The following is a 60,689-nucleotide window of genomic DNA, read 5'->3' on the forward strand; positions in this document are numbered from 1 at the left end:
CTTTTTCGCTTTGGTTTTGATTTCTTAAAATCTTTGGTAGATTTCCAAAACGAATGAGTCCGAGTTTCAGAGTCCGATACTGTGAGTTATTATTTTTCTACAAATCGAAACGCACATTGTTGAAAAGCTTTTTAAACGCTGCCTCCTTGGTGTTTTTAAGCTGCACTCTGTGCTTCTGTTGAGGCGAGATGGATTCGTAATATTTGGTCCAATCTGCTCTTTCTTCCTGCTATTTGTTGTCTTTTCTGATAAAACCGGGTTCTCAGTGCCGACGCATTGATTTGATCTTGATCTTGAGGTATTTATTTTTGTTCATCTGTCTTTAAGTTCCAAACTTGTTTGAGCCATAAATCATGTGAATCTTGAAGGGAATTCATGTGTGAATACTTTGCCGTAATATGCAGTAGGTTTATGCATGAAAAAGTATTTTTTTATATCAATATGACAAGTTATTCCTGTTTATGAAGCATGTAAAGTACTGTTGACTAAAACTAAATATCGAGAGTAACTTACAATGTGGCAGGAAAAGTGCACTGTGGTGTCCGTTGATTCCATTTCTTTTTTTTTAAGGTCAAATGGTATTAAAAATGTAATGTTTAAGTTATTGGGGAAATTTGATAGATACTTTGAAAGGATGTATTTTTTAAAGGGAACCCGGCATGTTTTAACTCTTTATACACACAGAGTTATGACCTCTCCTAACTTGGTCCAGACTGGTAGAGCTGCATTCACAAATACTAAAACTCAAACAGGAATCTAGGTATGTTCATTTGTATGGAAGTAAATCTGTGCCATCGGGGGTTGAAATAAAAAGTTGATTGAATTTCTAGCACTGAATATTTATGCATTGAAATTATGTACCTGAATGTTTTTCAACATTAAAACACCGCAAAAAAATTCAACCTAAAAAAAAAAAATGTTGAAATATTCGAAATGGAGGCTACAATATTCAACCGCAAAAAATTCAACCTTGGCACACCAATATGCGGAGGCTACAATATTCAACCCAAATAAATTCAACCTTGGCACATCAACATCCGGGACACTAAGGAGGAGCAATCGATTCTAGATTCAAGATCAGTAGCGTGCGTCAAGCTGAAGGAGCGAGCACCCAAAACACCTTCGGCTTCGGATTGTATCCATGTCCAATAATAACGGGACTTTAACTCTTCTTCATGCCATCAGTGTGGCAACGTATGAAGAAATACATAAAAGAACATATAATGTTCACCCTAAACCAAAACGTTTGCTTGCCACTGACGATATACAATTCTATTAAAATATACAAATCAACTGATATCGATCAAGTTCGGTTGGCCGAGTGGGTAGCACAGCCGCTCTGTGGCACTACGTTATTTTGCGCGACACGGTTCGAATCCCGGTTGTGGCGGACTTTTAATAAATGTTCTTTTATGTATTTCTTCATACGTGGCAGTGACGTAGTGCTCACTTATACAATCGTAATCGCTGCAATGGATATGGGATGCATTTTTGAACATTTTCAGAACAATATGTTTGCAAATGTGTGACGACTCAAGTGACGGAGGCAGACAACACCTGCCTGCCGGGGGGAAACAAACACGCACCCGTAGCCAAACCAGTAGGTTCAAAAACCAGTAGGCACGTAACACCGGGGGAAAACAAACACGCACCCGTAGCCAAACCAGTAGTTCAAAAACCAGTAGGCACGTAACACCGTCACTGAAAAATGGGTTCTCGTTTCAGACTTTACGAGCAAATACAGGATCCCTTTGAGATAAATTCTAAAGCCTCGCATTAAGACGTACATCCCTTTACGTAAGACTCTGCGCTACTTGCAGGTCGCTGTGTTGTGCCAGATCCTCAATAAAGTTTACCCATGGTCATGAAGACTCATTTAACGTTACGTGGACTTTGAATGTCGCTTAATACCCAACTGAGATCGGCTTGTGCCGCTGTGAAAAAGGATCCTTCCACCGACGCTACTGCGGTTATTCCTGCATGTCCTGTCGGGTTTATGCGTCTGCGCGCTCCGTTAAAGCCGCTGCCGCTGCCCCCCCCCCCCCCCCCCCCCACTACGATACAGCGGCTCATCTGCCTCTTCAAGCGCGTTCCTGGTTTTCAAAACTCCGCCAATCACTCCTAACAGCTTGTCGAAGGATCTCAGCATCATTAAATGAATTCAAAACTAGAAGAAGAGGCGTATGTGAGCGGCTGTACGCTCTCGTTTAACTTCCGCTTAGTTCATGTCCAACACAGTCTGTTAATGTACAAATGTCAGCTGTCTATTACGGAATCTTACAGACACAAACCACACTGATGACATGAAGAAGAGTTAAAGTCCCGTTATTATTGGACATGGATACAATCCGAAGCTGAAGGTGTTTTGGGTGCTCGCTCCTTTAGCTTGACGCACGCTACTGATCTTGAATCTAGAATCGATTGCTCCTCCTTAGTGTCCCGGATGTTGATGTGCCAAGGTTGAATTTATTTGGGTTGAATATTGTAGCCTCCGCATATTGGTGTGCCAAGGTTGAATTTTTTGCGGTTGAATATTGTAGCCTCCATTTCGAATATTTCAACATTTTTTTTTTTTAGGTTGAATTTTTTTGCGGTGTTTTAATGTTGAAAAACATTCAGGTACATAATTTCAATGCATAAATATTCAGTGCTAGAAATTCAATCAACTTTTTATTTCAACCCCCGATGGCACAGATTTACTTCCATACATTTGTACCCTAAAACTGTGCCAGTGTTAACAAATCTGGATAAACTTTCCAAAATATCCAAATGAAATAGTAAAAATATAGAATATTAATCCTTTTAAAGAATATGAGCAATTCATTTCTGCACAAATGACCCCAAATACCTGCTGGGCTGCAGGCTGCCTCTACGTGGCAGACCTTTGCATCTGATCACACTAAAACTTATGTGTGTATTTATTTGCGTGTTTTATGCAGTATGTTTGTCTGTTCATTCGTGTTGGATTGTGTTTAGTTTTTTGTTTGTTCTTGTTTTTTTTTACTGTCCTTACAATATCGCCAATTTGTTTCCAGCTGGGTTTGGAGTAATGTTTATGAACATGTTGGACAACCTCTGAATTGTTTTTAACATATTTCTTTTAAGCTCTGTGTGAACGGATGGTACACAGGGCTTTGTTTATGTTGCAGTGCACATATTTAAGTATAAACGAGACTGAAATTCTTGTCCCTATTGCACTTTTTAAGTTCTTTTAAGTTTTGTCTTATTTTAACTGCAGCTGAACTTCTTATGCAAATACAGGGAAGTTGAACTTTTGATTTAAAACTCCTCTCTGGTTTTGTTCAAATTTGTCTGCTAACCACAGATGCCAATAAAGACAAACTTGTTAATGGTAAATGGTGTTTGAATCCTTTTGTGGGGAAATGTTCCTGTTTGCCTAACATCATTTGGTTTGGACTTCCTTTAATTGACCCCCTCAGAGAGTCTCATTCAGTCGTCTTTCCTTGTTTTGTGGAGTTGGGGGCTAGTTGTGGTTTAACGATGTGTAAAAGCAATACTCGTTCCCTCAAGGGGTTAGAAGGAGATTCCCGTATCTACGTTAAAACATTTGGAGCTAACATTAGCGGAGTAGGTTAGCACATTGTTAACTAGTTTTACGACACCTTGTCTACCTTAAGGCCTACTCCATGTAAACCCACTTTAACTTGGCCACTTAAATGAGTGAATACAGACCTGCCAGGCTTCACAGGAACGGTGATGTTTCCTAATTAAATTCTCTTCCGTTTCGATCGCCAGGCGATGTAGTGGTTCCCTTCTACACAGAGATCTGCTGTGGTTCTCTTTTTAACCTGTTTTTAAAGATGAATCGGATGGACTTCCAGATGTACTTCAAACACACATCATAGAGCCTTGTGTCTGCTTTTTTTCTTCCATAAATTAGATTATTTATTCATGAACTGATATAAGTGACAGTGTGGGCTCCATGGCAGCTCTGAGAGCTGGACTGAGTATGTACTTTTATGTTCCTTTGTTTATTGAGCAAGTAGTGGATTTTATTAGTGAACAGCGCTATCTACAAATGGTGTCCCGTATGTCATATCTCATTCATTGAGCATGTGAATGGATAGCAGAGGAATGGATTGTGCAGCAAGAATGACTTGAAACCTTTTAAATCATGTTTGAGCCCTTTTCATTTCTCTGTTGTGAAACTGGATTGTTATGAATTCCTGTGGACGACCACAGGAACAACCTCAGTGAAGGAACGACATAACACACATAAAAATCCTATCTACAGCAAACTCCCATCTTCTGAAGAAGCCCTTACGTTGGGCCCAAAAGTTCCAGAACTGCTGACCTTGCAGTTTTTTGACAACTAGAACAGACCCGACCCGTCTTTCCCAGTTAGACAAAAAACAACCCTTCCCCACATCAACAAGCAACGCTGAACTGAACAGCTGGTCTAGTCCTGTGTGAGTATCACATGCGAAGCATCACCTGTTGAAACAAGGGTTTGGGGGCCGATGATCAAACGGTGAGGGATCAGTCTTCAGCAGCATAAAGGCTGATCGGCATGCAGATATCTGGAATAGTTTGACATTTGGGGTGAAGCTACTTGCTGGACTTTTTAGTTACACTCATCATTGTTGATTACCTTTCACCAAGGTTGAAGCCCCTTTCATGGTTACTGCCGTTTTTAGCCATGCAGCACGGTTTCAAAATGAGTTTGGCCTGCTAAATCCTAATAACTGTTGATGTTGTAATACATTTTGGTGCATTTGTGCTTCTGGATAAAATAACTCAATAACTATTACATTAATTGCAATGATATTTTGATATTTCAGCTCGGGCCTTAAAGCTTCCCTTTTACAGGGTTTCCCGGCAGTTAGCATGACTGTTTAGTGGTAGTTAGCTCATGTTAACATAGAGGTTGAGTTGTTAGTTAGCTAATGTTAGAATTAACGTTTTGTGGTTAGTTCATGTTAGTATGAAGGTTTATTGTTAATTAGCTATGGTTTGAAGGGATGAAGGTTTAGTGGGAGTTATCTCATGTTAGCATGTAGGTTTAGTGGTAGTTAGCTAGCTAAAGTGATCGTTAAGGTTTAGTGGTAGTTAGCTTATGTTAGCATGTAGGTTTAGTGGTAGTTAGCTAGCTAAAGTGATCGTTAAGGCTTAGTGGTAGTTAGCTTATGTTAGCATGTAGATTTTGTGGTAGTTAGCTAATGTTGGCATGCTAAACCAAGATGGTGAACACATTCAACATTACTACTGCATACATACATACATACATAGTTGCCAATATTTTATAATTAGCATTTTGCTCCAAACCTGTTTCTGTGGCAACACAAATAACTCAAATAGAAGTTCAAATATTTCCATTACATTGCAGCTTTATCACAAGGACAAACTGTATTTGCTGTAGACGGTTGTAGAAATCATTGAAAATGCAAAAAAAGTTACTAAAAGAACCTGGTGGTGAAATTGTTTTATAAACTGCGGATTCTTAAGGGTCAAGAACTAACTTCTAAACTGGCTCCAACTTTGCTGACATGGCAAACAATACAGTGTCAAATTGCGCCTGTTACTCAGAAATGAAGAAAATGATGGATTGGTAAACCTGTGTGTAAAATATACGTCTATGTGACTGCTTTTATTGGGAATCAGTGGGCACGTTGAGTGTGTGTGTGTGTGTGTGTGTGTGTGTGTGTGTGTGTGTGTGTGTGTGCGCGCTCTGGGCTCAGTCTCAAACTAAGCTGAGAGAAAGAAAAAAAAAATAACTGAAAGACTCATGTGAATAAAAGGTGCATGTTAACCTGCCTGAGTGAATATGCATATTGTCTGAGAGAGCAGGGGGCTTGCAGGCTGAATCCTTTGCTTGTGATGTACGTCGCAGCAGCAGGCAAATTGAAGCTGAGTGTCGACCACGCTTAATTGTCATCGCCAATTAGTGCATTGTGGGACGCCCACAATGGATCAACTGTAGCGAGTAGAACGAAGTCCTTTGTGCTTCTCCAATGGCCCGCAGGACAGTCAAGACTCATTTAGGACCCGCGCAACGACGGAGCAGAAATGCCAACGAAAATGAAAACAAAAGACAGTTTAAGGAGAAAAGGAGGATGGAGGGGAGAAAGAGAGAGAGGGGGGGGGGACAACGGTCACAGGGGAGCGGAGGACTGGGCCTCTGCTCTCGCAACATGAGGGGAGGGTGTATGGCTTTGACACACACACACAGACAAACGCACACACACAGAGAGAGAGAGAGAGAGAGAGAGAGAGTGCCCCCCTCCCTGACATTTAGCGAGCTGCTACACAAAAGCTGGCAGGGCCCCAGTGTTCCCAGTGACCCGGTTGTTCAGAGGCTCGTTTGGCCACGTCCAAGCTTTCAGCAGGTTTCAGTCAAGCAGATTGTTCATGTGCTTTGTCACTGTTAAAGGGTAGACCCACTGGTATTTTCTCTCCACTCAAATCCTTGTTAAAATGTGTTCGCAATTAAGCGTGAAACAACTTCCACTCCAGGCTTTAACACAGTTCAAATAGACGACTTATGGAAGCAATGAACAGGGTATGTTTGTTTTTAAGTTTGCAGTACGGGGGTTATACCCATGAACCACAACAACCTGAAGGTTGAGTAGCCGCCAATACAACTCAGGAAAAGAATATTACAACGTTTGTCATTTAGCGTTTAAAACCCAGTGACACAGGTGTCACAGTTGTGTGTTGCATGTAGTCCATTTAGTTCCATTTATATGCCCGAAATTCTTCTTTTAGGAAAAATGGGTTTGGCCTCTTAGTGGATGACTATTCACATATACAACTATAAATCAGAAAAATATGAATTAATTGGTATTGAAAATAATCTTTAATTGACGCCATAGTCACAGGCCATAACGTGGTACAACCAGAACAAAAATCTCATCTTGTCTCATTTTGACTTCCATTTATTTAAGCGCTTTAGGGACAAGTGTGAATTTCTTATGGTCTTTGTGATTTAAAAGGTCAATCCTGATTTCTGAAAGTCCCAAATCATTGAAAAACAATTTCATCAAAAGTTAATGGTTATGTAAATATACATATTAAAACAGATATGCAGCATCTACAGGAATATAACAAGTACAGATTGTCCTTCCAGTCAGTTGACAGAATGTAGCCCGATTATTGTTTGTGGAAAGAACAGACTGTGTGTGCACAGAAGTGAGTTCACTACCATCAACACACTGTAGCTCCACCTGCAGAAAGATTGAACTCAAAACCAAAATCCAGATAGAACTGATAACTTTGAATGATTAATGAAAGATTAAATGAACTACAATTAAACATTTGCCATGGTGTGTGTGCGTGCGTGCGTGCGTGCGTGCGTGCGTGCGCGCGCGCGCGCGCAGCAGAACTGAGGCTTTGTGCAGACACCTGTACAAGCCGACAGGGAGGAGAAACAAAACCACAGAGGAACAGATGTTGTTTCAAAAAGGCTTTGACTCATTAAAACTTGAATTTCTGAAGCAAACAGCAGTTCTTTGGTCTCATGTTAAAACGTGTGCTTATACATGTACTAGGGTCGGGACTTTAGCGCGTTAATTACGATTAATTAATTACAATGTGATTTAAGATGAATTAATTACACAAAAAATAACACATTAAACATTTTTTACGCATTTTTACACTTATTTTTTGTACCGCGGAACGTTTCTCACTGGATGAGTTTCGGAGGACCGATTATACTGGAGCACCAACTAGCGTTCATGACTTCAGACAATGATTGATTAATTGATTACAAAGCCTCTAATTAATTAGATTTTATATATTATATATTAAATTATATATATACTGACCTTACATATATTTTTTTATAATAATTTTTTACCTATTATTTAAAAAGAATCTTTTCTTTTTTGACCCTACAATTTTTGACTTTTTCACAATATCTTTTTTGCCATGACATGACTGGAATGATCTTAGATGGAGCAACCTACACGTCCCTGTCACTAATGCCAAATGCCCCAAATTTCTGTACTTTAAACCTTATCTGTGTTCAACCCTCAAGGGACATGGTGGCTCTTCCTAAATCCTTTTTTAGTTTTGGGTAACTGACATTTATAAAAAATCATAATGGGATATTGCCCCAGAGAGGGATTGGTGCATCTTGGAGGATCAACCATGCTATTCATCCTTCCTGCATTGGTAAAGGCACAAGTGAGTTGAATTTGAATGTAACAGAGAATTGGAGGGTGGATGCACTAAAAAAGGTAAACAAATCTACACCCTGTGCCAGACTGTCAGTTTAAGGTTGTCCACAGGATGCCCTGAAGTAGACAAACATGTGATTGTCTTGAAAAATGCCCTCAGAGGCTGTAATAAGTTTCATGTCAGTGTGACCACTGAATGAGACACATCTGCTCATCTTTACGGACTCATCCGGCCTTCTCTCCCGTCAAAAAGGTGGAACCCTATAGGCTATGTAGCATGGCTAATAAGTGCTAAAAGCTTAATTAGCAATTAACATCAAATTTAGTCCATTCATCATCATTCAAAAGATTCTTCATCATTCTTGACAATGCCATCATAACCCAAGTGAACGCGCCTTGTGTTTCTGCATAAGCCCCAGGGTTCACTTCTCTGAAACAACCAGTGGGGACAATGCCCCCACAACTACCTCCGCGGCAGTGCGCTCAAGACTTGGCAGGAGCGGGATTTGAACCGACTGGCGGCACTTACAGAGGCTTTCGGCTCCTTCTTGCACCCCTACACTACCAGTCCTGGTCACATTTTGGCAACTTTGATTCTCCTATTTAACCTTGAGCACGTGAGTTAAACCTCAAAACTCTTCTTAAATGCTATTTCCACATCTGGGCTTGAACCCACAACCTTCAAGTGCAGTGCAGGGGCTTATGTCAGCAGCTCTTCCGCTGTGCTACTTCACCACACACTAACCAGCCCTTTGTTTGTTGTATTTAACCTTGAGATTGCTACTCAAACCTGAAGTAAAGCCAAAGGCTCAAACCCAAGACTGGGCTTGAACCCACAACCTTCAAATGTAGTGCAGGCTTGTGGCAGCAGCTCTTCCGCTGTGCTAATTCACCACACACTAACCAACCCTTTGTTTGTTGTATTTAACCTTGAGATTGCTACTCAAACCTGAAGTAAAGCCAAAGGCTCAAACCCAAAACAGGGTAAGGACAGTAGCTCCTCTGCTCTTGTGCTGCACTACCTCACCATGAACAAATTACATTTTTGTTTCTCGTATTTAACCTTGAGACTGCTACTCAAACCTCAAAACTCTTTCAAAGCAGAAGTGATGTCTGCATGAAGGGGCATGAACCCACAACCTCAGACAGCAGGTTGGAGCATGCAGCCCTTCAGTTGTTCCCTTGTGCTATTCAAGCACATGCCTCATTGTGTCCGTTTCTCATATTAGACCTTAGACCAAAGTTTACAGTTTGAAGCCCTGACTGCAACCAAACCCTCCTTCTGAGAGAGCAGGTTTGAACTGAGGATCCTCCACACTTCAGCCTTCCTGCTATCTCCCTGCACTGTTCCACCACACACCTGTTGATGCTTTTGAATCCAACCTCAATTCTCATAGATTCTCAGGCTGGAAACCACAACCGTTCGATACCGTTATAATAGAATTGCAGGTCAAGTAAAGTCATAAAATGGCATTTCTAATAAAGCCCTAGTTGATTTCACTACTTTTATGCTGTGATCCTTATTTCACTTTTTTCGACATGTGTGCTGATGCCCGCGTGTGAATTGAGAGGATCCATACCGACTCCCCTATGGAGCTAAACCAGTCTGAGGGTCCTCCTCAGCTGAGTGGAGAATAAATCCCGGAAGAAATAAACACGTTTGACACACGGCACCTTGAGGAGAGAGAATCAAATCCCAAATGTGGATCAGGAAAGTACTATATTTCTAAATATGCTATTTCTACACTTGTCTGCTGGAATTGGTTGAACAAAAATAAAAATCCATGTGAAAAAAATTACTTCTCACTGTTCTCAGGTCAAATATTTATGCAATTAAAAAGCGATTAATTTAGATTAATTAATTACAAAGCCTTTAATTAATTAGATTAATATTTTTAATCGAGTCCCGGCCCTAATATGTACACTATATGCACACACATTTGACTAAAAACCAACAAAAGTGTGCTGACTAAAATGACCAAAACCATCCTATGATATATAGGTACATATTTGACAAAAGACTTAAACTCGATAAAGAATTCTCCCAGACCCATGTGGCCTTCAGACGTTGCTGTGAAGCGTCTGGATCTTGCTCTCTGAGCTGGTTCAACCTGGATCCACAGCTGTTACAATGGATCCAAACAGAGGCATCGAGTTACTATAACAAGTGACTTCCATGTCGTGCTTTTACTTGTTGATGTGCACTGCAGCCTCTGGTGAAAACTCAACAAACTGTTTCCCCCGTGACAGGAAAGATTAGGGTTCTTTATAAAGCTGAGATAAGGGACGGAATAACACAATTATAGGTTATAAGTTATTATTATGTTTTATGAAACATTCGAACCAGCGAATTAACTACAGTCTCAGATACGAGCTTTGTATTTTGGAAGCTCTCACTGACTCAATGTGTCCTTTAATCGATGAAAATGAACATAAAGTTTGTTCCAAACTGATTTTTGTATTCAAACAGAACCTCAGCGTGCTGCTACTTACAGTGAACCTCGTCCCCCATAGACCACATGTGTGTGAATTGACTGTATGTTTTTGGAAGTTTCGATGCACAATCTTTCCTTCCAGACAGTTCTATCCATTCATGGCACCTTCACATTAAAATCCACACGAAGAGATAAACCAGATATAGATGCATAAAAAACCCCCAATACATCTGACATAAGAGTAAAGTCATTTAAAGAAATGGAAAATCAGCACCAGTTGCTAGTGTTTTAGTCTCCCCCCCCCAAAGTTAGTTTGGGACGAAATGATAGGCTGAAGGTGACACACACACACACACACACACACACAGACGTGTGAGTGTCTTCTAGGACCTGCTCAACAATTGATGAAGGTCTCCTTGTGTTCCCACTTAAAGTCAGGAAAAACACCACAAGTAATCAGGCATGTTTGTATAGTGTGTGAGTGTGTGTGTCTTTCTGTGTGTACACATGAGAGATTGATGTGTTCCAGGCTTCACTCATGAACTCCTCGCTGTTTGCTTTTATTTGTCAAGTAACTTGAGTGAAGGCAAATCCGATCGAGAAGGACTCGTCTCGGCCAATATGTTGAGCGCAAGAGCACACACACACGCACGCACACACACACACACACACACACCTACACACACACACACACACACACACACACACACACACCCTTTGTGACCTTTGTCCCCAGAGAGCGTTGTGACCTTTGTCCTATGTGGGATATGGCTGTGTTTGTGTATGTGTGTGTGTGTGTGTATGCAGTGTAGAAAGAGTCATACGATCATTCAGCATTGAGCACAACAGATTTTTACAATTGCAGTGGCGACTTTGCTAAATACACCAAAACCAGATTGTAAAATGAGAATGAAGAACCAGTGTACTCTTTAACCTCAATAAAAATAAACCATACGTGTGGGAATAAGTAGTATGCACGCTTTGAATAAGTAACTATTAGCATTGCTTCTGTGCATAGTTAAAGCCTGTTGCACGTGTTGTATTTAATAAGCGAGCCCTTCGCTCGTCATCTTCTGTGTAATCAGACCCAACAGGAAGCGACAAAGAGACCGTTGGTGGATGTTAATGACAAACTGAAGTCTGATGAGTGTTTGTGAGCTCGGTGAAGATTGTATGCACACACACACGTGTATGCACACACACACGTGTGTGCATACACGTGTGTGTGTGTGTGAAGAGACATCATCCATCATCTGATACCTTCAGGCTCTCCAGGTAAACTCCTTATGCAGGAAGTCATAAACACCAACTCACTGGTGCGTTCAGGGGCAGTCGGTGGGGCACTTTTAATACAGGGACAGAGGCAAAATTAGTTTTTCCACATCGGGCTTCACTCAGCTGCTGAACGAGTCACCATTTTTCTACAATGTTGAATAACGTCTCTACTTGACTGTAAAGTCAAAAGCTGTGCAACAATTGAGATTAAGTTCTACCTTATTCCTAAAAAAAACTGACATTGCACGTGACACTGAAGCTCCTTTACTGGCTTCGCTTGAATGTGACATTTCCGAGAGTGCCTGAACGCAGCATCGCAGCGTGCGTGTGATGAGGAGGTGCTGCAGCTCCAGGAGGACTTTATTCCGTCCCGGGGCTCAGTGAAGGCAGCAGCCGCACACCGCTGCACCTGATCACACGGGATACGTTCGGTTTACCAACCTGGAGGACGCTTCGGGATATTCTTTTATTTTACTTTCCTTAAAGAAGCACCGGTGTAACTTTGGAAAAGAACGGAACCGTCCACGTTGCCGAGGGAATAAACTTAAGGTGGATTTGTGACACCGGCCCACGGTTGCGGAGGATGGACATTTTCTCCAATGCCCACGTTTGAACGTTTATTTGTTTTTACCCACACTTCCTTTCACGCGTGCTGCGCGGGTCTCAGGATGCGACTTTTCCTCGCGCGGCCCGGTGGAAATGTCACAAGGTCGTTCCACTTACCGGAACGTGACCACCGGAGATGAACTTTCCCTGGAATGCCGCGGTGAATGATTGACAGCGGAGGCTCTGTGAACCTTTACGGACAAAAATAACAAACTGCCTGGACTTCAAACCTGTTTTGGTTGTAATCATTACGGGTTCGAGAGAAGCGGAGTGAAACACCAGAAAACGGCCTTCACCCTGCTCTATTTAAATCATTTTAAACATGTTTTATACGGCATCCGAGGTGCGACACGCGCCAGGCTGCCCGGTGTCCCCGCGGCTCCTCGTGCTGCTGCTCCTGTTCCGGTCTCCCGGGCTCACGTTCGGAGCTTCCAAAGAGCTGGTGTGCGAGCCCATAACTGTGCCCATGTGCAGGGGCATCGGCTACAACCTCACCTACATGCCCAACCAGTTCAACCACGACACCCAGGAGGAGGTGGGCCTGGAGGTGCACCAGTTCTGGCCCCTGGTCCGGATCCGCTGCTCCCCGGACCTGCTCTTCTTCCTGTGCAGCATGTACACGCCCATCTGCCTGCCGGACTACCGCAAGCCGCTGCCGCCCTGCCGCTCCGTGTGCGAGCGGGCCAAGCGGGGCTGCTCCCCCCTGATGAGCCAGTACGGCTTCGAGTGGCCCGAGAGGATGAGCTGCGAGCAGCTGCCCCAGCTGGGCGACGAGACCCTGTGCATGGACCAGAACAGCAGCGAGGCCACCACGCCGGCCCCGCCGTTCCCCAAGCCCACCCCGAAGGGCCGGACCAGGCCCCCCAGCCCCCCGCTGTGCGACAGGGAGTGCCGCTGCCGAGACCCCTTGGTCCCCATCAAGAGGGAGTCCAGCATCCTGTACGGCCAGGTCCACACCGGCCCCCTCCCCAACTGCGCCCAGCCCTGCCACCAGCCCTACTTCTCGGCCGACGAGCGCGCCTTCACCACCTTCTGGGTGGGACTCTGGTCGGTGCTGTGCTTCATCTCCACCTTGACCACCGTCGCCACCTTCCTCATCGACATGGAGCGCTTCAAGTACCCGGAGAGGCCCATCATCTTCCTGGCAGCCTGCTACCTCTTTGTGTCTTTGGGTTACATCATCCGCCTGGTGGCGGGTCACGAGCGAGTGGCGTGCGGCGGCGGCGGAGGCGACCAGCTGCACGTCCTCTACGACACCACCGGGCCGGCCCTGTGCACCCTCGTCTTCCTGCTGGTGTATTTCTTTGGCATGGCCAGCTCCATCTGGTGGGTGGTGCTGTCCTTCACCTGGTTCCTGGCTGCGGGGATGAAGTGGGGAAGCGAGGCCATCGCGGGTTACTCCCAGTACTTCCACCTCGCCGCCTGGCTCATCCCCAGCGTCAAGACCATCGTGGTGCTGGCCCTCAGCTCAGTGGACGGGGACCCCGTGGCCGGGATCTGCTACGTGGGGAACCAGAGTCTGGAGAACCTGAGGGGGTTTGTGCTGGCACCTCTCGTGGTCTACCTCTTCACCGGCTCCCTTTTCTTACTCGCCGGCTTTGTCTCGCTCTTCCGCATCCGGAGCATCATCAAGCAAGGCGGCACCAAGACGGACAAGCTGGAGCGGCTGATGATCCGCATCGGGCTCTTCACGGTGCTGTACACCGTCCCCGCCACCATCGTGGTGGCCTGCCTGGTCTACGAGCAGCACTACCGGCCCGGCTGGGAGCGGGCCCTGGCGTGCTCCTGCCCCTCGGAGCGCCAGCGTGCGGGCGTGGGCCCGGACTACGCCGTCTTCATGCTCAAGTACTTGATGTGCTTGGTGGTGGGCATCACCTCGGGGGTCTGGATTTGGTCCGGAAAGACGGTGGAGTCCTGGCGGAGGTTTGCGGCTCGATGCTGCCCCTGCTGGCCGCGGAAAGCAACCGCTCCGCCCTCCATGTACAGCGAGGCCAGCACGGCTTTGACTGGACACACTGGGACCGGCTTGACGTCGGGGCTCTACCATAAGGCCGCCCCGTCGCACATATGAAGGGGCGCGGCGTAGCGTGGACTGAACTAAGGTACCCAAACGAGAGAGAGAGAGAGGACGAACAGTTGCAGCGCTCACTAAAAAAATGGACGATTGTGACCATTTAAAAACCTACATTGGACCAGCGTGAAAAGGGAAAAGTTCTAAAATACAACCAGCATTGTAATTTCAGCATGAGAGAGTATCTGAAAAGAGAATCTGCCTTTTGAGAAACTGACTTCAGACGGTTGAAAGTGCTTCTCTAAGCGACGTTTCCTCTGAAACAACATTTGAACCTAACAGAGTCACAAGGGTCCATAACGAAACCACACTCTTCCTGTCCGTTTACCCTGAGCACTGAGAGAGAGAAACACATATTTATTTATGTATATATTGTATAAAGTTGCTGTGATCTGATGTTCATGTGATCTGTTTAGCCTCAAGCCGAGTGTGAGTCACCAGAGACGTTTGATTTGTATGAACCTGTACATAAATGTGCTGTTTCATGTCAATGTTTGTGATATCTGGAACTTTTTTTATATTATGTAACTGAAATGAAAACTTTTTTTGTCAAAGTGACGCAGTGCTGACGTGGTATTTGTGGAGGGGTCGCTCGATGACCCCTGAGCTCCGGTCGGGCTTTGTGTTGATTGAACCCATAAAGCTGCAGGATATAACTGAACTTGGCCTCTACCCCCATCTGCTGGTCCCCCCTCCCCCCCCTGAGAGGTCAGCAATAGACAACAGACCCTGAGTCCCATGAGGTTTGTACCAAAACTATTAAAAAGAACAAAAAAAAGAAGTACCACCAAAAGAAAAAAGGGTTTCCAATGAAATCTATAATTGGAAAAGTTATTTATTCTAAATTTGTTGTGATTTCTGTTGTTGGCGACTCCCTGAAACCAGCTCAAGGACTTTAAAATGGCCCTCACTTTAACCTTCACTCTTCTTTTTAATGTCACAGCCTCGGCAGACAGATCTTCGACAGATCTGATGTTCATGGACCGATATTTTAAATAAGCAACAATTAGAACAATCCACTAATTATTATTCTCCTTTAAAGTAGAAATGAGTCTTTTCAGCTCTTTTAGATGCATGTTTATTAACAGCAATTTAAAAGAAACACTCAGACTTTCCACAAGAAAGATGCAAATCTATTGTTCCTACCCATCAGGTGGATTTTATTGGAACTATTTGACTTAAATGTTAGAGACTTGAATCAAGCTTAAATATTCCTCCTTTAGTGAATTAGTTATAAACAGTCATGGTTAATAATTGAATAAAGGTACAAAGTAACAAAATCTTAAGTTTTATATTTTGGGGGTTTGGGGCCGTTGGTTTGAGAAATAATTGTAATAATTGAACATTTGTCCTTATTTTTAGCATGAACAAGCACGGCTTTGGGTGATGCTTTAAAAAGAAGAAAATCAGGGCTTCAGAGAACAAACAGATTTGTAAAGAACAAAGTATAAAAAAGGAAAAGTCCCGACGTGTATCCAAAGGTCTGAGGCCTGGTGGCAATGAAGCGCTGGTATTGTTGCTGCTCCTTACGCTGGATGAGATCTATTTATTAGGCCGAGTTGTGCGAGTGATGAAGGATGCTGGGAAACGGACATTTAGCTCTTTGTTTGTGTCTATGTGCTCTCGTACAGAAAACATAATGGAGATTGTGAATCATGTGGTGGGATTAAGGACGTTTTCTGTTTATCTGGCGTAACATGTTGGCTTTCTGTAGACTTTCTGTTTGGGCAAAAATAATTTGATTTCTTGTTCAAGTGTGAAAGCGGAATCTGCGCTAATGTTGTACCAGGAGGAATGATTGTTGTTGAACTGTTAAATAATTGACGTTAAAAGTGGAAAACACATCAGTTGGAATCTCTGTTCAATTGTAACGTATTAAAAAGCACTTCCGTTATGCCCCAAACATTCAAAATGCACCAAGCTTCACTCCCCCTCATTGGCTGCTCCTCCATTTTTAAATCACAACACACACAAGTCTAAATTCTGGACTCTGATGATGAAGCTCTTTGTTATAAAGGATTATGTTACATTGGATGAGTGTGTATCCACTAATTGATGATGTTTTATAACGGCTTTGTGCCAGGCTAAATACAACAAAACATGAATCGCCTTAAAAGAAAGCTCCCAGATGATAAATAACATTTTAAATGACCAAGAGAAGTCTTTGTTATACAGGATTAGTGTTTATTTAAAATACTTTTTTTGTTCAATTAAAAACAGACTTCAGATTTCACAGCTAAGTAGCCTACATAGTAAGCAAAAAGGGGAGTGGGGGGAGAGTATCACCCTCCAGCGTCTCTGACCCCCCCCACCCCTGAGTATCTATGTAGTTTCTTTTTTATTTCAACGCTGTGCGTGGGGGGGTCCGGGACTAGCAGTAAACGAGGGAGGGGGGGGGGCGCCGGCAGCAACGCTGATCTGGAATCAGGGAGTCGGCCCCGTTAGACCAGCTGGAGCCTGGAAGTGACCCCCTGGGGGGGGGACTGACACCTCCCTGCATGTATCGCTTAATACTGACACGCGGTTTGAGTGTCCATCGTTGGTTTCAATTCACAAGGGACATATTAAAATGACACCTGGTTCCATATTCGATTTGGGTCGACCGATCCCACGAAGAGACCAAAACCAACGCTGAAGCGACCCGGTGGACCCAGACGGACAGAACTCAAATGCATCAGGGGGCCATCATGTTCCTTCATTACTTTGAACACAAAGTATAGTAGTAGTAGTGGACGTAGTCGTGGTAGAAGTAGTAGTAGTAGTAGTGGGCGTAGTCGTGGTAGTAGTAGTAGTAGTAGTAGTAGTAGTAGTGGACGTAGTCGTGGTAGTAGTAGTAGTAGTAGTAGTAGTCGTGGTAGAAGTAGTAGTAGTAGTAGTAGTAGTAGTATTAGTGGGCAGTACACTGTGAGTCAGGTTGGGGAAATCCAATAAGTGACATTCTTGGTTTTGGTCGTCTTGTGAAATTCGGTGACGACATCTAAAATACTGAATAACGCCAGGCTGCGTGGGACAATTCAAAGATTACATTACCCCCCCCTCCCCCCCCTCCTCCTCCCCACCTTCCCCCTCAAAGATAACTGCAACAGAGCGACACCTACTGAACGCTTGCTCCAGGAATAATAATAAATAAGGTGTTTTTGGGGTCCCTCCACGCGTTACAGCCGGGACGCGCTGAGGCGGACACACGGGGGGGGGGGGGGGGGGGGGGGCGGCTCACGTCCAGACCTACGACAGCACGGCGTTGGAGTGGCGTACGCCGATCAGGTTGTCGGCGCTGATGGATCGCCTCATGGCTGCTCGACTCAGGTCCTTGTACTTGTCTTCGCAGAGTCTGGAAATGGCCTGCAGAGAGAAACGCACCGACACCGGTTACCGAGAAGCGCTCACAGAGCGGAGAGTGGGCCGAGCGCTGCGTTCCCAGTACACCAGGACGTGGCGCCGTGGGACATGTGGCCTCACCTCCAGCTTCTGGGCGCGCTGGTTGTTGAGGGGCTCCAGGGGGAAGCTGAGGTTGTTGTCGTCAGCCAGCTGCCGCAGATCAAAGTAGTACTTGGCGTAGACACTGGCCGGCACGTTGATATTAAACTGGAGCAGCTCCAGGAAGTGGCGCTCCATCTCATTCCTGGAGGGGAGGGGAGGGGAGGGGGGGGGTACAAGAGCCACCATGTCATCTTGTGTGGTGGTGTACTGTCAAAACACCACAAGCGTGTGCTGCATTTTCTTATTCAATAGTAATAATAATAATACTCTATAACATAAAAGTAACCCCACAGGTTGCTAAAGGGACTTAATCAATTGACACTGGATGCAACTTTGAGGGGGAAAAAAAGCAGAATTTTGTTCAGGAGAAAAATATATTGATATTTACACATTTTAATTTTGGCCGTAACAAAATAAATTTAATAGAAGCAAACATTTTGCTACAGAAATGGACACCAAGTAAAAGTCAGCAGCACACACACACACACACACCTTTTCAAGACTACCAGATATCATCCCAAATCAGCCTTCATCATCATCATCATCACAGCCATGAGAAAAGCTAAGGGAGGTGGTCACCAAGGAGACGGCATCTAGGATGCTTCTCTTTTTGGTCAGCGAAAGGTGCTGAGGGGTGAGTGCGAGTTGCGCATGTGATGTCTGGTCTCCCGGGGCAACTAATGGAGTGGGCGAGAGCCGGGGGCCATTATGTAGAAGCGGTGAGAGCACTTGAGAACCCCCCCCCACCCCTCTCCACCACATCTCTCCACCTCCCTCTCTCTACCTCTCCTTCCCATCAGTCCATCCGGACCCGAGCACGTTCACAAAAGACACTTCAGTGACGGTGACGAAAAACAGAGCGGAGAGACTGCGGGTCAGACGTATATGAGGGAGGGAGAATGGGGGGGGGGGGGGGTCACAGAGGGATGGGGGCTCACCAACATGCAGGCACCTTTCCCAATCACAAACAACAAGGAGGCTCTTTCAACCTCGTCCACACACACTGGCATCAAGCAATCATAGGAAATAAAACCGGGGCGCTCCGAGTGCAGCCCCCGGCCCCTCCACCGGCCTGCGCCCCCCCCCACGACAGGAAGGAGGCTGCAGCCCGTCTGATCTAAGTGCATCTTTGTTACACGTTTTACTATGAAGAGGGCTAGCAGCACGTAGGGCCAGAAAGAGAAAACATGGAGCTCAGAACCAATATTTAAAAATAAAAAGACCATATTTGGGGATAAATTTGAATGCCTCAAAAACGTATTTTCATTTTGCGGTAAATAATAATAAAAGACCTGAGAACTATAGCTGGGGATGATTTCCTCATTGAAACAAGAGCACAGAACCACAGCGTAAACAAACGCTCAGTCACAGGGTAACCATTCATGTTCTTAGACTGTTAAAAACGACAAAAGAATTGATCTTAAGGTTGTTTTTGTTTTTAAAACAAGGAGAAGTTACTCATAAAAAGGCGCTAGCTAACCAGCTGCTGTCCTCCTCATGGAGAGCAACTCACATGTCCTCCACAGTGATGTCTTTAAGGATCTGGCAGTAGTCGACGTTCCACACCGCCTGGTCATCCCACACTTTGGAAGCCAACAGGATGGCCCCCAGGACGATGCGCTTCCAGTTGGCGGGGCAGATGTCCAGCTCGGCGTAGGTCAGCAGGCGTTCCAGGTACACCTGGAGCCGGGGCAAGAGGGAACAACCTCAAGGAACAAATACTCCTATATGCTCAACATCCACGTACTGAATAGCAGCAAGTCGTCCATCCAGTTTAATAGTAATAGTTGGATTTGTACCCACTACTGATGATGTTCTATCAGTGACACCGTTGTGCGATGGGAACGCTGTAAAACAATGTTGTATTTCTTGTATATTTACTTCAACTTCAAAACAAGGGGGTGTTTTACAAAACGGACCATTTTGCCAGGAATATACATTTAAAAAAAAAAAATAACCACCATGCGATGTGATGCTTTTTGCTCATCTCTGATGGTAACAGACACACACACGGGACAGCTGTACTGGGACCAAATCCCTTTGAAGGAGTTTACTGCCCCCTGGTGACCAGCTCAGAGAACTACCACCACCCGCAACTAAACTCTGCTTCCACCTTCTTTAGGTCCAGCATCACCTCTTAATGACAGCAATGGGTGTTTTTCTAGACTTTATAAACAACGTGAACATTATGCTACAGATCACTTTTAGAAGCATCTTTACAACCGCTCTGACTCATACAAAACCATCCACCCTCCAGAGCATATCAACACTATAAAACATTTGATTCATTTTCCACTTTTTTTCCTTTTCTTCTTCCAAGCAAGTTATTGGCTTCAGTCGGACTCACCAGGGTGACGATGGCGCATTCTGCAGTGAGCTGCGCGGCGCTGAACAGCGTTCTGACAAAGCGATAGATGAGTTTGTGTTCCGGGCCGACGTGCGAGTAGTCGTCTGGCACTGGTTCTTTCTGTGTGGGACACACACACACACACACACACACCTTATTAGAACCTGGACCACTGTGCATAAATGATGTGATGAAATGTTCAGTATATAAGTGGTATTTTCTAGATACCAAATAGATAACGGGGTTTTTTTGGGGGGGGGGTCCATTAACAACGACTGAAAAGTGAAATAAATGCTCATGTGTTGCCCAAATTGCTCTTGCAGGGGGATGATGAGTGTGTTTACTTTTGGTCGTTTCAAATGATTCATGTAAATAGGATTATTAGGAAGGCAATGAGAGGCTTTCAACCAAAGTACCTGCCGAGTCTCCCTCCTCCTGCGTTCTACATGTAATACACTCGCCATTTTAATATTCTTCTTTTACATCCTTTTTCTTCTTCAATTTGGTCTCATCCGCCTTTTTTCACACTGTGTACACGTTGGCCACTAAACGGTTATAATTCCTATTGCCACGTATGTGCAAACACAGGCGGAAAGATACCGGACTTTTCCTTGAATATCGCTGCCTGAAAAGCCGACTGAGAGGGGAAATAAGAGGTGGCGAGGACAAATAGACACCGATCAAGAGGAGGGGTCTTTGCTGTGGAATTTATAAATGCAATCCAGATGTTTTACATAAAGCAGACAGGCTCACGGAGGCTACAGTGTATTCATTAGTATCCTCACAGGAGTGTTTCTCATCAACATACTCACTGATAAAGGGTGCAACTTCTCATCAAAGATGTCCAGCGACCTGCCCGAGTCCCTGAGGAACACACACAACACGTTCATCTGTCAACACGCCTCACACACACACACGGACCGGTTTAAAAAACAAGCAAATCTCATGATGCCGATCAAGTAGAACCGTGTACACCTACCTGTTTTTGATGTGGTAGTATATTGCTAACGTGACACTGGAGAAAGAGAAAAAGAAACAAAAAAATACTCAATTGGAAAATAATAAACTGTTTGTTTACAGTGTATGTGTCACTCCACACACACACACACACACAACATCTGCACAGACTAAGCAAAGAGGCCCTGTTCGAACACACAAGGATTATCCTGAAGAAATAAGGTCCCCACAAAACACTGAGGCGCATAATCACACATCCAGTCAGTATTACTCTGGGATTACCATGCTGGGATGCAACGGGATTATTTTGTGTGCGATGAGGCACTTTAGGACAACCCGAGCCGTTGTTTGTGTGTGTGTGTGTGAGAGTGTGAGTGTGTAATCCTCTCACCATTTGATTGTGCTTTTGAGGTTTGGCTGGCTGACGGTGTTGTCGTCGATGAAGATGGTTGAGCAGGAGCTGTATTTCTTGGACAGTGGACCAGGCGACACCTGGACGAGGGGAAATGTCTCCGTCAACCACGTGAACTCATCACAGATGGGGGGGAAGGGGGGGCTATTACATCTTGACACACTTGACCACTGAACGATGGACCATGTCCTAAATAAATAGCTCCTGTTGATGGTAAAAATAAGAATATAGAAGCAGATTTATCAGTTAACTTAATAAGCTACCTTGATATGGCCAATTTACAGATTAAAATCTCCTTATAGCTAAGAACAGAATTATAACTATCGTAATCCGGCCAACTGTGAGGGGAGATGATCAGCATTCAGACACTTACATGGCTGATATGATTGATGTGGTTGCTTTTCCTCTTGTCCCGTACTGTAAAAGGAGAGAGACGTTACACAAAGCCACGCGAGAAGAGGGCATCCCATTCAACGCCACATGACCAACGCAGGATTGCAGCGGCCAAAGAAAGGGCGTATCATTGAAATGACTCAACTCCTGAAACCAGACCCGTCTGAACAAACGAGCAATCATGTGATTCAGGTGCGTGTCTCACCGTCTGTCTGGGACTTGCTGAGGAAGATGGTGCTCGCCCGCGCGTGGTCCGACGGGTTCGACTCCGAGGCCAGCTCTGAGAAAACAACAAAGAGCGCTGCATGAGTGCCGATCGCTTGTGGGAGGGAGACAACAGGAAGCCAGTGAGCTGAGCTGTGGGATCGTGCATCTCGTCGTTATCCATCATGGGGAAACGATGCAGTGAGAGTCCGATGAGCAGGAAGCAGAACAGATATTCTTTATCCGATTACGTCGGCGGGTCGGAGGCGGCAAAAGACTCGACACATACGTTTTTAACTTATAGAATGTGTTTTTTAATGCATGTTTTTGTGTGTAATGTGGGCCACAATATCCAAACTGTTTACTTTCCGATTAATGTCGGTAGGCATCATAATGACGGCTTCTTGGTACCAATTTCATGTTTTCCCCACTCAGTGTTATCATAAAAAGCAGCCGCTCAAACTTCTACCAGAGACACACAGAATTTTTATACCAATATCCAGTGAGAGACTGTCAGAAACTCAGGGATTGTATAAGAACTTTGTGATTATAATACTTAACTGAACTGTAAATTCAGGCAATACAAACACACAGATGGCCCCGTTTGCTCCACAAGAACGGCGATTGTGTTCTTTATCGAAATCCGAGCAGACGGGTTCCATAAAAGGCCGGGGATTAGGCGATGGCAGCGAGGACGCCCAGAGGAGACATGAGGAATGTGGGAAGGACTGCCGGACGGATTGGGACACTCTCCCTGCCGACAGCTGCTCTCAACCGGGCATCGCACACAAACACACACACCTCCCATTGGCTACCCGTACAACTGGTCTCAGTAGCAGTTGGTATGGTGCGACTGATTTAATGTCACAAGCAGCACATTACAAAATACACTCTTATCCCTATGTATAACTATACACATCTCCATAGAAATAATTAACAAATGTTAAGGATGTTTGTTCCCGCTCTGCTTCGGACTGATTATGAAACTGAGGTTGGTAAGACAATGATGAATAAATGTCGAGGGAGGCTTGGGATGTGACGTCAACAGGATGCTGCAGTGACCAGCTAACGTTAAATAGCGAGAAGAATATTATCTGAGTGAGTTACTCAGCAACTGTGACCGTGAACGCCTCATGAAGTTGTCACACTACAGATTGATCCAGAGTGTGTGTGTGTGTGTGGGGGGGGGGGGGGGGAAAGAGATCCTATGTTGACACAACTGTGTGTGTGTGTGTGCGCGCACACATGGGCGGATGTTTGCAGTATCGGTCGTTAGGTCGCCATGCTTAGATCTCAGGTGAGGGAGCACAGAAAAGGGGAGCTTTAAACTCCGTTTAAAGCCTACCGTCAGGGACCTCTCTGTCGCTTATGTGCTGCAGGTAGGGCACGGTGTTGTCGTCGCTCACTTCGGTGCTGGTCTGCAGCTCCTCCAGCCGCTCTGCCGGCTGCCTCGACGGCAGTTTGGGGCTCGACTCGGGAGAGGCGCAGCATGACACGGTGTTTCCCATCGCGGGGCGGGCGTAGGCTTCACACTTATTGCAGCAGAGTAGGAGTGGTGCGAGGGTATGTTGCTAGCTAAGATGAGCTCGCCACAGCTTCGTAAACATTACCGGGCTTTCGGCGCTGTTAGCACGGCACTATGTTTGCGTGCTAAGTCGCCGCTGTCCGCCGACTCCGTGGAATGGCATTCCTGTCCATTTGAGGGTAGCGTCACGCTTAACAGTCAAAGGAGAGCCGGACACACAGGTTCACCCAGTTGTAAATCGGTCTATCATATATTATTCGACGTGTTATTGCAATATCATCATATAGCCGTTTATTAAATGCAGGGAGTCGCCAATGCATTCATTCATTCAACATGCTAGTTTCGCTGCTAGGTAACGTTAGCTAACTAGCATTGTAGCAGAATAGCATTAGTTAGCATGCATCTTTAACTTTGTTTCTATTCCACATGAATAACAATTATCGTGCAAAAATAAATGTCATCTAAAAAAATACAAATTTGAAGATTAAAAAACTGCCAGATTCTGGCAAAATAATTTCCCGAGATGTTCTAAATAACCGCGCAGACGTCATGCAACCGGGACGGTGCCTAGCCAAATCTAGCCCGAGGTTTCTGCGGCCTCCAATGGAAAAAGAAGGTAAAGAGAAAAATCCAAGACTTTAGGCAAGAGTCTCAATGACATCAGGTTGAATAGGCCTGGTTCCAGTTCTTCATTAGGTAAACAAGTCTAGTCACTGGCCTGGAGTGCCCTATTAGTGCCTTCACCCCGTCAGATTTATGCTGGCTCTAGTCGCTGCCACCGCCGCCATCTGTTGCCGGAGCTGACATACGGCTCCGCTTGGAACAAATATTTATGTAGCCCCTCCTACCTAGAAATTCCATTCGTTTTCATTGGCTGACAAATCAAAACACTGCCGTTTTGGGGTCGCGCATTGGTTGAAGTAGCTGTCTGTTACAGACGATTTTAAACCGATAAATAGTATTTACCACACTACTATTTTAGTATCGTCACCGACCCACACCCTTTTTTTGAAACTGAAGCCGGTCCTCTATCAGCCTGCAAATCAGCATTCCTCCTCATTCAAGCTAAAGCACACATTTCTGGTCTTAAGATTAGTTTCCCCGAAAACTATAGCTAAGTTACTTCCTGAGAAGACCGAACTTATTTCCCGAAAAACGGGAATGTCTGCACAAAAAACCCCTTCATCTTACCGGTAATACTTTCTCTCTGATTAACTAAATGTTGATGTAAACACACGACCCCTTCATGGTTCATCTGTGCCTGTTAGAAGCAGACTACATACATAACAATCATCAAGAGCAGTTTATTGCAACATTACAAGTGTTTACAAAAGAATGATGCAGTGTCAGAATAACAGCATTTTACAATAAAGGGCTGGTACAGTTTTATACCGTGACAACGTTGAAACGAACGCTACACAACGCATCGCTTGCTGACATCGTCAACAAGATGCTATACAAGACACGGCATTTTCAAATTGATAACTTGTAAAAGTGGCAATATAGAAACTGATCACGTTAAAAGTTAGAAAAAACGTTATTATAACTGTTCTAGAACGTCTCTATATACTTTTACAAACACGGATATCAATCTGTTTCATGCACAAGTGAGGCCCGTGGGTATAAATCGCTCTGGCACAGACATTAAACACTTTTGGTTTGGTTGGAAAGACGTAATGTGTAATCAAACAAAGAAAAAAGAGATTATTACTATGTTGCTGCTTTTTTTACCCCAGCACCAGCACTACATGTGTGAAATGCAAGAGGTGGAAATTATTGTCAGAATATTGTACAACAGGTTTCCTCTCACAACCTTGAGCAGTTTGAGCCTTGCAGACCCGCACACATATTTAAACCCTCACTAACGTGTCCATGGGATCAATATGAGATGTTTCATTCAAATCCTTCCGAAGGTGCTGCTGTGATTATTTCAGCTGATTCAACCCTTTAATCCATGATACATTACACATACTTAAACTGTACAATATCAACATGTTGACAACAATACAAATAAAAACACCAAAGCTACCATGAACTGCCCCCAAATTTCCTCTCGGCTCCTCTGTAGCTTTCATACAAATCAAAATGAACCAAAGGCATCATTTGTCATTACAGTCCCATAATGACAAATCCAGACATAAGTTTCAACCATCAACAGTGAGCTGGAGGAAACAATAATCATTTGGAGTTTCCTTAACAATCGAGGATGTTGTACTCGAAAACTGTCCATTGTTTGGTCAGGAGGATTCAGGATTAGTTTCTACTTAAAATCAGTAAATAATTAGCTTGATACATACATTGTATCTTTAATTCAAATCTAGTTCAACTTGTATGTAGTAAAATACACTTTTTGAAGTACCTTTCATTTGATGAATTGGAGGATATAAAAGCAGTTCTTAAAGGGGACATTCCTGCTGAGATAAAAGTACATTTCCAGTCTGCAAACACCAAATGTTCTGTGCGCTTTTCAAATGAACAAATAATAAAAACAGATGCGCGTTGTGGACCCTGACGCCTCGCCCAGCGCTCCAAACCAGCAAAGGCCTTTTCCTCACACACCTAGCTGCCGTGGCCTGGTGGATTACACGATTACACACATACACTGTGCACATTGATGCATGTTACAAATATGCAAAAGTTGGGTTTCATAAAAGCCGTGAGAATTTGAAATGAACCAAAATACACAAGGACTACACATGCCACAGAATCAATGTACAGTAATGTAAAAAAATAAATGAACAAGTACCTACATGTATCTTCCCGAAAAGCACAGTCCTACATAAGATAGCATGGATCATAATGTTGAATTCATATATATGTAGCAGATATCTTGTCCACAAAGAATCTGCTATACAATTGTTTAAATGGCTCTGCCATCTCGCATCTTGTCGGCATCCATGTTTCACCACCGTTGAATTGACAGAAGAAGTTGCAACAAACACAATATTGTAAACAAAATGTCACGTTTACACGCTAACTTTGATTATGTTTTGAGACGACCCAACATCAAGGTCTCTGCTGCTCACAACCTGGTTATCTTTTCTCTTTAGACTGTCTATCTATCAGTTAACCTGGTTCTACACATCTCTATACACGCATAGAGATATATACTCTATATATGTCATTAGAATTGTGCTTTGCCACTAAAGAACTACTTGAATGTAGAACCAGTGCTGTCCACTGCTGTGGCGTTACAACATTCCCATTGGTTTTCCCTTCCAAATAATGTGCTTAAGATGGACAGAACCTTGTGTAAGCTGCTTCCCTACTGGATGGAAGTCCTGTAAGTAATGTTACTTTAACTGAGAGAAAAGTTATAAAAACAACTCTTAAAGCTTTGCAAATGGTCTCGTTTTGGTAGCACCTCCATCTGCTGCCTGTGAGCAGAGAAAAAATGCTGAGTCGCTATAAACCCAGACGCCCCAGTAGGATTTGCTCTTTTTTTTTTTAATATACTTGTTTTTGTCCAATCAGTTGTACAGTCCACTACACTATTGGTCAAAGGTCTGAAAAGGTTTATGTGGATCAAATTGAGAATCATAATTTATTCACATAATGAAGCTGAATGAGCTCGCCTGATACCAAAACTTCACATCGTTTTTGGAAAAGCTGCATATTCTAAGCATGCTTTTCATGTATGAAGTAGGATTCATAATAAGTGTTTATTAATCCTAATTTGGGCCACTAAATTGTGACTGAACCCACTATTGTGACTGTAATGTTAAACCGTAACCATTTACATTTTAGCTTCAGGTAACCATAGCAACAATGGTGATGCTTTGAGGGCAGCTTGTCGAGCGTTATTGCTTTAATACAGTCCAAGGAGGCCCTCAAATATGAGCACGTCCACCATTTAGTATGACATTTAATTTGTTTGTTTTTAAGGACACAACCTCCTCCCTCCTCCATTGGAGCCTGCAGTCCAACGTTATCCAGCTGGGTATCTCGACAATGACCGTGAAGGGCACAGTGTTCCACTAACTTGTTAGCAGCCGTGGGCAAAGTAGAAGGCCGGCAGTCTTTGGAGAGAAATGAAACGCCACTCGGCCGGAACTGGCGTTTCGGCTCCACCAAACTACTCGGATTTATGGCAGTAAAGGTCTTTGAGGGCTTTCAGCTCTTCAATTAGTGTCTTGTTTTGGTTCTCCAGGACGGCCACTCGGTTCTCCAGACACTTGACGTACTCCTTCTTCTTCCTGCGGCATTCCCGCGCTGCCTCTCTGTGGGAAGGATGAGGCACAGGCTGTCTTTCTGATTCACATTCACGGGGCGCTCTGATCAATGCCGAGCCGTCCTGTGCTCTGTGTTTTCATACCTGTTCTTCATGAGGCGGACTTCCCGTTTGCGGGTCACCTCCACGGTGGCGCCCTGGGTGGGCAGGGCAGGGGAGGATGCCATGACCACCCCTGGGGCGAGGGTGCTAGCCGGGGCCGCTCGGATCTGGTAAGCCTGGACGTCTCCGGAGGCGGCTGAAAGGAGAGGTCGGCAGAGGTGTCACGTTCTGAGAATCATTAGCTCAGAGAGGAGAGGAACGAATAAAATGCCTTCTTACTTAATAAAATACACAACAGTAATGGATCTAGGTATAAAACACTGCTTCACTAATACAGCACGCCCACCTTGGACCACCACCTGGTTACTGGGAACCAGTATCTGCTGGCCGTCGCTGGTCTGCGCGTACTGGAGGATGGTGGCTCCGGGCTGGGCGGTTGCCCCTGCGTTGGTCATGGTCAGAGTCTGGAGGCCCTGGACTCCGTCCGTGCCGTTGTTGGCCAGCTGAATGGCTCCCCCCTGTGTGATGGCGACTGTGCGTTTGGTGAGAGGGAACAATTCAAGACACGGGATGAAACATGAGACACAAACAATGTTATAATGTCGCAAAAAAATCCATTCTAATGCAGTTCTGAATTCCTATAAAAATAATAATAATGATGTAATAATAACAACAATTATAATAACAATAACAACCCAATAAATGATATCAGTGATTAAGTCCAACGCCATGCATCCCTCATTGATCACCTACTGTATTGGCCGCTGCTGGTCTGGTAGATAGGCGTTGGCACAGTGACGGTGGTGATGGAGTGTGTGGCGGCCACAGAGGACGACTCCTCCTCGGCCCTCTCCTCCTCGATGCGGGGGACGCCCGGCGCGTCCGACGAAAGGTCGTTGAGGATTTTCCTGTCGGGCGGCAGGAATTTCATCATCAGAGGTTACAATGAACACCGTTTGACCACAGCGAACAAGCTGGAAAATGATTCTATTTAAACAAAGAGCTAATAATGAACACACACACACACACGCACTACCTGTATGAGGGGCGTCGTGACAGAATCTCTCTGCGCTTCTGGGAGTCAGTGACACTGTCTACGGACTCCTGTGAATCCTCACTTTCTGCTATGCTGGAGATCTGGAAACAAACCAACAAACCCTCTGACTCCATGTTCTTTAATTCATTTATTGTGTGTGTGTGTGTTTCACCTGCACAGTCTGGATCTGCGGGGACTGGATCACCGAGGGCTGTGCGGCCTGGATCACACCGTGGACCTGAACCGTCTGTCCATTGGGAAGCTGAACCAGCGTTACCGTGGGGCCGGTTGCCGAGACGTGGCCTGTTGTCATGGTTACCTGAAAATTCGGAGGGGGGACGTGATTTGTGCTGCTTGCCACATGCAGTTTTAAGTCAAACTCTTTTTTCCCCTTCATTTTACATTCAAATTCATTGACCCCAAATGTTTGGATGAATTTCCTGATCCTGAAATGCCACCTGTTCCATACCCGGTTACCTGAGCCAAAGTAGCCAGCTGTGCCTGGGTGATGTGCTGGGTCTCTGTCTCGCTCACAGCAGTCTCCGCTCCCTGCTGAACCTCCACGGATTCCATCTTAACCGGCCGGGCTGAGGATGGAGGTTTAGGGACAGGATGTTAACAAAAGGAAACAAAGCGCTTACAGGCGCTGCACCAAGAGTTTTGTGCCAGCAACTTAAGGTCGCCATTCTTGTCCCAAAATATGTGTGAAGTCAGTACATTAGCGCACCAGCCGCAAAGCAGACAGACGCGTCGCTGCTGCCGATGTTGGGTTTTTATTTCCTATTTTTCCCGATCATTCGAATATTCATTTTCACATTCGAATAGCTGTTTTGAACAACTATTGGAATATAGAATATTTGTTGACAGCCGTACCAAGAACATTGGTAGAAGATGTGTGATGTTCCGCCTCGGTAACCTAGTAAGGATGTTATTTCATGGAGATTACACCAAGTTATGTCACTACAACAGAAGGACAGTGCCAAGCCAGTTGCTGGTGCCGTAGGTTTGATTCCTTCTGATGGGATTTTACGTAAACATTGGAACAATTCACCTCAATCAAGTGGCCCTAAAGTGGCCCTAAAGTAAAAACGCTACAAAAAAGGGAATGGACGGATCGAATAAAGCAGCTGAATTGGCATAAGAGCACCTTAGAGCCCCCAACATGGCATAGTGACGTAGCTTTTCTAGTTCACAACTGTCTTCAGGCCATTCAAAATTACCTTCATATATCGGGAGAAAACATTCTTAGATTTTTTCATTCGAAACACGTCGGAATGAAGGAATGTGTCCTTCTAACTGTCGCCAGATGGCTGTCAATCTGTTACGGTTACACATCAAATCTTTTATAGTTGTTATTCGTGTTCTGGTCTATGGGGAGACGTTGATGTGAATGTTTGTAGTCGTAAAACGCAGTATGGAGTCATGGCTGCTGAACTGGAAAACACGTGACAAGCCGAATGTGTGCACTAGATAATAATAACATCTGGATCTGCATGTGCTGGACCAAATGTCGGAACATTCAAACAGGTTAAAACAAGTTAAAACAGGTCAGAACAAGGATGACCCTCTTATGACTGATCCGATTTATTGTGGTGTCATTTGTTTCTTCTTAATTCTTAATGGACTGTTCCATTTCTGCAACAGCTCTTTTATCAAAGTTTACTACACTACAGATGACACTATGAACAAGCCTTTTGTTCTCAGTACAGAATAAAACTCAAGTGATGGGAACAGATGTTTCACATGGAGACAGAAACCGGTCATAAAACCTACATTTATGAATCTTGTCGTGCTTATTTATTGTTGAGGTGTAGTCGTTGGTTTGTCATGTCACAGTGGGTTGCATTTCGAGTCCAGTTATTTATACTCATACTGAATGTGCTGTGGGAGCATATGAAAATACAAAGAGGAGGATGAACGCAGAGTTCCAGTTTGTGTAGATGAACAGCGTCTCCAGCACGTGCAGCTAAACTCACAATCACTCTGTAAAGTGATGTGGTCTTTAATGCTGGTCAGTACATTTTTTTTTATTTTTTATATTTTGTTTTGTTTCACTAAAGTCAAGGGTTTTATTACGTCCCAGAACGTCTCTAAATGTGATACAGTTAAGCAAAGGAAGTTTGCTTCCTGTCTGCAAACACAAACAACAATCTACATCTACACATTGAGGGGAAAAGTCACAAAATAACCTGGGAACAGGAAACACTGACACTCCTCCAGTAATGGAATCCATTTAAAAAACGTATCATTTTATTAAGTAAAGCCATGCAAGTAGTTAATAATTAGTTTGTTTATTATGTTTTCTATGATTCATCTGAAGTAACTAATATTTGTCCAATAATTGCAGTGGAATATAAAGTACAATATAGTATTAGTAGAAGTTTCAAAAGTTACTTTTGCGCAGATGGTTTTCCACTGACTCTAAACCAGAATATCATTATGAATTGAGCTTCTGGATATCAGTAACTCATTTGATTTTACTTCTTATTATTCAATCCTCATATAATACATGTATGTATACTCACTCAGTGTGTGTGTGTATGTGAGGTGTGGAAGGGGCTACAGCCTATATTCCACTGTGCACCTCTTGTGTTGTAACATGATTAATAGTTAAACCGTGTTTTAAAAAAAAAAAGTAGTAGAAAACCGAAATAGCGCAGTTCTCAGTAGAGTAAAAGTACTTTCTACCGCGGGTCATTACCTCTGGGATTCAACAGCAACGGTTATTACGATGTAAGAGACACTTAAGAAACTCTTATTGTGAAACTCTGATTCACTGACGTCTTTCAGCGGGGAGCGTTAAGGGCTCGCGGGTCGGACCTCGGGCGGCGCGGCGCGCACTCGTCCGGGGACGCGCATCCCGGTGATCTCACGCGCCGCGTCGCTTCTCTCTCGCTGCATGATTGGCTTCACGCGTTTCTCCCTCTGCTTTTCAAAACATCACTCGTGTGACAGCAGAGGCACATGGCCGGGGCAACGCCCCCACCCCCCCCCCTCCCCTCCACGGTCCCACACACCGGCCACATCCCCGGGAGACGGGACCACGGAGCACGGCGTGCGACCGGGGAGCTCGAGAAATGAAAGGCGGGGGAAAAAAATAGTCGACAGGCATTTTCTTTTTAAACCAAACGCGACGGACTGCGATAAAAAGTCGCAATTTCTACCGAGTCCTGAATGAATGGGAAACACGAACGAGGCGGTTGGAAATGTGAGCGGGAAACTAGAATTTCGGAAACATCGAATTAAATCGAGCGAGCAGCAGACGCAAATGAACATATCGCTGATGGCAGGGGTTCAATGCGCCGTTAAATCTAGGAAACGGCGCAAGAAATGTGCGCATAAATCGGCATGTTTAAGCATAATTTGACCGGGGAGTCAAAAAGACACTTAAGTGCTTTTACGGTTTCTAACGTGTTAACAGACCAAGTTCCCATCCTGGGTCGTTACGAAAAAGCCGCACAGTTTGCACCGTTTCCCCAAAACCGCCGCAGCCTCCCCTCCCTCCACCCTGCTCCAAACACATCGCGGCGCCATGATCTCTTTGTTTCCTTCGGGCCGAACCCGACCAGACCGACCCTTGCTACGCCTCTCCCTGAGCCCCGGACACCGCTCCGTCCTTACCGATACGGACTCCCTTCGTCACTCCCGGGCCTCCGGAGCTCCACTTTTATTCTGGCCGACACGTAAGAGCCCGCGTCAGGCTACACCTCCGCCGCGTCACCGGGAACAACAACACGGAGATTGGAGAAGGACGAGACAGCAGAAGGCGACGCTGGCCGGAAATGCCCGACGACGGGACGGAGAAGAACGGAAAATACCGAAGAGGAGCGGAACTTAACGAAACCCTCCCGCCTCGTGAATTGGTGCACCTTCATAACAGGAAACGCTTTTTAATGTATACCATTTTTACAATCTATCAATTTAAAATAAAACATTGTAATTGATCGATTGGATAGATCCTATAAAACTAGTATTGTTTGTTTAGACAATTTCAGTGCGGTTTGTAACTAAATGCATGTTATTAAGTAATGGTACTTGCATATTTCATAAGTATTTATATGTTTACACTACATTTCCACACAAGTTCCACTCATTTTGGATTTTTGTGCTTTTATAAACACCAGTTACTTGGCAATTTTAGAGAAGAAATCCAGTAATGCATTGTGATATATTCTTTTAGATAAAAGTACCTTTACATTGTGAAAGTTCATTTTTACATTTGTTCCTACTGAAGGGGTTGGAACAAGTAGTTTTACTATTGATACGTCTATGTAAGTAGAAGGTTGGGTATAGCCTTCTCCTTCGACCACTGGAAAATATCCAGTGAAGTGGGTAAACCAATACATTGTTTCTGGTAAGATAAATTACGATTTAATTTGTATCTGTATCCCCCCCATTATCCGCAGCATGAATACAATTCAATTAATGTCCACTGTATGGAGACAGATGTTTCAGAATGAGATAACTCAAAACCTGTCTTACCTATATGAGGTATAGGCATAGGTTGCCATAGGGAAGGGGTCACACGGGGTGGAAACTTAGTGCTCAACCACCCAGAGTACAGCCCTGTTGTGTTAGAAATGGGACCCTTGCTGTGAGGTGACGGTGCTTTAACCGCTCCACCACCATGGCACCATCTGGCTGGTGCGCATCATCGAGATCACGATCCCAGTCTCAGATCCCTCCACAGACACTACACTCAAGGCTATTCATTCACACGCCTCCTCATTACATGGATACTTGCAAAATTGTAATACCATTTGGTAATTTGACATTTCAGAGTAGCAAAAGCTCAGGTGTAAATAATCAAATGAACACTCTGGATTCCATTTAGCTGCTTTAGTTTCAGGGTCCTGGAAAGTGATCTGGCTGGTCAGGGCTCACAGAACAGACGAGAGCTCCATTGTTTCATGCCAAGTCAAAATGTCTGCTGTGACCAGGGCCCCGGTGAAGGCCCTCTCCCTGTGACCACCAGGGGGAAGCAGGAGACCGTTTCAATGTACACAGGATCTGCAGGGACACGTTCAAGCATTGTGTCTTTATGACCATCCCTTCATTTCATGGGTTTGTGGTACATTTGACCAAGTTATCGCCTCCGACCAACCTGGGTCTTGAATCAGATGTATCTTCCGCCATTCCAAATCATGACTGAGTCACAATTGTGTGAACCCGTATATCTTAGGATGGGTTACTTCAAGAAACCCCTGGTTTCGAAATACTTCAGCACAGATTCATAGAAATACACCCAGTGCTGGACAGCATTACCATGCCTTAGGTAGAAGTATACTTCTTTAGATAGACCCCGGATTCCTAAGCAAGAACAAAAAGTTTTCAAAGTTTTCATTTTCAATGTTTTTTTTCTTCTTTCAAGGCTCTGAGTGTATAGCATCATATGCAGTTTTGACAGCATTCCGCACACAGATGGAGCCTGTTTTTTGACTTTTTCTTCTTCTTCTTCGTCTCCCCAGATGGCGGCGCCTCAGTGCTGTGCAAACTCCCCCCCGACCATGTGCTCCCGAGGTCTGCCTCCCCTCCTCCTCCCCGGCGACAGGGAGGAGAGAGAGAGAGAGAGGGAGGGAGGGAGAGGGAGCTGCTGGCGTGTCATCGTGCAGATACGCAGAGTTTATCAAGGCAATTCCTTTTATAATCCTCCTGATGCTCGTTGCCGGTGTTTTATCTGTTTAATAGCATTTTACTGCAATGCGCCGTAAAGAACACCCTTTTTATTGTGACACCAAACACATTGTTTGGGGAATTGACCCTGCCTGGGTAATGAAGAGCAGTGTATTTGTAGCCAGCTGAAAGAAAAAAAAGGAATTCCAAAAAAATCAAGGATGGGGAGAGGGAGTGTGGGGGCAATTTTGACCCAAAGAGGAGAGGAGGAATATTTTACGAGGCGGGGGAGGAAGCACGTCCCATTAGGGGTTTCATCACGGCTGGTTTTTAGTTGTCATCTGGTTTTGCAGGATTGTCGTCCTTTAGTTAACGTTCAACATAAAAAAAAACAAGAGCGCCACATGTTTAATGCCGCCGCTTAAGTGCCATCATGCAACATATATCAATTACAATTAATACCAGCCGTAAGAATACATTTAGAATATAAGACAATAAATTGAAGGGGAAACCTGTAATAAACGTGAGAGGAGAATCATAATGAGCACAGAGGCTTCCGCACGTAACGCCGATCGAACCCTACGAACTCCGCCAAACGCCACTACCAGAACGCCCCCCCCCCCCTCCCCCCCCCCAGCCAAGGAGAATATCTGCTCTGAAGGTGTTCGTTCCTCCAGAGGCAACAGAGAGTATCAGTGAGTACTGGAGCTGCTCTGGCTGCATGTGAACGCTGCCATGAGGCTCGGCCATGGTTGCCTTGGTCCTGGTAGCCTTGGTCCTGGTTGCCTTGGTCCTGCCTTGGTCCTGGTTGCCTTGGTCCTGGTAGCCTTGGTCCTGCCTTGGTCCTGGTTGCCTTGGTCCTGGTAGCCTTGGTCCTGCCTTGGTCCTGGTTGCCTTGGTCCTGCCTTGGTCCTGGTTGCATTGGTCCTGGTAGCCTTGGTCCTGCCTTGGTCCTGGTTGCCTTGGTCCTGCCTTGGTCCTGGTTGCATTGGTCCTGGTTGCCTTGGTCCTGCCTTGGTCCTGGTTGCATTGGTCCTGGTAGCCTTGGTCCTGGTTGCATTGGCCCTGGTAGCCTTGGTCCTGCCTTGGTCCTGGTAGCCTTGGTCCTGCCTTGGTCCTGGTAGCCTTGGTCCTGCCTTGGTCCTGGTAGCCTTGGTCCTGCCTTGGTCCTGGTAGCCTTGGTCCTGGTAGCCATGGTCCTGGTAGACTTGGTCCTGGTAGCCTTGGTTTTCTGGAGTTGTCCCTGCATTTGAATCTGGCCAATTTTCGGAAACTAAATGCCAGGAACAGCTGAAGGTAAAAGAACAGTGCAGGAGGAATGTGACAAACAAAAAAACAGATTAGCTGAAGGATTGGTATATTCCAACACAACAATGCACTGACTCGCAGACATCATCCCTTATGACCCCCTCGAAGCCAGAGGCGGTGTCTGTCTCTTCAGAGTCCTCTGCACTATTTCATTATTTTCTTGAGTTGTGGGAACAGGGGGTCATGCCTGCCATTGTTTGGCGCCGGCGTGATGGATCTTCTTCACGGCCGTATTGACGGAAATGTGTATTTTAAACAATCTGGCTTTTTCAATGAAGTTCAGGAGCTTCAACCATCATATTGTGTTTTCACATGCCAGGCTCAATAATAGAGTGAATGACTAAGTGGTAGATCTTTGTTCCCAAAACAAGTGTGTATAGGGACATTTTCTACATTCGACATGCACACAGACAGAGAAAGAATCAATAGAGGCATTTGGTCTATTATCATAAACACACACAGTGTGTGTGGGAAGAATGGTGTTTTCATCTCCAGATGGTTGACTGAGACTTGGCTGGTTGGTACAGAGAGTCGGAGAGAGAAAAGCAGGCAGAAGGCGCCTTTTCTACTTCAGCTCCACTAAATGCGTGTGTCTGCCTCTCTGTGTGTGTGTGGGTGTGTGTGTGTGTGTGGGTGTGTGTGTGTGCCATGTCTGCCAACCTGCCTGCCCGTGTGTGTGTGTGTGTGAGACTGACCTTGAGGAAGGAGGCTCGGTTGGAGAAGAGAGGGATGAGGAGCCGCCCCCCCCCCCCTCTCATCCTCGGAGCCTCTCTTTCCTTCTTCTTCTTCTCTTCGGTGCATTTCTTCTGCCCTGCTCCCCTTTCATGTGCTTGTACCAATCTTTCTTTCTCCAACGCTCTCCTCCCCTGCCTCCTGATCATCTGTTCATCCTCTAATTATTTTCTCCCCCCCCCCCCCCCCCCCACACCCACATTTCTCCTCGTTTCATTTCCTGCCTACTTTATCTCATCCTCCATTGCTGTCCACTGTCTATCCTCCTCTTCTCGTCTACGTTCCTCCCTCCTCCGTCTCCTCTCCCCATTGAATAACGATGGACTCCTCTAACGGTCCCTTTCAGCTGCCAGAGTGCTCTGCATGAAAGAGACGAAAGAGACAAAAAAGGACACAGACGCGTCTGAAGAAAAGGAGAACGGGGAATCAAATGCCAAACTAAAAGCTCGTTGAAAAGCTTAGGAGACTGCAGGGTGTCCTGGGGGGTAATTTAAACACAAAAAAAACCCCTGCTACAGAAAATGGTCAAAGAAGAAGGTATGACAGTCTGTCTGCGATATGCTTCATATTCACAAAGGGTCCGAAAGCGACTCTTTGATTCCTTCACGGCGTCTCGGCGTGTCACGGCTGTGTTTTCTTGCACCTGATCTGCTTTTGTTCTGCCGTCCTTATTCGTTTGGTTGGTCACGCCGTGCTCGTTTCCTGCTCGACGTTTCCCTGTTTCAACTGGTGGAGGTGACCTTTACCTTAGTTTCAATCAAGCGGGCTTTACCCCGAAGATGCTTAGAAACAGGACGTCTTATCCATTACAGTAAACATTACATCCAACCTGCGTTGCCTTATTATGCATTTTGTTCTTGTTGTTTCTTTACATGGCTTTTATAAAGAAAATAGAGAGGTCTACATTGTTAGAGGTTAGGGTTAGGGTCATAGTGGAAGACGTCTCCTTTATGTCCCCTTTAAAAAGGTTTCAAGGCACGTACATTTGTGGATATTTTACATCTCACATCTCACAGACCTTTACAATTATCATGGGAAGCATAATTTGCCCTCACAGTACTGTGTGATATTGGTAACTGAACAATTTTTTTCTCCAAAACGTTTGTATAATTGTACCTTTTAGATTAAAAACTTGGACAGAATCCTCCCTGGAAAACGAGATCACAACCAGCATTATCCAGCATTCGTACTTGTTCCTCAGAAAAAGATTATGCGCAAAATTATTATTTTTTTTAAATACAAAATGTTTCTTTATATAAACCACATTACAAAATAATTCTGTTTCCTAAACCTTCCTAAGCTTCCTAAACGATTCACAACCTTTTACAAAGCCGAATTAGTATTTTAGTCGTCTGAAGACGGAAGTTTATTTTGAAAATCCCAAATTCGTAACAAGAAATGACCTTGTGTTAGCGGCTGTCCAAAGAAGGAGGAGTAATTTGAAATGTGTAATAGAACATATGATATGAACCAATTTATGTAACCTAAATACCTAACACACCAATCAGAACCATATTAGACACACTGTACATCTTTGCAAAATGTTTTCAGCTTGAAGGGCAGCAAACGGTGAAATATGGGTCTTTGTCCCACAGATCACACTCTCCTACCCACATACCTGAAGTCACAGTTTCTCTCTTTGTCAGCCCCAGATCCGCTGTGTGGTGTGTGTGTGTGTCTGTGTGTGTGTGTGTGTTGAAGGATTCCTGTGTGGGAAGAGTGTCTTCAAACACCTCTACACCGTTGTTTTGTCGGCTCCGTCTCTCTTCTCCTTCGTTTACCGCTGTGCCCTTTAATAGAGAGGAAGAGGAGCCACGAGGAGAGGCCAGTCGAGACCTTTATCAACAGAGGGATTTTCTGCTGCTCACCAACTCGAATGCCGATCCCTGCTGCGTAAAAGCTGTTGGATCCCATTCGTAGTACAAGCGGCACGTTATTTAGGCTTTCAGATCTTAAGCAAGTCAGAGATGTGAGGTAGATCCAGCTCGGTCCTTGTTATCCTTTGGCTTTCTATTATTTTAACAAAAATGTAAGATATCTTGCAGAAGCATATGATGTAAACATTTCTTCCTGGATACTAGACTGAGTATCCATGCAGGATGTAAATAGAAGCATTTAAGGGAAACCTTTAGCACTAAGCCCCACCCCCCTTTATTTTGCTGTGCCTGTAGAGGTTTGCATCATGGACGGCTTCAATTATGTAAAGAAACAACGTCACAAACATCACTAACATCAATGAAAAATCAAAACCTCAATTTTTATTGTCTTGTTGTTTTGTTTAAATTAGCAACCGCCATCTGAACCCCCCCCCCCCCCCCCCCCTCGAGGCGTTAGTTGAGGATGCTGTTTAGTCGGACTCCAATGTAATCGACTGCCTAGTGTGCGTAGCAGTTAGCTATGACATGCTAACGCTTGGCCTTGGATGCATTTGCATTTTGCATTTTTCATTTAGCTGACGCTTTGCACAAAGCGACTTACAATACGTGCGTTCAATCAAGAGGGTACAGAAGCAGAACAACAACAAGAACAAATACTTTGAGAAAGGTGCTACAGGTAATGAGTGCTAATGCAATGCTAATGGATGCAATGCTAGGATTCCAATATAGTGAGGAAGGAATGCTAATATTAGAGGCTTACATTAGGACAAACAAACAACACTGTTTAATTCATTTAGTCTACTACGTGGTACGGATTAAGTGATGACAAAAGAGCGTCCACACTTAAATGGAATATTGGTGCTTTATAAAATCCACAGCCTGCTCTGCCTAGTTATGTTTTTTTTAAGCTCAGTCGTTGTTTATACAACCAACATATCAAATGCGTTTTATCGCTGTGACGTAAACATTGTTTTACAATGTTATAATAAGGACACAACAGCTTTAGCAAACATATTTATCCATGACATTAAAGCCCATCTGATCATGCTAAAAATCCTGCTAAATTCCAAAAACAAATAAAGCTTTTGTTTCATCCACGTCTCACACAGCCCATGAGTTCATTTCTGTGCTGACACGCCGCTTTACGGCTGCTTTGCATCCGCAGAGCAGGAACAGGCATCTTATTTTTCCTGCCTGTGCATCCCGGGTTTCTACATTTAACGTGTGAGCAGAGCAGCCTCCTCATTTCCCCAGAGCGCAGACTGAGTGCATTTAGAGGAGGAGTGGGAGGCGAGAGGCGGGGGGGGGGAGAGGCCTAAGCAGGTTCTATTTTTAAGAGGCTCATAATAAAGATATGGAGATGAAGCATCCATGTGCTACCTGAGGAACCCTCTCCCTGCTCAAAGTCTAGCCCCGGCAACCTTCTCCTCTTGTTTCTGCTCTGCAGGCCGCCGCTGAGGATTGAGCGAACGCTCTGAGATGAATGAGACTAATAACCCCACTGTCAGGAGGGAGGGAGGGAGGGAGAGGAGGGAGGGAGGGAGGGGAGGGTCACGACGATGTAAACACCGGAGCAAAAGTCGGCGCTTCTATTTTTACTACACTATAGTGTTGTGTGTGCTTGGTGTATGAGAAAGTGGTATGAACATGTGAGTTGTGCATTATTGAAAGGCCCAGAAGAAGATCATAGGCAGCAGCAACACACACACACGCACAGGTCTGAATATATTTACCCATGAGAACCGTCATGGACAGAAAACATTCCATATATAATCATACATAAGCAGGAAATGATATATGAGGTCCCAAATGTCTGCGCTTTTTGGCCTCTTCTTGCTTATTGTGTTGGTTTGATGGTATACTTACCGTATGGTGTAGTCTCAGTGCTTTCATAACCAAGCAATTTGCAGCAGCAGCACACAGCCATTTGTTCTTGTTAATGGTACTTTGCATTTCATTTGTAAATAGTGAAAACCAGTCTGTGAAAACAGAGATCCAGAGAGAAAATGATGCATCTCAGGTTGGACCCGTAAAACACACGTCAATATCAAGGGTATCCCTGCGTCAGAAACAAGGCGGGAGTCATGCATAGTTTATAACAAACAACCTTGTTATCTGAACTCCACACAGAGATACTGGAGATCATACAGAGTCGCCTGTCTTGTGTGTTTCCTGTGAAAAGTGGGATATCTTGATGTTAATGAAAAGGGCGAGATGATATAGCAAAGCGGCGCCGCACTGGCACTAACGTCTGGGAAATGAAAAGCCTTTTAAATGAATCTCCACCCCCAGGTATGAGCCTCCGTCCACCCACTTCATGATTGTGATGCACGATGAAAGCCTCGACGTAGAGTTGACAAATGTGACAGCTGCAGTAGCTTGGAATAGCGACAAGGAGAACCAAATGTGACTGTGTGTGCTGATCCGCTCATTTGCTGCAACTACATCATGAACGCGAATGGTGGGATTACGAGCTAATGTTACCTAGCTTACCAAGCAGTGGCCAAATGATGGCACCTTGATGTCTCCAGGTGATCAGTACGCTGCCTCGGCAGGTCTTTTAAGGTGCTCGTGGTATAGAAACGTCATTAACACCAGCATGAATGTCAAAGTGTGTTTGTTATCAAATCTTCTCAAATGTGCAGTCACCGTCACTAAAAGAATACTTTTTTTATTAGATGTAATTAAAGATGTATAGTGAACCCTGTGGTGTTCTGTACTGTTTCAAAGCGGTTCGCTCCTCTGCTCAGTGTCTGTTTCATACCAAGTGATTTGTGTTTTTTTTTTGTACCTCTTTTAGATTCAAATGTCTTTTTGACCATCATCCATTTCTCCTGGGTGATATCTGCATCTCCCGTTTCACAGCTCGTTCATGGATTGATTCATGCTATTACCTGATATGCTCTTTGCATCACTGTCCTGCACCGTGCTTGTTCCTCAGTGTGTGTTTGTCCGTGGATGCCATATTATTTACATGGATGAGTGACCTTCACGGGGTCGTGTCACGCTCAGTAAAACCCCTCTGTGCCTTAACTGGGCACAGTTTTTCAGCCCTTGAATCACTCTCTTAGACTGGCAAGAATATTGTGTTTCCTCATGACAGAGCTCCAGGAATCACACCAGCTTCATGTTACACACTGAAGTCTAACAAACCCACACGACACTGAGGTCCAGCAGAGTGGTATAAATAGGCTCTGCCGGCTCATGTGATGTATTAAATATACTCCAGGGTTCGATGAAAATAAACAGAGGGACAGAGCTGGGAGACATAATCCAGACTACAGAGGCAAGTGTACAATGTCTTTAAAGACAAAATCATGAAAGCTGTCACATCCAGTGTTAGAATTGCCATAGAATTTGAACTTGGTCCAATCCCCAGTATTGTATCGAGGCAATTTGTCATTCAATTCCTTGCAGATTTAATATATACATATTCCATATACACGTCAAAATATCGTCATTTCTGTAAAAAAAAAAATTTCAGATCCAAACCCATAAAAAATTAGATTGGATATCAAAATATATAATTTTGTTTTTTCTAACCTGAGATACAATCTCCTATGAATATCTGAAGGAGTTTAAAGAGAGCCCTAATATAATGTCAGAAACACATTCCCTTATTCATTTATTAAATTCTACTCATATTGTTTAGGATTACCACCTGGTACACCTTCTTTCTAAGGCACCACACTCAAAAAATAAGTCATTGGAAGAACTCAATTTGTGTGCAGGATATCCATCCAATACATATGTGTAGACGTAACTCAATCTAAGAACAGCCATGAAATTGGATTAAATTGAGTTAGCCCAACCGATTTGGACCAAATTCATCTCAACTGAAAAGATTCCATTAATCAAATATAAAAAAATGTTGTTCGTTCAACTTAATCTACACTCAAAAAATAAGTAATTGAATGAACTCAGTTAATTTGTGTGCAGGATGTCCATCCGACACATGTGTAGACATAACTCAATCTAAGAACATCCGTGCAATAGGATTACATTGAATTAGTCCAACTCATTTCGATCAAATACTTCTAAAGCATAATTATTTTATTACAGTTTTTATTTGATCCCCTATTAAGACACATAAAACATAACGTAGTTCAGGCGTTTTTTATTGCAAATGCTCACAGAAGTCAGAACTGACCATTCAATACAACAAATACATTGTACAGTGTTTCAATTATTGACAATGTAAATGAATATCGATCCAAACCGCATTCCTTCCACATACATAATCCTATAAAGGAGAACAGGACAATTAGCGCACATCTCACTATGTCAAGAACGGTGCTGGAGCAGGCGGAAGCAGGACTCAAATGCAGAGGTTCTCGAACAACGTGCTCTTTAATCTTGACAAGAAAACAATAACGTGCTCCAACGGCAAGGGACACATAGACAATGACGCGACAAGGGACAACAGGCACACGGGGCTTAAATACACAAGGAAGGTGCAGGTGATTGGACACAGGTGGAAGCAATCAGGCAATCACAGGACAGGACAGGAAGTGAAGCTCACCCAGAGACACGAGAGACAAGAAAACTACAAAATAAGACAGGAAGAGGACCCAAACCGTGACAGAACCCCCCCCTCAAGGACCGAATTCCAGACGGTCCTAAAGGGGAGCAGAACCGGAAAAAATCAGACAAGGGGAGGGAGGGTGGGGACCCGACGATCCTGGACCGCGCGGGGAACTCCGGGTGATGGCGGCCATGTGTCGGGTCCTTCGGGGGGCCGGCCGGGCCTCAGGGTCTCGGGGGGTCTGGCGGGGCGGCGGCCGGGCCTCAGGGTCTCGGGGGGTCTGCCGGGGCGGCGGCCGGGCCTCAGGGTCTCGAGGGGTCTGCCGGGGCGGCGGCCGGGCCTCAGGATCTCGAGGGGTCTGCCGGGTCGGCGGCCGGGCCTCAGGGTCTCGGGGGGTCTGCCGGGTCGGCGACCGGGCCTCAGGGTCTCGGGGGGTCTGCCGGGTCGGCGGCCGGGCCTCAGGGTCTCGGGGGGTCTGCCGGGTCGGCGGCCGGGCCTCAGGGTCTCGGGGGGTCTGCCGGGTCGGCGGCCGGGCCTCAGGGTCTCGGGGGGCGCCGAGCTGTGCGGCTGCGGTGTCGTCGTCGTTGTGGCGGGGGGCGCCGAGCTGTGCGGCTGCGGCGTCGTCGTCGTCGTGGCGAGGGGCGCCGAGCTGTGCGGCTGCGGCGTCGTCGTCGTGGCGGGGAGCGCCGAGCTGTGCGGAGTCGTCGTGGCGGGGGGCGGCGAGCTGTGCGGCGTCGTCGTCGTCGTGGCGGGGGGCGGCGAGCTGTGCGGCGTCGTCGTCGTCGTGGCGGGGGGCGGCGAGCTGTGCGGCGTCGTCGTCGTCGTGGCGGGGGGCGGCGAGCTGTGCGGCGTCGTCGTGGCGGGGGGCGGCGAGCTGTGCGGCGTCGTTGTCGTCGTCGTGGCGGGGGGCGGCGAGCTGTGTGGCGTCGTCGTCGTCGTGGCGGGGGGCGCCGAGCTGTGCGGCTGCAACCCAACCCCTGACCCCACCCCCCCCTCAAGGGCCGGATCCCAGACGGCCCCCAGGGGTGGGGGGGAGAGGACCAAGGGATGGGAGGGAGGGGGCACGATCAGGGGTCGTGGGGACGGGGCTGGAGACTGTAGTCTGGGGGCCGGAACGGGCGGAGACTGTAGTCTGGGGGCCGGAACGGGCGGAGACTGGAGTCTGGGGGCCGGAACGGGCGGAGACTGGAGTCTGGGGGCCGGAACGGGCGGAGACTGGAGTCTGGGGGCCGGAACGGGCGGAGACTGGAGTCTGGGGGCCGGAACGGGCGGAGACTGGAGTCTGGGGGCCGGAACGGGCGGAGACTGGAGTCTGGGGGCCGGAACGGGCGGAGACTGGAGTCTGGGGGCCGGAACGGGCGGAGACTGGAGTCTGGGGGCCGGAACGGGCGGAGACTGGAGTCTGGGGGCCGGAACGGGCGGAGACTGGAGTCTGGGGGCCGGAACGGGCGGAGACTGGAGTCTGGGGGCCGGAACGGGCGGAGACTGGAGTCTGGGGGCCGGAACGGGCGGAGACTGGACTCTGGGGGCCGGAACGGGCGGAGACTGGACTCTGGGGGCCGGAACGGGCGGAGACGAGACTCTGGGGGCCGGAACGGGCGGAGACGGGAGTCTGGGGGCCGGAACGGGCGGAGACGGGAGTCTGGGGGCCGGAACGGGCGGAGACGGGCGTCTTGGGGCCCGCTCAGGCTGGAACGGATATCTGGGGGCCGAGTCGGGAGCCGGGACTGCGGGGGTTCGTCGGCTCCTTCTCCTCGGATTGAGGAGGTCCCGGAGCCTGAAGCATTCCTCCTGGTAGCTCCTGGGGCCAACAACGACATTAGTCTTCCATTGAAAAAATGGGCTTCTTACGTCGAGGTAGTCAGGCCCCAGGTCGCTCCAGGAGTCCGCTGGCATGCCGGTGTTTCGCCGGGCAGCCTGCTGCATGCTCCGTGGTCCCCCAAACGCAAGGCGAGTTCCCAAATATTTATCATTTGGGTAAAACCCTGCTGAGTCCTTCCTTGGTCGCGTCATTCTGTCAAGAACGGTGCTGGAGCAGGCGGAAGCAGGACTCAAATGCAGAGGTTCTCGAACAACGTGCTCTTTAATCTTGACAAGAAAACAATAACGTGCTCCAACGGCAAGGGACACATAGACAATGACGCGACAAGGGACAACAGGCACACGGGGCTTAAATACACAAGGAAGGTGCAGGTGATTGGACACAGGTGGAAGCAATCAGGCAATCACAGGACAGGACAGGAAGTGAAGCTCACCCAGAGACACGAGAGACAAGAAAACTACAAAATAAGACAGGAAGAGGACCCAAACCGTGACACACTAAACAAATGACAGTGAAAAAGATGTGTCAGCATTAAGCCTATTACTTACTTCATAAAGAGGCCTTGGTGATGCTGAGCAAACTATAAAAGAGATAAATGTATTAGAGAAGTGAAATGCTGGAATAGTCCAAATGTTGACTTTAACTGCTCTCTGCTCTGTAGCGTCACCGTTAGCTAATGCTAGTTAACGTTAGCCAGCGTTAGCTAACGTTAGCCAGCGTGGGCTAATGCTAGTTAACGTTAGCCAGCGTTAGCTAATGCTAGTTAACGTTAGCTAGTGTTAGCTAACGCTAGTTAACGTTAGCCAGCGTTAGCTAACGCTACGCACTGTGGCGTTGCTCTGAAGCCGTGTTACCTGACCGGGATCGATGTCGGCAGGGATTGACTCACCTCAGGGCTTTGAAGAGGACGGACTCTGTTAATGCTAACCACTCTCAGCTAACTAACGTTAGCTTGAATGCTGCCAAATCGGACTTCAGTAAAATAGAGCAGAATTCCCCTGGTTTCACTTATTAAGAACGTTTCACAACTTATTTAACATAGTTACATTATACACTAAAATAAAAAAAACATAGTTACTTACCAAATAACCGATTTTCACCAGGGATAATGATGACGTTGCAGCCAGTTTCAGTCAGCAAAAAAGGCAGAACGACGCTAAAAGCGCAAAATGTGGCACATGCGCAAACGGTAGTCCTCATTAATTAATTTATTTGAGTTGACACATATACGTTTTAACCTAAATAAATCTCATAAGTGAAACTTTTAAACAATTTTAGGTTGCTGCTACTGATTATATATAGATTTACCCTTTATATATTCAAATATATAAAGAGATATATTCACATAAAGCAAACACCATTTAAACTTGCCACATCTAAGAAGGGCTTGAATCCTTTTTTGAGTGCATGACAACAGCTTAATAGATACATAATGAAGGGTCATTGACAACCAAAGCATTAAGCTGAATTGAACTCACATTGGAGCTACTCAAACATGGCATGGAATTCTTTTCACCGTGGTGTCTTACTTTAGACCCATTCCTGCGACATTCATCATTATGTATTTGCCATATTTAAAATCTTCCAACGACGTGTCATGTGTCTCTTTTAAAATGTGACCTTTTCCACATCGCCGTGTTCGTCTTCATCAGGATCCCCCGTTCCTCCGTTTCTTGCACCACCTGGTCCGCGTGTACCAAATTAATCTCCCCCTGTAATGGGACTTTTCATGATTCATCGGTGGCTGCGGGTGAGACCGTAGCGTCGCGCCACCTGTCCCGTCACCTCTCCACTTAGCTCGGCTCACCTCCATTCGACCCTGGGACCCCGAGCCGACAGCGGCAGCGTCCTGCAGAGGCGCCGAAAAGACCCGGAGAGGCGGAGGAGAGACGAACGTGGAGTGTGTGAAATCCATCCGCAGCCGCTCGGCTGATGGCCAGGAGGCTGCTGCTGTATCATCCTTAATCTGACTGGCGAGGCCTGATGCTGATCTGACAGCTCCCGCTGATGTGCTGTGAAGAGAAGAGATAGGAGCAACACACACACACACACACACACACACACACACACACACACACACACACACACACACACACACACCATCATTCTTGTCTCGTTGTAGCGCCCCCGAATCTCAAACACGATTTTTAGCTGCGTTGATATGCTGCCATTTAACAATGTACAACAAAATAATTTGCTCGTTACCTCCTTCTACACATATTTCTGGATCTGAAGTTTCAATCGACATTATCCGTGTGCGTCTATGCAAAATAAACCAGTTTTGGGATGCACCACAAAACCACTAAAAAGTCCTGGAACCAAAGTGTTTTGTTTCGTTCTGCTGTTCCTGCGGTGGACAGTAGTGACGTGTGCAAAGTAGCCAACACAACGAAATACAGTAGAGCAATAACAGAAGCAAATAACAGAAGGTTTCATATACAGCAGGTAGCTTGATTTCTACATCAATCCTTTAGGGGTAATATTTTCAGGACACACACACACACACACACACAGAGGAGGACTGTTCCTGGAACCGTGCTGGATTGGAATTCGGTGACATTGCCCTTGAAATGATGCTCAGATGGCCTTTATTTCAGAATCCAGGCTCTGATCTCTCGCGGGAACAAGTGCATTATTACTCAACCTCTCTGTGACGACAGTTTTGACGTGAAGGGGACACGTCGGTGCTCCAGCTCCACACCTGCTCACCGATGAGCGCGTTGCAGTCACCGGAGCTCGTAAAAAGGCATTTGATGTGATCCACAGAGCGGAGAACACACATATAGAAGAGTATCGTCACCACTCTCCATCATCTCTCTGTCAGCCCCGTATTGTTGTTGTTGGATGAAGGTCAAAAACCGCCCGTGGCCTTTCCCTTGGTCTCCTTCAAAAGAATAACAAAAAGTAGATATCTTCTACAATGGCCAAACACGCGCGTCTACCCCTTCGTCATGTGATGAAGTCCTTTTCACCTCCTGTCAACACGAAGCAACCCGCTGGCTGAGTGCCCCTCGCCGTCTGATTCCGACGCACCGAGGCCCCCTTTAGCATCTGCATGCGGACCACCAGACTTTCAAATGACAACAGGCAGATGTTGTAAAACATGCGTGATGGACGGGAGAAACGAACACACAACCTTCACCCAGGAGGTCACTGTTTTGTGACTAGTAAAAGCAGAAATGCGAGAAATCCGTCCAACTGACGGAGCGACGCGAGGCGGGCGGGTTAGGGGTTAGGGTTAGGGGGTTAGGGGTTAGGGTTAGGGTTGGGGGTTAGGGTTAGGTTCTCCATCAAATCACTGTTGAATTTTAGCTACTGAGCTCCTCCAGGACCACGTTCCCTGCCTGCGGTCTTTTTACTGCGCACATGTAAATCAGAAACCCTGTAGGGAATCAGCTCCTGCAACACCCTCATCTACAGTCTCCCTGTTTGATTAGGACCAATCAACATCCTCCCTCACACAGCCCATGAAACATAGACCACAGAGAGCACCACACAATGAGGACCACGGTGTAGTAGTTCATATGAATATCGGCCTGTAACAGAATACTGATGATGTTTCATAAAGCAGAGACACACATAGCGAAATGATGAATAATCCGTCCCACAGTGCTTTGATGCTGTTTCTGTCCTGTGTGTGTGTGTGTGTGTGTGACTGGAATAGCAGGTGACTTGTTTTGGTGCTGAGCCCCATATGGGCCACGTAGAAGGTAATACGCTTGTGTGTGTGTGTGTGTGTGTTTGTCTAGCTAATCATGTGTGGCTGAGTGCACTCAACAACAACAACACCCCATCACCAGACAGACAGGCCGGCCGGCAGGGACCCCTGTCCACCATCTGTGTGTGTGTGTGTGTGTAAATGACACAGACAAACACACACGCGCACACACAGACTGGTGGTTGAGATGGTCTGGTCTCCACCTGTCCCCCCTGTCATCACCCAGGAGGTGATGGAGGGGAACAGAGAGACAGAGGGAAAGAGGGGAGGGCTGTTGGGGGGGAGAAAAGAGACAGAAAGAGCAAAGACGTCGGCGTGGCACAGTCGCAGGTGAAGAAACCGGAAAGGGACACTGAGAAACTGCAGGAAAGAGCCGAACCGACAGAGACGGGGAGACGGGGAGACGGGATGAGAGCGGACGGACGGCTGAAGGAGAGGACGCGATCGAAGAGGGACACTGAAAGAACGGAAGAGACAGAAAACTGAGGAATATTACAAAGTTTACAACGTAAAATGAAGAATACGCAAATGAAAACCCTGCAACCTGTTATTGCACAGCGAGCATTGCTAAACCGTAGATAGATACCAAAGAAAATAGAATCACTATAATGAAACACTTTTTTTTTACATAGCACCTTTGAAAAGAAAAGAAAAGTAAGTGAGATGTAAAAATACATCACGGATAAAGGTGAATCCGCCCGCCTTGGATTACGAAGAAGGGAGTTCACAAGGAGCGAAGTTGTTCAAGGCTTAAAAAACGAGTCAAATCCTAAAATCAAAGTCTATGAACGATAGATTTCTCTCAGGAATGTATGGTCTCAATCTCCAGATTTAGGTTGCAGTTTTTAAATCCTGTTCAGCTGGAAGATTCTGGTCTGACTTAAAGACCACGAAGCAGAAATCTGCTTACGGGCGCAACTATCTTTTGATTGACGGGCCGCTACCAGAGCTGTCACTCTTCCAAAGGGTCGATATGTGGTCACATCTGTTCACTGGAAGCAAAAAGTAAAGATGGCGATCGTCATCATCAAAGATAGCGACGGGAAAATCGCAGAACCCGAGGATTCAAAAGAGTATTTTAGTAGCGCTCCTCAACTCTCAGTCCTGAAGGTCATCCCCAGTTAGTGCTCCCCAATGTCCTTTAAAAAAACACTCGTTTACTGGCAATTATTTTCATTGGAAACTCGTAATTTATTATTGAAATATGGAAACCATTCCTATTACACACCAGTGTGTCTTTAATGGTCCTTTACAATGAGTTAATGCCTTTTGCGAAACTCGACCGCATGTCAACGACACATCAAATACATTTAAAAATGTTTAACACATCTGTCCAACGGGTCACTGATGAAGGAACCAGATGCAAGCATCTCATTCCCTCTCCTCCATTCACTCGACGGAGCGGCCGCCTGCACATTAGTTTCCCTCAACGGCTGCTCAGCTGACCGCGGTTTGCGATCCGAGCCGTCTCTCACAGGAGGGAGGTGATAATCACGATGCTCCTGATGATGCTGCTGGAGTCTGTGAATATGGTTCGTACATATTGGTGCGCTGAAGCAGTTCATTGTGTTTAACACCCTCCGTCTGGTGCAGCGATGCTCTCACAGAGCAGCTAATTCGTTTCCTCCTGCTTCATGTTACTTCACGCCTACAACCGTTTTACCGTGATACAACTACCAAATATATTTTATGTTTTACTTTCATTAAAACCGAGGATGTTTTTACTATTACTACTATTATTATTTTTGGTTGACATTGGTAAAAATGTCCTTTGCACCCTGGAAGTATTTTAAAGTAACAGTTAAATATGTATTGTAAATCTCAACTTAAACTTATGTAAATAAAAAAATGAAATCAAATATGAAATCAAAGCTATTTGCTACTGCCAGGGCATTAACATGTTATCCAGATTTACTCACCAGGGTCATAACATTAAAACGCTTAAGTTAACAGTTTTCTTTGTTTTTTAGAAACAGGTACCAACATAAACATGCTTCTTTTATCATGGAGTAACACAAAAAGTCTATCTAGCAAAAATCTACCTATATTTTATATTCAAAATAATCATGTTCATTGGTAAGTGACGACGCCCTCCGAGGCCACATACTTTCTAAATAATGATGATCCAAAAAGAATCTGTTAACGAGAAAAACAAGCAAACAAACAAACTCACCTAAAGATGGTTTGAAAACCTCTTTAACATTTTAGTTTGAATGATATTTTTCAGAAGTAAGAAGCTAACTTGTTCATGCAAATGTCGCATGAACATAAACATACGACACAGTTCAGAAAATGTTGCCACGGGAGAACGAGGCCTTTGAAAAATGAATGATTGCAAGGCCGAATAAAATGTATCAAAGAGTCCATTTGAGCCAAATGTTTCCACTCAAACTAGTGACGCTTTCCTTTGGCTGGTAGAAGTTTGAGGTTGAACTCTGATGGACTGTCGCTCTGCGTTTTGCTGCCTGAGAGTCAACAAAAGGCTTAAATCAAGTTTACAAAGCTGCAGCGAGCTTGGAAACACATGGACACACACACACACACACACACACACACACACACACACACACACACACACACACACACACACACACACACACACACACACACACACACAGAGACATTTTATAAATTTGCAGGAACCCTCCCATCCCTCAGACTCACCCCAATTCAGATGTCTTAATGTCTATTCACTCTGGCTCAAAGGGGGAGGTCACGTTAATTAGCCAATTTCACACTCGTCTGCCAGCATACACACACGCACGCACACACACACACACGCGCACACACACACACACACCCAAATGCTCCACCTTCACACAGACATGTTAATTAAAAGACCAAAGGCTTGTCGTCGACGGTTACAGGCCTGTTTTTATGATGAACCGTTGAAGTCTGACTTTTGCAGCAGCAAAGCACGACTCTCCAACACGAAGGTGTTGACGCCGCACGTCGCCTGCTCGCCGTCTGGAGGTGTGCGCACACACACTCGTTTGACAGGGTGACAAAAAAACAGAAGTAAACACCAGACGGGGGGGGCTTTGTACGGTGGCCCGAGAAGGGCCAAGGCGAAGTTCAGAGACATGTGCTGAAGTCCCAAACAAATACAACAACTTGAACTTGCTGACAAGGTTCAGACCAGGAAAACAAAGCCACCAACAGCTAACACAGTGAGAAACACAGCGGGAGCTCTTTAGGCTCCAGGGGCAGAGGAAGCCCACAGAGGAAGCGGAGGAAACGTGACAGCGTATTAGCAGTCGCTCTTAAATATTATTCTCAAAGTCTAATGATGAACGTACCGAGGGATTTGCCCAAAAGGAAGTGACACACTCACATTCAAAGCTACAGGCCATGTAAAGCCACTCACAGACCACCATGTTCAAAGTGTAAAATCACTTCATGATCTAATCATATCATGTATTTGTTTCATTTCTTTATAATTAGCTAATCGTTTCTTGAGTTAAAGCCCCCAAAATGTGTATTGTGGGGTCACAAGGACCATTAACCCTTTGAACTTTGAGACCCTTCTAATCAGTTCATCCTCGATTGCAAGTGAACCTTCGAGCTTAATTAGCTCAAGGCGATCCTGAAATTCCCCGACCATGAGAATGGGTCAGGTGTGAGGTCACAGTGACCTATGACCTCCACAATCTAATCAGCGCGCCTTTGAGTCCCTGGGGACGCCACATTTTAATGCATGCCCTCCAGGCGTCCCTGAATTAAGATTTCTATCATTTCTAATATTACTTTTTTAATATTTCACTGAAGCCATTATTTTCTATCTCAAGACCAACACAGAGTGCATTGTCATTATTGGCCATGGATAATCATCATATCCTATTTTTGAAGTTGACCTGCTGTCTCTTTAAAGTGTGTTTAGGTTAGATTTAGCAGCAAAAGTTAGCTGGTTAGCATAGCATCAAGCATCCCTTTTATTGCTAACGAATTGCAGAGAATCATTTCCATTCTCGCCCTGAAGGCACTGCCTTCGCTGGCTTCTGCTTGCTGCCGTAATAATTGTTCCAAAATGTCCCAAAACACCACAAAAATGTGGATTGCTGGAAAGGCGCCATCGTGTGAGCAGGTTAAACAACCGCCTGCAGCTTTGCTTTATTATGTCTTATGTTGTGCCTGATAGCACATATTCACTTGAAGAATAACAATATGTGGAAAAATGTTTCCCCTTTCCAGGAATTAAGAAGGTTCGTAATCTAAGGCCCAATCCCAATGCCCCCCCCCCCCCCCCGCCCTAAACCCTCAGGGACTTAACTGACATCACCTAAGTGGTTGAGTGTGAGGGCTTTAAATGGTCTGCATATGATTGGGCCTGCACTTTGCTACATGTCACGTCACCATGACAACGTCAAAAATAGGATTTACAATCGATTTATTTCCTTCTCTTTACTCATTGATTCGAACGTCTTCCTGGCTCTTTCCTCATAAGATACAGGGTCATTTTTAATGACGTTTTTACCTCATTGTACTCCTCCATGCGTTCACTGGTTATCACGTTTCATTATTCACATTGCAATGACTTGTGGGTAATTCCCTACGGAAAGGGGCTCAAAATGTCTGCCAGGGAGCCTCAAACACTCGGCCTGGTGACAACGGGGCCGAACTAAACCCTCACGGAGTTAGCGGTCTGCGGGGTCCGTGGGGGGGGGGGGGGGGGGGGGCGGCATTGGGACCGGCCAGAAGACAGAACCACAGAAAGTTTCCCCCTCGAGCAAAGGTGCACCAGCTTCTCTCAGCTTGTGATAAAGAACCCTGTTTTACAAGTGGGATTTCCTGCTGTATGGTGTCTGTTTACACATGTGCATATGAAAGACTCTGGAGACTTTGGCCATCTGTGCCTGTTTGTGCATTTCTTGCGTCTCTGTGTGATCCACACCTGGCAACCGCCCACCCACATCCATACCCACCCACGCAATACCACTGTATATTAATAGGTGCACCTGCATGGACAGACGCACACACACACACACAGGCACATAATCTCAGTGTAAGTGCACCTGCATGAATGCACACAGACTCATTTGATTGATGTGATTTATAGTTATTTTAGATTCTTGCAATGCTGTGGATTTAAGCTTAGGTTTCCTGCCTGAGCACCAAATGTTTCACCCCTTTCATGGCCCCCAAATGGAAAGTCATTTAAAAAAATAGAAAAAGTAAATAAAGGTCCAATTATCCTGTGGTGTGAGTGAGATCAAGTGCACGTACAAAAGGTCAAATTGCGTTTAGAATCCATCAATAAACTTTATACTTTCAGCAGAATCAGCAGCAGCTGATCTTTCCCACTCGAGGACGCGCACAAACACACGTACACACAAGTATATGCAGACACACATACACTCACACACTTACACACACGAAAAAAACATTTACATACACACAAACAAACACTGGCAAACACACAGACACAAAAACCATTAAATAAAAATGAATACATTTCTTTAAACTCGAATGAACGGCTGAATGTTGACATTTAAAATGCTTGGAATGGTCTAATGAATAAAGAGGCGTCATGCAGTGCAAGTACATTTACCTTTGTTTAATTGGTATTAAATGAATTCTCATTAAACTACAGCGTCATTAAACAGTCTTTCATAACGGTCGTCAGATTTCTGCCTCCCTTTGACGGGAAGGAGGAAGTGAGACAACACAGCAACATGATACACACCCTTAATTGGTCCTATGATATAGTATATTACCGCATTATACCATATATAACATCGGGCCCCTTTGTAGAACTTCTTCCAATTCATTTAGCCTTTTACGGTAGTTTTCTCCCATTTTCATAGAGCTCGGGCCGAGTCAGGAGCTGCTGCTCATTTAGGCCGATCGAGCCCCATTAAGCAAAATATGAATGCAGAACAATGAAAATGAATTTTGCCAAAATTGAACCCCAATGAGTTCATCTTTACTTTAGACCACAGTATCATCATACTGTTTTTATAATTATAATTTGACTTTTTAGATGTTAAAATACAATTCTCAAAGTAGCTGCACTGACAGCTCAACGCGATGCAGAGACTCATTTTGTCAATGCATCATTAGATGAAGGCAATATGGCCTCTGATAAGGTGTGTGACGGCCAAATATAAACCACAGCCAGAGGCATATAGAGGCCTCAGTATATACGCCACAGGCCAGTGCATCTCAATGTGGGGTCAGGACCCCAGAGGGCCTCTGAGATAAATCTGACCGGCCTTCAGAAGGTTAAATAGACAGAACATTTTTAATCAAAATTTGTTTTCCTTTATCTGTTAGTTTAATATTGGCAGTTTTTCTCATCAGGAAAAATGAGTGAATCTTAGAAGTGAACCATTATCTTTCCCTGAAAGATTGAATTTAGGATATTATTTGTCGACTAACATAATAAAGATCAATGTCTAAAATCCTTTACACACCTGGAAAGAAGCAAAGAAATAATTAAAAATGCAAAATGATATTTGCAAAAATGATTATTATTTACAAAATGACTGATATGAATAGTCACAACTCAAACCATGTCATTTATTTTTTGTATTTTCGGCGCCAAATCTCAGAAGAATACATCCCATTGAAAGAAACAAAAGACAGCTCTTTTGTACCATTCATTTTCAAGGAAGTATTCAGGATGATAACAATGGTTAAAGGGAATATACTGTGTATTGACAAAAGAAAATACCAACACCCCAAAAGGCCTTTGGGGGTACATCAGGATAAGGGTCGGATGGATAATGGACCAGGATATTAAGGAGGGAATTGGGACTGAAAACATGTTACAATGATTATTGTTGGGCTGCATCTAACACATTTTATCCACGATAGCTCCATGGTCCTTACTAAATATATCACAACTATCGTATGGATTGCATTGATTCCTTCTGATTTTGGAGGAAATGACAACATCTGCATCTAAAAAATGAATTTACACAACATTTTGTGAAGACGTTCATGGTTCATAGCAAACGATTCCTTAGTTGATCCCTTGACTTTCCATCAACCGCGTCACCGTGGGGTTTATTTTTGTGTTTTGAGTGAAATGTAACAAGAACTATTGGACGGATTGCTATGAAGAATCCCTTTAACTTTTCATTTAGCACCATCACCAAAGTCTCAATCACAGACCGATAACAATTCATTGCTCCTCCCCAGTCACCCACGGTGTCCCCCAAGGTTCCGTGCTGGGTCCCCTCCTCTTCATCATTTACATCCTTCCCCTTGGACAAAGCATCCGTCGTCATGTCCTCAACTTCCACTGCTACGCCGACGACACCCAACTCTACTTCCCCTCCAAGACCATCGCTGCAGTCACCGACTCCACTCTCACTGCCTGCAACACAACTTTCTCAAACTCACCTGCAATAAATCTGAAATACTCATCATGGCCCTACCACCCTCATCCCCTCGGTATCGTCCTCGACCCCACCCTCTCTTTCCTATTCCATGCCAACCACACCATCAAGACTGCCTTGTTACACCTCAGGAACATTGCACGGCTCAAACCCTCCCTCTCCTCTGCCACCACCGAAATTCTCATCCATGACCTCATGACCTCCAGACTCGACTAGTGCAACAGCTTCCTCTACGGCTCTCTCAACAAACTGCAAATACAGGATAGACTTCAAACAAGCCCTAAAAACCCACCACTTCAAACTCACTTTCAAATGCTAACCCCTACATGACTTATTCTCCAGGTGTCTCCAGTTCTATTTTCTTTTAGTGTTTGTGTCTATTTCCCTTATCTGTACGTTTCTCTTACTTGGATTTACATTGTAAAGCGTCTTTGCGTATAAAATGTCAAAAACAGGGGGAAATAAGTTATTGTGTTCAACCAACAGTCCCAAACACAACGATATTGAATTCACACAGCGAAAACATGTGAGAAGCTCAATGAATTATAAATAATAAATAAATGAATAACAGTAAATAAAAATACTGAATAAAACATTGGATAATATCTGTTTATATTAAGCGAAACATGACATTGTTATGGGTCTATAAAAACACTGGCCACAAACCGGGCCCCCGTCTGGTGGTACAGAGATGAAGCCTTGCTGCTGAATGCTCCCCTCATTGGTCCCGCGTGCTCGGCTCCGTCTTCCCTCACATCGCCGCGTTAAATTGAGCATAAACGGACGGCACGGTGCCGGAGCACAGAAAGGTCACAGGTCAAACCCTGAGGATCCTCAACAGCCTCAGAGCAGCTGCTGCTCCCTTTGACCCGAGGACCTTGATGAAAGAGGTTTTGAAGGCCGCGGAGCAAAAGGAGGACAAAGGAGGGAAGGGGAGAAGACACCGATTGACGACAGGTCAGCAATGCACCTTCAAACGGATGAAAATACAGCGTGGCCATGACAATGCAGGCTCATTTTGAAATGATTATTTTTCCTCTTAGATTTGGCCTTGAGTCGTCACTCAGCCTGCAGACTTCACCCCCGAGCTTTTCAAGAATCTTCTCAATGGCCTTGGTTTTCAATGCGTAGAAAAGGGCTTATTCTAAAAATCCTTTAGCTCTACAGCGCTAGATTACCGTGGCTCCTCTTCCACTGGATGTTGCCAAGCGCTGATGCCGAATCGTCAAATATAAGACATGCAGAGAATTGATTCCATTAACGAGAGGACATTTTATAATCATCACTGCCAAATTATTATCAATATCTTAACCTTAACATTTCAAAAGCATTTATTTTTCACCAGCACTTTGTGCGCTCCACACTTTCAAATGATCCTTTATGCATCTCCAAAACTTTTATGTTAGCACATTTTTGTTTGCTAGGGCGTTATGAGCAAGGACGACGTGGGCTGAGCGAAGGCTCTTTGGAAGCTGCAACAGATTTTCTTTTTACGCCAAATGAATTGGATTCTTGGGAGATGTTGAAGGCTCAAAAACTCAAATGAGTCTGTATTCGTATCAGGACTGGTAATAAACGAGTGATATTTTAGGGGGGGCGTCTGGTCCCATCTGCTCCGCCTTCTGGAATAAACCCCTCTTACTTATACTTACTTCCATCAGACCACCAGCAACGTGACAGACGCATGTTGATGCTGCTCCATACGTGCTTAGTGGCCAATAAACAGGGAGCGGTCCGCTGACATGTTTGTCACACCAATTAAAAAGATCATACGTCAAAACAGCCGTTGCACTCTTAAAGGGCAACTGTAAGGCCACGACCACACAGAAACCACCAATGGAGGCAAGAGAGCAGCTATTTATACTGTGAGAGTTAATGAGGTAACGAGGAGCAGGTGCGCGGAGAGGAAGTGAGCGGGAACACGCTGAGGGCATCTGGAGGACTGTGAGGGGGGGGGATGAGGACGTGTGGAAAGATGCTGCTGGGAGAACAACTGAGCCGACCTCGTCCCGCAGAAATCACATCCCCACATGCAGATTAATAATCCCTGAATATCCTTTGAGTGAGGAGAAAGCTCCTGTGCTGAAGTCCTGGAGATGAGACGACGTCCCGTTAATCCGAAACCCTCCTCAGCCAATGCGCACCAGTCGGGTCCAAAACACAGACGTGGAGTCAGGGAACCGGTTGCAGGTCGTTCAGGGCGGAAAATCCCCCTCACTGTTCATGTTTGGTAATAAATGTCTTACAGTTTGAATCATGAGAAACGGGGCAAGTGAAGGCTCTTAAAGGACATTTAGTGGCAAGTTTCAGATAATTACATCTAGCATAGAACAACAATGCTTGACTCAGTAAGCCCCCCCTGTCCATCTCTTTTTAATTTTTAATTCACAGTTGTTTTAATGTAGCAAAGGGTTGAATTTACACCAATTTTGACATTGTGAATCCGATCGGATGTGCGATCCTGAAGAAATGCAGAAGACATGCCCTCATGCTCACAGCTTTACAGCTTTACTGCTTTACAGTACAATGTTTACAACTGAAGATGTGGGAAATACCCACAATGCCCAGGCCGTCAATCCCCAACGACAGGTCAGATAATAATCTCCTCTCCGGCCAGTGGAAACTAAGAAGGAATTCCTTACATACAACAATATGTAAAAATACAAAATATAAACAGTAGAATTGACGGTAGAATAACAATTATTAATACTCACACCGTTTCCAAAGTATATAATAGGAGAGAGGCACGTAGAAGAATAATAGAAAAAGTTAATCACAAAAACACATATTAAATACGAGAGAGAAAATAGCACAGCAGTTATGTAGTGGGTTTATTGCATAGTCTATATTTAGGTTTTTGGACATACCAGACTGACGGATCATCAAGTCTGTAAATATTTAATGTGCAGGTGAGCTGAAACCGAGACAGAATGAGAGATGATAATAACGAGAGTGTTTACCAGCATCACTGCAGCGTGAGCTCATTCACGGCCTCTGCAGCAGTGTGTGAAGCTAAAGGACAGCTCCGTGTACCTTTTAAAGAGGAACGGAGGCTGCATCACACTGGTAATTACTGAGGGATACAAGCGCACACACACACACACACACACACACGCACACGCAGAAGCATCTGACATCTGTAGGCAACTGGTGCCACCGCAGCCGGCAGCTAATTGGATCATTGTCTGGAAAAGGAGAGAGGAGGAGTGAGGGATGAAAACAAAGAAAGGAAAGAAGGGAAGAAAGAAAGAAAGAAAGAAGGAAAGGAAACAGGAGATTAATGAGAGTAACAGCTCTCAGAAGACCGCTGGGCAAGGTGAGACTCACCAGGGATGAACGTTTATCTGCTTCCTTTATGCAGAAAAACAACTCAAATGATAAGCGCCTCCTCCCTTTGCAACGATGACCTACTGAAGACACATAAGAGAATACGTCTTTTACCAAATAAGATGACTCTAACATTTAAATCCTGCGACTGTACTCTTACCTCAGGACACCTTTGGGCTCACAGTGACGCCCCACTGTGGTTTCCCCATGAATATACTTACTCATAAGTTTAAGCATAAAACCATTGCAGCCGGACCCACACAGCACGGCGAAGACGGACCAGACCAGCAGCTGGCGAAGAAACGGGGGGGGGGGGGGGGGGAATAATACTGGGCTTTTATTGCTCAGGTGGTCAGCAACACACCGGAAAGGAATGTCAGCGCGGCGCCGCCGCTGGAATGTGTTGAAACAAGTGTAAACGAGGAAATGGTTTAATCTGCAATCAGCAGGTTGTACATGGAGTTTCAAACCAGAATCGTCTTCTATAAAAGGACTGAAAAAGGAAAGCTTTTTCCTGAAAGTCAGCTGACCTTCTCGTTTTTTTGTCGCAGACGGGCCACATGTGTTGTGCTGCTGGATCAAGTGTGTGTGTGTGTGTGTGTATTTTTAGTGGAAGCGGCAGTCGGGGGAAGGATGACTCATATGGACGGTCTAGTGAGACAATGAGGGCCGCTGGAGGATATCACTCTGCGTGTGTGTGTGTGTGTGTGTGTGTGTGTGTGTGTGTGTGTGCTGCTGATTGAGGGAATGTCACACGGCGACGGGAAGGAACCAGGCCAACTGCCACCAGAGCGCTGGCGGTCAATTTGGATGGAATGTCACAGCGGCTCGCCCTCAAGTCCACGTCCCCCCCCCCCCCCCCCCCCCCCCGCCCCCCCCGGTAGGTCTGTGTGGACGATCGGCGTGCGCACGCCTGTGAGTGTGTGTTAGCTGGCCTATATTTGACATCAGTGTAGCCTTATAGCCAGATGCTAATGATGCCCCCACTGCCCCCCCCACTCCCCCCCCATGCGGAACAGGAACACTGACACGTTGTGAGCGCTGCGGACGGGAAGCGGCGATGAGCAGTGACAGGACCAAAGCTTCTGCTGTCACCGCTGGACACAGCGAGGAAAGGCTGACAGCACACACACACGCACACACACGCACACACACACACACACGCACACACACACACACACACGCACACACACACACACGCACACACACACACACGCACACACACACACACACACACACACACACACACACGCACACACACACACACACACA

The 60,689-nt window shown here is 45.5% G+C and overlaps 3 protein-coding genes across 5 annotated transcripts; 1 reads left to right on the top strand and 2 right to left on the bottom strand.

Moving 5' to 3' along the window:
* Positions 1-12,187: 12,187 nt before the first annotated feature.
* fzd5 (frizzled class receptor 5) lies at positions 12,188-15,420 on the top strand. Its single transcript, XM_037488576.2, has one exon. The coding sequence runs from the start codon at positions 12,777-12,779 to the stop codon at positions 14,523-14,525; it is 1,749 nt and encodes a 582-aa protein (XP_037344473.2). The 5' UTR covers positions 12,188-12,776; the 3' UTR covers positions 14,526-15,420.
* Positions 15,421-15,553: 133 nt separating this feature from the next.
* ccnyl1 (cyclin Y-like 1) lies at positions 15,554-24,650 on the bottom strand. 3 transcript variants are annotated; one of them, XM_037488577.2, is made up of 10 exons: positions 23,664-24,650; positions 22,320-22,394; positions 22,095-22,138; positions 21,701-21,801; positions 21,332-21,367; positions 21,165-21,216; positions 20,353-20,472; positions 19,519-19,685; positions 17,985-18,147; positions 15,554-17,867 (listed from the first exon to the last, which is right to left on the bottom strand). In XM_037488577.2, exons 1-10 carry the CDS (start codon positions 23,824-23,826, stop codon positions 17,751-17,753), a joined length of 1,038 nt encoding a protein of 345 aa, XP_037344474.1. In that variant the 5' UTR covers positions 23,827-24,650; the 3' UTR covers positions 15,554-17,750. The 3 variants fall into 3 exon arrangements, with proteins under 3 accessions (XP_037344474.1, XP_062420972.1, XP_062420973.1); XM_062564988.1 differs by lacking the exons at positions 22,320-22,394; positions 23,664-24,650 and having other exon boundaries at positions 21,165-21,242; positions 22,095-22,129; XM_062564989.1 differs by lacking the exons at positions 21,701-21,801; positions 22,095-22,138; positions 22,320-22,394; positions 23,664-24,650 and having other exon boundaries at positions 21,165-21,254; positions 21,332-21,348.
* Positions 24,651-25,127: 477 nt separating this feature from the next.
* creb1b (cAMP responsive element binding protein 1b) lies at positions 25,128-32,915 on the bottom strand. The gene is made up of 8 exons (XM_037489087.2): positions 32,774-32,915; positions 29,630-29,739; positions 29,325-29,471; positions 29,153-29,253; positions 28,870-29,024; positions 28,463-28,648; positions 28,159-28,312; positions 25,128-28,063 (listed from the first exon to the last, which is right to left on the bottom strand). The coding sequence occupies exons 2-8, from the start codon at positions 29,723-29,725 to the stop codon at positions 27,919-27,921; spliced, it is 984 nt and encodes a 327-aa protein (XP_037344984.1). The 5' UTR covers positions 29,726-29,739; positions 32,774-32,915; the 3' UTR covers positions 25,128-27,918.
* Positions 32,916-60,689: the final 27,774 nt, after the last annotated feature.

Source organism: Pungitius pungitius, chromosome 10 (assembly GCF_949316345.1).
Source record: "Pungitius pungitius chromosome 10, fPunPun2.1, whole genome shotgun sequence".
Lineage (NCBI taxonomy): Eukaryota > Metazoa > Chordata > Actinopteri > Perciformes > Gasterosteidae > Pungitius > Pungitius pungitius.

What these genes read in the sequence shown, in the direction of transcription:
- ccnyl1 (XM_037488577.2), bottom strand. Translation starts at nt 23,826, where the DNA reads ATGGGAAACACCGTGTCATGCTGCGCCTCTCCCGAGTCGAGCCCCAAA. An exon ending in CAGCAAGTCCCAGACAGACG is followed by an intron (nt 22,139 to 22,319) that starts GTGAGACACGCA and finishes CTCCTTTTACAG; the next exon opens with TACGGGACAAGAGGAAAAGC. An exon ending in TACTACCACATCAAAAACAG is followed by an intron (nt 21,217 to 21,331) that starts GTAGGTGTACAC and finishes TGTGTTCCTCAG; the next exon opens with GGACTCGGGCAGGTCGCTGG.
- creb1b (XM_037489087.2), bottom strand. Translation starts at nt 29,725, where the DNA reads ATGGAATCCGTGGAGGTTCAGCAGGGAGCGGAGACTGCTGTGAGCGAG. An exon ending in AGCTGGCTACTTTGGCTCAG is followed by an intron (nt 29,472 to 29,629) that starts GTAACCGGGTAT and finishes CCGAATTTTCAG; the next exon opens with GTAACCATGACAACAGGCCA. An exon ending in TAACCAGGTGGTGGTCCAAG is followed by an intron (nt 28,313 to 28,462) that starts GTGGGCGTGCTG and finishes CTCTCCTTTCAG; the next exon opens with CCGCCTCCGGAGACGTCCAG.
- fzd5 (XM_037488576.2), top strand. Translation starts at nt 12,777, where the DNA reads ATGTTTTATACGGCATCCGAGGTGCGACACGCGCCAGGCTGCCCGGTG.